Below are 72,089 nucleotides of genomic sequence, written 5' to 3'. Positions count from 1 at the left end.
GCCCCCACTGCATTTGGTGCAGCCCTGAACACAGCTGACTTTTTGGGCTGCTAGTGCACCTTGCTGGGTCTTGTTGAGCTTCTTATCAACCAACACAATCTACAACCTTCTCCTCAGGGCTTGTTCTTAATCCACTCTCTGCCCAGCCTCTGTCTGTGCTTGGGATTGCTGCCCACCCCGGGGCAGGACCTTGCACTGGGCCTTGCTGAACTTCATGGAGTTCTCATGGGCACACCTCTCAAGCCTGTCCAGGTCTTTCTCGTTGGCATCCCTTTCCTCCAGCATGCTGACCACACCACACAGCTTGGTGGTGTTGGGAAACTTGCTGAGGGTACACTCAACCCCGCTCTCCATGTTCCCAACAAGGGTGTTAAACAATATAAGCTAAAATTAAACAATTCCTATTTCCACCAAATGCTATTTTGATTTGCACTGGTTTGTTCCTTGGTTGGCTTGGTAAACAAGGTTGGTGGACAGTTTTAAATCTGTTCTCTGGCACATCCCACCGGGGTAGTAGCAATCGGAGGGAGCACAGGAAGTGGGGGACAGAGATGGAAGAAGGTGTGGGAAGCACACCACATCGTGGAGTGCAAAATCCCACAGGAAAAATTACCTGCAGCCTCAGTCAGGACTGCACAAGCCCATAAGACTTGGATTAAATTTGCCTCCTTTCTCAATGTATGTGTTGCAATCATAACTCATTCCACTCTCTCAGATACACTTTTAATTTTTGACTGGAGTCACTGACAAGTGCATTTGGGTTGTGCTGTGTAGAGATTGGTGAAAAGGCCTAGGGTTGATCTGGCTCTGCTTCAGCACTGAATCTGTGAACCAATACATCCAGAAGGTATCATTTAAAGTGTAAATCAAAATGTGTTCCCTCAAGTTTTCCAGTAATGCACTTTCTGCAGATATTTCAGATGGTCAAGTCTGATCATACAAACATTATGGAAAGCAAACACCAAACAGCTGTGAGCCAAATAAATCAATTTCAAATCCAGGGAGGACACTTGCAAATTCAATAGGAACCATTATCCTTAGTTCCCAAGGAAAAGGGATCTCAGTTTCTCTTGCTGAATGTGTATTATTTGGTGCAATTAACTAAGAAGTTAATGTATCAAGGATTTGAGGCCCAAATCTGGGGTATATTGTAAGGGGTGAATAGTGAGGAATGTTTCTCTCTACTTAAGCTTGGGCTTAGCCTGCAGTGCAGTGCAGTCACATGGAACATTTGCTGTATGGCCTCTGTGCTGGATCTAGAACTGTCAGACAATTATAAAATATTACACAATCATTTAAATGTGGGGGATTTAAACCAGACCTCCTGCGTTGGGTACTTCCAATATTTTTCCCTTTCTTTTTTGTTCATTTTAACTTTATCAATTTATTTATTTTCTCTTTGGCTTCTGGAATGTAATCAGCTGGAAAACCAGGCACAGAGAAAACAGTGTTGTGGGGCTTTCAGCCAGCCCCAGGAAACTCCAGGGCACCGTGACTTTGCCTGGTATCAGGAGGCACTCAGCACCTGCACGGCTGGCCAGTGTAAACGAATGCTGGCAGCAGACCTGGACTCTGGGAGCAAAGGTGACATATAATTAGTCCATATGACTTCTGCTGATAATAACTGCAGGTAACTGGCTGCATTCTGCTAGTCCAAATGACTGTCACCATGCTCTGAGGGCACACGTTATCTGCAGAGGTTTCACATTTCATTTCGAGCAAGGAGTTATCCATTAATAAAAACAGAAAGCCATTACACCAACGTGCTCTCTGCCAGACTGCCTGGCAGAGCCCACGCAGAGCTGTTTTGGCAGTGCCTGCCCGCTGAGCAGCACAGCCCCTGCACCTCCCTCTGCAGCACAGCCAGGCACGGGAGGGGCTCCCAGGGAGCGGTAGAAACGCCTGAGTAATTCACTGTGGGGAAATGCAACAAGTAAATACTTGAACTGTGTTGTCCAGTGAAAAGGAAACAAGACCATCTTGCGGCGGGAGAAGGGGCATGAAAAGATGTTAATCGCATGAGCAGTAATCTCTTTGGCTGCTCAGTGTGCCACACTTGGGCTTTGTTTGCCTTCACTTATCTGGCTTACTTACCCCAATCCGTGTGATCATGGAGGTGCTGGAGGGCCTCTCTAAGTGTGCACGAGATCAGCTACTGGGGTAGAGCAATGAAACATTAAAGAAGAACGTTGGTACCATTAAAAAGGCGACCTTCAAGGCCACCTATCTCGACAAAACGGCTCAGACAGGCAATAAATGCAGAAAATCATTGAGACAGCAATGAATTATGAAGGCTATGAAAACCCACAACTGAATTTACAGAATCAGCTTCCCCTGATGTTTTATAAAAATGCTTTTCCCCAGGAACTGGAGATATCCAAATTAATATTGCAGATTAATTACAGCTTTATTTAGCAGAACTGCAGAGGGGGAGTTCGGCTCAGTCAAAATAGCGTGGGTGTTAATAGTGTTAAACTTTCTGAATCTCATATACTGCCAGGAAATCATTAACATTACATTTAACAATTTCAGGTACTTCTGGTTTTGAACTCCAATTTTATTATTTATGGAATTTTGATTGCAGAAAAAACATACCCAGCACTTGTATTTAGATTCTGTTTACAAAGGAGCTCTGTCTTCTCCCTGGAACTTACATAAGAACAGAAAAGTAGATTATGTGGTTTCTTAATAGTTCTTCACAAAGAGTCTTCTGTTTCTAACAAATGGTTTATGCAAATGTATTCTCTGAACTGCTTTAAGCTGTGCTCATGGAAAAATGACATTTTGCAAGAGGGAACAATGAATATTCAATGCATCATTTCTTAGGTGAGCTAATGGACAGCTTGTATTCTGCAGCCACTGCCATTCTCTTATTTTGAAATTTTGACAGAGGGCAGAGAAATATCAACAGGCAGTGGGAACTGAAAAGCTGTGGCTCTCATCAGAATTCCAATAAAGGCAATTCAGGACTTTAAATTAAAGGCTGGAAGCAAATTTTTAGTTTCCCCAAGCTCAACTAAAGAGCTGTTTTACAAAGGGCAATACAGAGAAAAAAAAATCTATCTGCATCCTTGAAATCATAGCTACTGCTGGGCTGTGGAAGGGCAAGAGGGTGAGGGCTTCACAAAAGCCTCCCATAGATATTAATCCCTGGTGTGAATGGCACAAAAAAAGAGGCAATTTGGAATGTACAGGCTGTATCTTACAGGCCTTTTTCACAAGAGCAGGCACACTGAAGTCAAAAGCTTTGTTTGTATTGGGCTGGGACTCGCCTGAGAGCAAAGGCTGCATGAGGAGCCTGCATTTTGCAGTTCTGTTCAGAAAGGGTGGGCTGCAGGAGGAATTTGACCTTTCTATGACAAAACCAATTAAAGTCATCAATTCACATACAACTGCTGTATAAAAATGATAGTGTTAATTTGATAGAGAAAAAGAAACCAAAAGGAGGAAGAAAGGCAAGTTAAAAGAGCTGGAATGTAAATGTCTTAAGCCTCCTTTGCCTCTCATGCACCTCACATGACAGAGGTAAGATTTTTGAGTAGAGTTCCGCAAGGAAACACAACAATTTAGGGAAAGTAGGCAGGCTTTGCTCTCTCCTCCTCATCTCTTTTCTGCACCCCTGCAGTTTTTCACAGGTATTTTTCTGGTGTGGAGATAGGATGCAGGTTGTTCTCAAGGGTTGCTTTCAAGAGTCAGGCTATCTCATCCAATTCCTTTGTATTTAGCTCTTAGTAGTCTTCTACATTTACCAGAAAGCTGGATAACTATATCTGTGAAACTTAGACGTTTAGAGATAAAGAATTGTTTAGAAAATCTTCACCCAGATTGAAAAGAGGATCAGATCTCTCATGCTCAACATAAGAGCTAAGGTATTCAATATATGAAGCAGGGTAACTAATACCTTTGATTGCTGAGCTTCTCAAGTTCACCTCATTAAGCGCAACTAGAGATTAGAAAACAATTTCTTGCATATAAATGTGTTCTGGTAAGTCCATTTAAATAGCAAGTGACCTCAAAAGAGAAATTTTTGGACATGCTTTTAAACTTGGCCTTCCAAACAGGGAATTTAACAGCATTACTGTAAAAAACATAAACACAGTAGACATCTCATTTCCACACAGTCATCTGAAGTTAGTAGTCCAAATTCAGAGTTCAGTTACCTAACCATAATTCCTGAATTAGTTCAACCTATAAGGCTATGCATTCAACAAGGTAATTGTGGACAAAACCTCAAAAACTGAGATTGGAGATCCTGCACTACAGTGTTGGATCACATTCAATCTGCCTCAGTTGTTTTTACAGACTATGCCCAGAAAAATCACAAACTCACTGCTTAGTCCAGGTCTATATAATAGTAACGTATGCCAAAAGGATTGCAGTATTGCACCCTTTTCTAGTTCCATTGGCAGAGGTGCTTTCAGAAACTTTCTGAAATAACTGTTGGGGGGAGCAATGAGCGATTCCAATCTGCCTGTAGAAATGTTCACAGCTAGACATTAAAATCAGTCTTCCAGGATGGTGAAAAACCCTACCTTCTCTGGGGAAGGGGGATGAGGTTTTGCTAAACAAGTGTTTGGAACGGCCTTCTGTGGACTGTACCTGCTAGTTTCAAGATTCTAAGCTGAGTATGGTTTCCGACGTCCTTTGGACAGGATTTCTGGCTGACAGACAAATTCTGAAAGCAATTCACAGAGGAAAAAAATTGCTGAAAACACCGAAGATGTGCTCCATTTGTAGATTTAATTAAGATATCATGCCAATAGAAAGACACTAAGTCTTGGTACATACACAGCAGCAGAAAATTGTTGTTCTGTGACTAAGCTGAAAAGCTTATTTTCAAAGTGGGAGATGCTGGCCCTGCCACAGCTGCCAAGAGAAGTGATATAACACTCTTACAGGCAATGTCTGGAGATGGTTTAATAATTTAAGCTTGTGGAAATCATGATCGGCTGCTTGACAGAGAGGAGGAGACTGTGAGAGGAAAGGTCAGCTCTGTACTTACTCTTCCCCTCGAGGTCAATTGCTGGACACTGTCAGACACTGCAGCCAGGGTCACTGGCTGATTAGTCAGCCCCAGCAAGGCCAGTTTGGAGCAGATGAAAGTTGCCTGCATGACAGACTGCCAGTGTCACCACAGCTTTGCAGCTCAAACTCCACGTGACCTTTCAAAATGCAGTTACTGCTTAGTGCAGGATAAGGAGCTGGAGTTTGTGTCATCTGCCCAGTTTGCTTCCCTGGCACCACTCAGGACAAGTCCAATGCACACCTACACGCAATCCATGGGGCAAAGCTGGGCTCTTCTCACAGGGTGAAGCCATGGCCGAGAAGCTGCACTGCTCACTGTGGGTCACAGCTGGGAAGGGGACAGAAATTAGAAAGAACAGAGTAGGTGAAGCCCTGTGACAGCTCTCCAGGGGACCATGGTCCTCTGAGACCTGTACAAAGCCTAAACAAGTAAGAAAAGCCTTTGCAACACGTGTGTAGGGCCAGAGGAAAAGGGAGATTTGAGATGTCATATCCAGTGCTGATCACTCCCCTGCTGGTGCATTCAGTGCAGGCTTTACACAGCAGAAGCTTTAGGGCAGCTTGCATATTTTTAGCAAGTAAAAGGCCAGCTAGGATATTTTCAGCAAATAAAAATGAATCATTAATTTGATTGGCAATTTTCAGGGACTGTTCCTTCTGACAAATAAATAAACAGTTACAAATGCATCTAAAACAATAAATTAATGGCCTCAATTTGCCCAGATAATTGCATGTCAAATTGCAGCTAAAATATCTCTCATCTCTCCACCAGGCTGCTTTGTTTGTTATAAATAAAACCTTGATGCACATAAAGCCAGAAAACACCATGCCCCAGTAATTCTCCCCAGATAGGCACAGATAGGTCTCACTGTGCTTGCAAATCACATTTCTGACACAGAGCCTATTGTGAAGGAAAAATGGCTTAAAACTTGACCTGAATCAATACTGAGACTGCAAAGAAATTGGAGTGCAAACTCAGGCTCCTAATATTGTAATCTCAAAGTTTCTCTCGAATTCCTTCTTGGAAGTCATGCTTGCACTACTGAGAAAGATACTAAAATGCTTCTTATATAACTGCTCAGGAAAAGCTGTACGTGGGGAATAAACTACTGAGCTGGCATTAATTTAATTTTACTCTAGTGTTCTGCAATATGGTATATTTCACATCAGCTCCACTGCGTAAGGTTCTTCTATCTATCAACTTGAAGAGACAAGTTTGACATTAAATTTATTTCTTGGATAAATTACTGGATGCTTCTGAAGTCTACACTGAAGCATGAAGTGATAGTGTCTGCTGAAGCCATCAGTTCTTATTGACAAGTCTGGTTAAATTATCAGGTTGTATGTAATTTTATTTGAGTGTAGGAAAATGAAGGTTATAGCCAAGAACTTGGTGGGGTTTTCTTTCCTGAGATGATGATTTATTCATTTTGGCTTCAATAGCTACGGTGTCAGGCGTATTTTATATTTTTCCAACTTTGACACTTCAAACATTTGATTTCCCTTTGCAACTTCCAGCCTAAAACATGTTTCCCATTATATATATTCAAGTGACTGCCTTGCACACACTGACTCATGAGGCTGGTTTTTATTTTCACAAAATATATAACCCTATTTGAATAAAATACAGATGGTGTCCAATACATTAAACACAGCAAATTTGCCATTCCCTTCTCCATCCCCTCTGTGTTCCCCTCCCCAGATTTTCTGTAGCTGCATGAAATCTTATCAGCCTCAGCTTGGAAAGGACATGGCAACAGAAATATGATGCCATTCATATATGGTTTGCTGCAATAAACAATGTGCATTTTTAAAAATTATTAGCATTTTTCTGTAGGATTCTGCATTTGGAGCTCTGCTTTAAAGCAAGATTTGTGCCCCTTGGAAGGTACTGAACAGGCAGCTTCACATTGCCCTGTGGTAGAGTTTGAATAAAGGGCAATCAACATGGCATATGGCACCAAGGTCCCAGGTGACAGCTGGAGCAGATTCAGCTGCCTCTTACATCACCAAGCAACTTAGAAGGGGAAAAAAGGCCATATACAAGGGTATAGGAAATTACCTAAGTAAATTAGTAAAAACTGCTGAAATTAATTGAAGAAAAACCTCTTCTAGGTTTGCTCTGAAAACATAATTATACTTCATGGTATAGACACATGTAAGATTTACTTGGAATGCACGAAGTTTGGGGTTCTAAATAAGATTCTATCAGCATCACTAGATGGCATTGGAGGGTGCTTTATCTCATCATAAGAAAACAGCCTGCAGTAATTTTTATTAGGAACACTAAGTTTACATATTAATTTATCCCAGGCAAGATGAAGGCATGCTCTATGGTGAGGGAATTGCAACATGAGGCAAAAACCAAGGCTGGCTAAGCAGCAACAGCATTGCTGCAGTTTCCTTCTGTCACACACAAGGAGCCCACCACCTCTGAACAAGAATGGGATGGCTGAAACCTGGAGAGAAATAAATTGCAAAGGGTACTGAAGATACTGTGAACTGGTGTTACATGGGCTGGTGACTTTGGAGAGGTAAGAGTTAATCTCCCCCTGAGATGTAGGGTGGAATTTTTGGACTGCATATTTGTTTTTCCCCCACAGAAAATTATACAATTACTATAAAAATATAATTTCTGTTTTTCTTACACCTTTTTTACTATATAGTTCTCATGTCACTTTCCTATTACTTTTAGAATGAGACATGTTTGTCATCCAGTGATTTTTTTTTTTGTTAGCTTCAACATCCACTTTGGAATTAGTGCTGACTTTAGCCACCAATTCTTGCCCATTGATTGTTACTGCACAGAAGCCATGCAGAGTCTACTGCACCACAGCTACCCTGGTTTCTGAATTGCAAGAGTATTATTATACTCATAGAGCTCTCTTTTACTCCTACTCTTCAGGAGCTGCTAAAAAGAGGCAAAGAGGAGTTTGTTCACCTATGAATACACAATTCCAGGAGCTCAGTCGCTAACAAATTGACTGTATATCATAATAATTATAGGCCATGGAGCATGTGTTGCACTGTAAGGCAGCAAAATGGTGATTTCTTCTCACATCTGCCACTTTGACCCACAATCCAAGTCATTAAACTTTTCAGTTCTCCAGGTAGACAGTGCAGAATCTCTTCACAAATTCACTGCATGAATGTGCATTATTTTTTGCCTCTGTAATATTCTTTCTGCTTAAGAGCTGTCATTGACCGAAGTTCTATAATGAATCACAAATCAGAGCCACGTACAAATCAAAACCTGACATTTAACTGAAGTGTTTCCATTCTTTAAACAGGCTTTAGGTTTGTATCTCATGGGGTTTAAAAGACAGGATGGTAAAAAATGTAGGAATAGCAGCATGCATGATGATCAACAGCTTGTGCCCAAGAATGGGGCAGTACCTGCCAGTAAGTAATATGGGGTTTTTCATAGGTCATGAACTTGCACAAACCCAAGGTCTTGTATAAAACATTAAATACACCCACTTCTAAAAGTGCCACTGTGCCCCTGGTCATCTGTTTGTCTGACTGGCTGCTCTGCATTCCTTCTACTCTATTTATGGAAAGCTGTAATTCATAAATACCAATTTGTACCATTATCTTCATACATGCCTGGTACTTGTAGTATTGAAAATTGGAACTTGTTCTTAGGGCATACTTGAAGTTGGCAGAAGGATGATAAATAGGAATGGCATTATACCTATTAAACACTGAGTATAAATGTGTAGAATTCATATTGCCTTCCTGGCATTATTTATTAAATAATATGTCTTTAATTTTCTGTATCTTGTTAAAGCTTCCATCTAAAAGAAAGACAAGTTTTCATGTTGTCATTGCTTACATTTCACAGGAACCTACACATGCTTACATGGTCATGTACATATGGGAAAATCGGTGTATTTTTCCTCCCTTATATGGCTTAAATATTTAGGTCCAAAAGGTAGGTTTTCCTGAGTTTCTTCTTTGTAGATACTTGAAAATCTAACACTCTGATACTGTTTTATGTGAACATAAATCAAGGATTAACTGATCTACACTGGTAAAATCAAGCTAAGTAAGATCAGATTCTGACTTTATCATTTCAAGTAGCCACTGGCTAATTTAGTCTTCTTTCTCAGCCTCCCAATCATTTGCTGAAAAACTGTGGTTAGCAGGGATTTTTTGTTTAAAAGCCACAATTTCCAATAAATGTATTGTTTGCCCTCTGGCTTGACATCAAAGACAGTTTTATAATGAGGGTGGCTCCTGCTGAATTATATTTCCCATCAGTTTGGAGAGAAGTGGGGCATCTATTACACAAAGGCAATTGTTGACTGTACACAAGCACAAAGGGACGCAACACAACATCTTGTTTCCTTCACATTTTTTTTAAATGCACCTCTTAAAAGCATCCATTCCAATTAGAAAAAACATCACTTGTACTTACTTGTAAGAAACCTACTTGTCAGAGTTCTAATGCCAAGTCCCATGTCTGTGCTAAAGGAAGGACAGGGACTCTGCACCCTCTGATCTCTAGAGGAGGGCAGCCCAACATGTTTCACTCCTGCTTAAAACACAGAAAGAGGAAAAAAATCATATTTTCATGACCAAAAAAAAAAAAGATTCAATGATCACATCTCAAAAAACATTAAGCAGAGTATGACTGTGAAGTCTTTAGATACTGCATTCTATCCACCAATGTTCCTCTTCTTCTTTGAGTCCCTTTTTCTGTTTCTGCAGTCGATTGATGAAAGCTTCAGATGAGTCTTTTAAACCCAAATCTGTTTGACTTCTTTCAACGCCATTTCACATTTTGACCAAAAGGTTAGGGATAAGTTTTCCTCTAAAAAACTTGTGAACAGTCTTGCCACTCCATTTTTTTCTTCCCCCTCCACCAACAGTAGTTTTTAGTTAAGCCTTCACAGAATTTCATGCTAAAGAATACAATATAAGCTCTCCCTACTAAATCTGAACATCAGTGTTCACATCATCACTGTTCATATTATTATTTCCTGACAAGTAACATAATATGATCTCTGCATATTCACTGCCACCTTCCATATACTTTGAATTACAAATCCACTTGGTACAAGTCGATAAGGTGAATTTCAGAGGCAGAGACAAGGACTGTGCCCCTACCTTGGTCAGGTCCTGCCCCAGGTGAGTGTCCCCTGTGGCTGCCACACCACAGACAGTAGCTGCCTTCATGCTAGGTTGCTGTCCTCCCTGCACCCCACTCCACCATTCACACAAATCTCACAAACCTTTGGGAAACTTGATCATGGCTGGCAGAAGGACTAAGCAAAATGCCTCAGTAAAGCAGTGAGAGGAAGGGCAAATCACAAATAATTGTACCACACTGAACTCCTTGATCTCATGTTGAAAGTACCTCTCTGACATTCTTCACCAGCATCTCACTGCCCATCCAATGCCCTTCACTCCTTATACAAACTTACAAACCCCCTCCTTATACAAACTTACCTGAACCTCTCAGCAGGAAAAAGGGCCCACTTGTTTTCAGGCTTTGTCTCATGGCAATGAATACTCATGGCAGCATTACTAATTCTACCACAGATTTCTCCCAGATGTGATGTGAGTTGTGACCACCTGTTTGAAGCTGATTACAGGAGACCTCAGCTTTCTACTTAAAAAGACACACTGAAGTTGGGGAGAAAGCTCAGAAAAATGAGCTGAGATAGAGCAGTAGGCTCAGAGAAGACAGAGAAAAATAGAGAAACACATTTTTATTTTGCTCTAAGCAAAGATGAAAGCTCTTGGCATGTTTACCCTGCGACCCTCAGGATATCAGACTGAAGGTGATACTGGTCAGTGCTTGTTTTATTGCCTGGAGCCTGTTCCCAGTGGTGGGGCTAGAATCACCTCCTCTCCAAACCATCAGGAGACAGTGGGCAGCTCTTGGAGGTGCTCTGAGCCTCAGACCAGCCAGGACAACGTGATGTTGGACTGGGCCAAACAGCACAGCCACTTGCAGAGCTGCAGCACCCATAGCCTCACACAGGTCTCACTTCTCCAGATGAACTCAACATCCTGTTTAGCACTTCATTTTGTGCACAGGCAATTGGTTTTTCACGGAGGAAATAAGCTCTCCCCGTTCAGCATGACACGTACATAAATACGTATACACATACACACACGTGCATGTGCACACACAGACAGCAGTCGCTTAAAGCCCTGTGGGTGTCTTCTTTCATATTTCTACCTTGTGGCTTGAGGAAGCCAGGAAATGTAAAAAGCAGTCAAAAAGTTAGGGGGAAAAAACACATAGAAATGCTTTTTCTGCAGAAAACATGAAGCAGGTCCCAGGCTGATTGGCCCAGACCTGCCAACTTGCTTTGTGCCTTGCTTCCTCCTCTTCCTCCTCCTCTGTGGCTTCTCAAGGGTATCCACACCACATGTGCCAGTCAGGCACTGCTGAATCAGACCTACTGCTGCAAAAATCACTTTCTCCACATAAATTCAGAATTTTGCTAGTGCTTACTACAGCTGTTAAATTCTCTCATTGTAGTATCACACCTCTCTTACTAAGATTTTTATCAGCATTTCCACTGGAAAGCCTTACTTTCAGAGTTATAAAACCTGCCTGTATAAAGTTGATTTCCACCGAAATTTAAAATCCAGCTTCTTGGCTCACAGCTAAGAAGCTGGATTTTAAGCTGTTTCTTTCTTGCTTACATGATCTCTGTTTGCAAAAGCTGATATAAATTGGTTTGGTAACTTAGTTTAATTCTGGGGATAAACAATTCCTGACTAAAGAGGCATTTTTTTCCAGTGTGCAGAAAGTGATGGAATGAAATTATTGAAGTTACCTACTACAGATTTAAAGTGTTACCCTGAATGACGTGTTTTTTTTTTTTTTTCTTTTATATGTTGGCATTTTTTACATAGGAATGCAACTAAAGGATTTAAATTTAAAGAACGTTTTTAAATGCTGAGTATTTTTGGAACTGTGCAGGGCTTAATGGGAAGGAAATCACTGGAGGTTAAAGACTTTCAAAATACATACCAGCACCTCAGTGCCAACAAGCCATATCACTTCAATGAACTGTGCAGTATGTGTTGGCATGATTTATGCAGCAATTTTAAAGGAATCCATAGTGTTTGTTTATTACCACAGTATGATTGATGGGTTCCTAAGTGCAGGGCGACACAATCAGCTGAGCTATTAGGGCTGGGAGTTTGATAATTTGTGAGTTACAGCCATTACAGGACGCCAATTGCCAGAGCCATTAGGGCATCGGTGACCTCAGAGAAACCGCGGCGAGGCGAGATCTGCTGCCCGTGGTGCCACTGTCAGACCTTCCCTCCCTGTCAGACTCCACACTGCTGCCCAACTTCCCTGGCTCTCCTGCCCTCCTTCCCTGCCCTCTCTGGCAGGGGCTGCTGCCCAGCTTCCCTTTTGGCCCAAGGAGCAATTTCATCAAGTCCTGCTCTCACCTTTGTCCCTTCCAAGTGCTAAAAAGCTGAATGCAGCATAAGGCAAAGCACAGAGCAGCAAAGGCTGCTCAACCACTGTCTGCTAACTGTGACTCACTTTGTGACAGGCAACCACATAGGCAAAGCCACCAAGTACTCCAGGCACCAACAGACCCTTCCCTGGGACACATTGGAACAACCTCAGTCCTTTCCAGAAAAATATGTCAAGTTTAAGTTTACATACAATACACTGGATTGATGCATTTATTTGAAGCACAAACACACAAAAACCAAGAATAAAAGAAATTTTATTTATCTTTTATTTTTATTCTTTTTTTACAAAAATAAACAATTTGAGAAACAAAAGCACATTTTTTTCCTGACTGTACAAACTACAAAACAGTATGACATTGGTCACTTTAGCATTTACTTCATTGCTTTCACTGAAAGCAAATTCTCTAGACACACCCTGCCTTTAAGATGCATTTTATATAGAATTAAGGCTAGCATTCATTTGACATCATTAAGGTCATTTACTTCATTCACTCTAAGAATCAGCAAGCGATGCCTTAGAAAACCAAGGACCTGATGATAAAAGATACGAATAACTGCAAGATAGTCATTAAATTAGTACTGTTCAACCAGCTGGACTGCTTTGCCAGTCTGTCAAAGATGTGGCTTCCTGAACAATTCAAACTGATTCAACAAAAGTCTTAAGCACAGGCTTAATTGTAAGCATATGCTCAGGCCTATCCAGCAAAGCACTCGGCACTTGGGTAAGTCCCTGCCCTTTCAGTGGGACTATTCATATGCTTATGTGATTTGCTAGATCCACAAAATGGCTCTTTCAAATTAAAAATGAAACTTTATGATAACATTGGAAGCAAAAATGAAAATTAGTTGCAGTCTTGCAATTCTAAACATAAGCAATTCCTTCCGTTTGACAAATATGCCGGCATTGCATATCCCATAGCTTGAACACAAATGCTGATTGTCCTCAGTAACGTTTGCTATTCAGCAGACAAACTGATACGCTTCAGTTCCTCTGTTGTGATTGTACGTGCCCAAATAAATACCAGTGTGGAGGATACAGGCTTCCCAGAGAAATGATCAGCTTTCATCCCTGGACACACATGTATAGGTCAGAAATGTTATGCTAACCTTGCTTAGAAAAGCCAGAGCTGCCAGCTGATTTATAACCAAAATTATACTCTAACAGTGTATCATCTTTTGTACTTTGCTTTGGGTTGTTTTACTTTGTTTTTAAATCACATTTTCAAAATCTTGTTTTATTGCACATTCATCCTGGTCATGCAGGTTATTTCTTTAAAGTTTCCTTTAGCACTCTATAGATTAGAATGAGTAATAGTGCAATTATTCTCCGGCCACAGCCACCTTGTACCTAACAGCTGCCTATATTTATACACAAACAGCTCTTATCACTCACGTGTCAGACTGAGCCACTTTAGGTGTCAGTCTGTCACCTTCACATATGTTATCTTGTCAGGATCAGGCACAATATGATTTGAGGCCATCTTGAAGAAGACAAGCTGCCGACCTGCATTGAATAGGAAAAGAGGGGGAAGGGGAAAATACTTAGAAGCGATGAGCAAAATGTTGCCTACCTTAAAATGCTGATATTTCAAATTTTACTTCAACCTACTTCAACCTTCAGGCCATGCAAGACTGAACTCTCTCTTAACTTCAGCTGGTATAAACCTGAACTGTTTTTTGTCTAAAATGACACCAAAGTTCTCCTGGTTTTAGTATCTTTACTCTTACCTAATTACGGTCAGGATACAGCTGTGCAGAGCTAGCACAGCAAATGAAAGAAAGGTCTGAAGACTTTAATAAAAATTCCATGTGGTCTTTAAAAAAGTGTTTTGAGACTCCCACTAATAAAAACAGGCTTGGGTTGGGGGCTTAAATGAAGGACATTCATTTGATTGTACAGAAGCAGAATCATATTTGCACACTTGATCTTTACAAAACTGATCAGTGCAATGTGTACCAAACATGACTTTCTCTGAAACAGTTCTTGCTGACGGCTTTGTAGGTCTGGGCTTTAAACAAGCTGGAACAAGGTTTCTAGTCCTCAGACAAAAAGCAGCAGCAAGTGACAACAGCCTGGGTAGCATAAGGCACCTGCTGCATGTATATTCGGGCCAGTATATATAATAGCCATTTAAATCCTTGAATTTGGGAAGGTTTCTTTGTTTGGTGTCTGTGGGAGCCACAGCACAGCTCTTCTATCTCCCCACACTCACTGACCTGGCACCTTATTCACATTCCTGCCTCCCAACGAGCTCCTGCTGCCCCACAGACCTGCAAAATCACTGCCTTTCTTTGCAGCACAGAGGTACACTCCATGTCTGCTGTACTTCTGCCTTCCCTCTCTAAACCTGAGAAAACCAAATGCTATTTGCTCCCAGCCTGCCTCTCTAGGGGGCTCCCATAACACTATTTTATTTTAAAAGCATGGCATGGCAAACAGGATGCCTCAACTACTGAGCAAATTTCCGAGCTGCAGGTTCCAGGAACTCAGGTGCTCATGCCTCAGGAATGATATGGCAAAGGGAATGAAAAATAAGATTACAAATAGTGCTGTCCCATTTGCTTTTAATATTGTAACCTGAGATAGGAGCTGCTCTAAACTTCCTATGAAATTCCCTGTGCCAGAATAAATACATTTTTAGTATATCAATTAACTTCAAAATTCCAACTACAGATTGCCTGACATGATGACCTAGTAGTCACTGGTTAGCTATAGATAAGGTTAGTAGGAATTAGATTTTTCTTGGTTCCATGGAAGTGCCCATTCACACCTCCCAGAAGCACAAAAATGCAAAAAATAACACTTCAGATCCTGTGGTTTGGTAACCTGAGGTCCACGTGCTTAGCCCTCTACTGCCAGCTCCTGTGAGCCTGTCTGTAATTTCTGCTTCCCTGACAGCCTCACTAAAGAGAAGCCTCACCAAAGAGAAGCTGACTCAGCTGAACCTTCAGAGACTACCTCATTTCCAGATGCTGCTGGTGGCTCCTGCAGCCCAGCACAACACACTGCCCAAGCTGTATTAAAACACTTAGGGCAGCCAGAATAGGTGACTCAGTTCTGCTCCACAGCATCCAGGACCTACCTGTCCAAGTTGTCTGGTTGGTCAGGACAAAAGCTTTGCACTGGGAGTAGCTGTCACAGATCTCAATGGCTTCGTTGACATCAAACACGGAGAGGAGGCAGCCCTTGTGATGGTAGGATGGCCAGCATCTGTAGTTCTCATCAGGAATGAAGGCTTCAGGCACCCGTCTGTACTCTGCAAATCAGAGCAAAGCAGTGGTTGGAAAGCTCCAGTAAACTGGTTGTTTTTAACAGGCAAGGTTTATTAGAACAGCTTAGGAGCAGGATATATGATGGAAAAGCTGACGGTTTAGGCTGTACCAGCTCTGGTTTACTCCCAAACATGTTTATAGCCCTGCACTTTCCTTTCCTTTTCCTTCCCTCCTTTCTTCTTCTCACTTTTTTCTCCAGAAAGCGTCTGTAAATAAACAGTCTGTGCACAAAACCCCTTTCCCTTCCCCACTGCGGAGGCGAGGCTTTGGTTTTATTAGGAGTTTTACAGGAAGAATGTCCCATTGAATAAACAGCATCCACTTGAATGAACTGACTCACTGTCCTACTTCCCAACAGTGAGCAGGATTGTCGGGGGGAGACCTGACCAGGCGTTCCCAGCCCTCCCTCTCCCTCAGAAGAGCATGCTATTTTTCTCTGGCTCCTTTAGAGAAGGAAGAAAAGACAGGCTTTTAATTAAGCAAACTTTTTTTGCTTGCTCAGATTAGGACAAAAGAGGAGTCGCTTGATGGGCCTCTGAAGAGAAGGGAGGGGGGGAAGTAGCGGGAGCATGTCAGCGTGGTCCTGCCCAGCCGCGCCTCCGCGCTGCACCACTGCCTGCTCCTCTCCTTGGCTGCCGTTCAGTCTCACTTGCCTTTATGAGCTGCCTCTTGTTCTCTGTTCACAGCTCCTCTCACTTTCCCAGCCACTAACGGGGCTTTCTCTAATGAATGCATCAGCAAACTCAACTGATCATTTATAAACATTTCTGTTTAGCCTCCAGACGCACAAATTAATGGTTCCCTCCTGTCTCTCCTCCCCACGTCCTATTCAAAAAACTAAATACATTCTATATTTCTTCTAATTGTATCTATTATGGAAACCAGAGCTGCCTGCCCTGACTCACAGTCTATTCTTAAGTCACTTTGGTTCAGGCATTTTCTGCCTGCTCTGCTGATTCAGCCAGCTAATATTTCATACAGCACATTGTATGAACAGCACTGAGTCAAAGGCAAGCGTGTCTGCTACTCCAAACTGTCAATATTTCAACTGGGAAAAGAAGTGCACATTCATGAGTGCTCATTCTCACCACACAGTCTGAAATAGTGGGAAACAAATGTAGCAAATACATTCTATTTTAAGCCCTAGTTAATTTAAAGTATCATAAGAAACGTTCCCAAACAAGAAGTAAAATCAGAGTTGATCATGTCCCAGTTAAATCAAAAGCAAAAAAGTTTTCTTAATTCAGGAAACGCAGATTCATGCACAAGAAAAAAAATTTCAAAATGTAGTTCCACATTATGACTGGTCATTTCTCCATCAAAGATATTTATGCATTTCTTTTGAAGAGAAGTCAGAGTGTAAATCAAACTGTTGGCTAGGTAAAAGTGCCTTTTTTCCCAGTTTCTGTATCAACTGTAGTGTAACAATAATTGAATGTAACAGAAGATTCTCTTCACATGGAACTGCTGCGTATTGATTTGTACCTCACAGCCCAGTAAAATGATGTGTACAAATTAAAAGCAAAAAAAAAAAAATCAATTCCCTGTAGTTAGCACCGTGTGTAACCATTTGTATCAGCATACATGCTATGCTGACTGGATATAAGATGTGATCATCCACAGCTCCTCTTTGCACACCACAGAACAGCCAGCTCACACTGCACTGTGCCAAGCCCCATGCCACAGGGGGCATTCACAGAAGGATGGTCCTTGCTGTGGCAGCAGGAGATTAGGCATCTGCCTGATTCTCCATGACAGCAGGGAGTGTGTCCCATCCCCTCTCCAGGGCACTTTGGGAGGATGACAGGCTCCACGCGGGGGCTGGGAGGAAGCTGCAGCATCCCTCGGCACACCATCACCACACTAAGTTTTTCTTCATGCAAGGGAGAAGCCCACCTTGAGGACCTTTATTTAATATTTAAAATATTTAAACTTCTCTGAGCACAAATATGCTTCTTAACAGGCCTAAAGCACTTCCCTTTTCCTCAGCATTGCTCCCAACAGAGGTCTCAGGGGTTAGGCTCTCAGCTGACATACACAGACTTCAAAATAGCAGCAGTGATTCAGAGGTAGGAGATAAAGTTCTCTCTTTCCATTGCCTTTTTCAAGGTGGCCAAGCCTGGTAAATCATCTGGGCAGCTCAGACACATTAATCAACGGAGCTGGGCCAGCAGTAACTGCGATGGCAAGGTCCTGGTTTGAGTCTGCAAGCGAGGATGGAAACTGCCATGCAAAGCTAGTGTCACCATACAGCAGAGCCCTGTGGCCGTCCCTTCTTGCTGCTCCCTACCAGTTCTGACATGAGGGAAAGCCATAACCATGTCCAGTGACTCATGGGAACAGGTAACAGGCACATGGCAGTGTGACACAGATGCAAAAAGCATTTTCCTTTGGCCGGGAGATCACCAAGCATCACGCGGGTGGAAACACCGCCACTGGAATCTGAGGGAAGGCACACAGTCACAAGGGCTCCACAAGGGCAGCTTCTGCCAGGGCTTCCAACTGGCAGGAGCCACTGGATACCTGCAAATCTGGGGACTGAGCTTGTGCTGCCCACAGGAAAGGGAGGATGCAGTGAGGGGAAAGGCAGGAAGGCAGCCCCTGTCACCCTTTGCATGGCAAACAGCAGCGATGGCTGCCTGGAGTGCCTTCCCTTAGGAGCATCCCAATGGAAGGCAGCCACAAGGAGTGGAGAGCAGGACACGTGATGGCCCTGCACCCTGGTTCCCGCTCCCACTCCAGCCAGGCACTCCTGCACGCCCTGAGAAGCCAAGATGGGACCTCCTCTTAAACTATTACAGTCAGAACTGATCAGAAACTCATTGCAGCATCAACCAAGTGGTGGTCTAAGCAGACTGCACTTCTCTTCAAAACTCACTCCATCTCCAGCAGAGCAAGGCAGCTGCCTTGTCCATTTGCATGGTAAAGGCAGGTATCCCTGGAATCTCTTACTTGCATAGTGTTGATTTAGGGGGCTTACCCTTTAGCCCTTATTTGTATGACTTGTGAAGAAATGCACTCCTCTCACATGAACTGGAAGGACCCTCCTGAAGGATGCTCCTCCACTGAGATTTGTCCCAGCAATGACATTAGGTCCAGCCCTCAGGAGAGCTGGGCTTCCCCTACACCTTTAAATTGGACACCACAGTGCAGCTCCTCAATTAAGCAGTACTCCAATAGTTTAAAGACAGCTCCAGCCCAAGTTTTTGTCCTGCCAAGACCTGGAACTTGCTTAAATGGAGTCCTTGGAATTTGAAGGCTCACAGCAGTAAATCACATCATAAAAAGGTCAAAGTTCTGGTCAATTTCCAGACTAATGGTGTTTAAAACCAATAAATGCTTGCCTAATACTATAAATGCAGCCATAAATTTACACTTTTGTGTACATACACATAGCTTGACAGAGAGTACATAAAGTCTATCAAGGTAATGGCAAGGAACAGATCAGAGAAATGCAAGGCATCCCTACTGTAATCAGAGGAAAAAGAATCCTTTCCTCCATCTACTCATTTTGTGAGGATTGAAGCAACTAAATGCAGTGCAGTAAGCCTGATCTTGATGTCACTTACAATGGGTTTACTCCAGAGTTTAACACGGGGGAGGTAATACAAGAGGTCACAGTACACGGATAGATTACACTCCAAAGCATTTTTTTTTTGTAAACATTTTGGAGCTTCAAGATACCTTGCTATGCTGAAGCCGGGCAATCCTCAAAAGTTTTGTTTTGTGATAGCTTTTATAGTTTTAAATATTTTTACATGGCTTTTCTGATCAATCAAAACATGCTGCTTTGATCAGGCCAAAATCTTAGAAGTTTCTTAGCATGATAGCTACATCCCCATGATGGCCACACTGATCCTCAAACCAAGATCACCCACTTCTTGTGACAAGTAAGAGAGGCATCTTTAAGAGCAATCTGCAGCATCACTGACCAGTGCAAGAGCTATAAAAAAAACACCAATGCTTCTGATGCTTTAAATTCTTCTTCTGTCTTTTTTCCCCATCAAAAACCACCTGCATTGTCCCAAAGCCGACTACAATCTATAAACATACTCATTTTCACTGTACTAGACTGAATCATATAAAGAGCTCTACAAGTATATAATAAACTATGTGAAACCGCCTGTGGTTTCCCCCTTTTAGCCTGTCTGAATCACCCTAAATCTGACTTTAATCAGTCCTAATGACCGTTTATTTCAGCCACAGCAGCCAGACTGCATTTTTACTACCAACTACAGCTACTTGTTGGAGATTTGCCCAGTTCTCTTATCACTTGCCAATACACTGTGGGTCAATGACAGAGACACAACCACGTTCATCCTTGAGAGAAAAATCGTGTTGCTCCTTTTTCTCCCTCCTTTTTTCCTCCAGTCTCACGAGGAACACTGGCAGTCAACTCTGGAATTGCTTTTAATTGCTTTGCTCACAAGTAAGCAGAAAGAGCCTGATCTTGCCAATATCAGCAAAAAGTGGTATTGAGCAGCATTTTGCTCTACAAACAGTCCCTTCTGATTCCCAGGGAGCTCTTGGAGAGCAGCACTGGATCCAAAATAGACAATAACACAGAGATGTTTTTAGTATGCTTCATTTTACTCTGAACTTTTCCTCATGTTCCAATACCTCACACTTAAACACACTTCTGACAGCAGGCCCCACGAAGCGCTGTGCGCGGGCTGCTAAGAGAGCGGCTTTGGGGCACCTGAGGAGGCGAGGGGCAGGCCTGTCCCACGGGCTCTGCTTCCAGCCAGGGCTGACACATCCCAACTGCTGGGAAAGCCGGGCTGGCCTGGCGGGCACAGCTCTGCCTCAGGGGACAGCCCTGCTCCTGTGGGGAGCGTTCCTATTTCCCGTGTGCGGGCCGGGCCAGGCCTGGCGGGCACAGCTCTGCCTCAGAGCAGGGGACGGCCCGGCTCCTATGGGGAGCATTCCCGTTTCCCGTGTGCAGGCCGAGCCAGGCGGGCACAGCTCTGCCTCAGACCAGAGGACAGCCCTGCTCCTGTGGGGAGCGTTCCCATTTCCCGTGTGCAGGCCGGGCAAGCCTGGCGGGCACGGCTCTGCCTCAGACCAGAGAACAGCCCTGCTCCTGTGGGAAGCGTTCCCATTTCCCGTGTGCGGGCCAGGCCAGGCCTGGCAGGCACGGCTCTGCCTCAGAGCAGGGGACAGCCCTGCTCCTGTGGGGAGCGTTCCCATTTCCCGTGTGCAGGCCGGGCAAGCCTGGCGGGCACGGCTCTGCCTCAGACCAGAGAACAGCCCTGCTCCTGTGGGAAGCGTTCCTATCTCCCGTGTGCGGGCCCGGCCAGGCCTGGCAGGCACGGCTCTGCCTCAGAGCAGGGGACAGCCCTGCTCCTGTGGAGAGCGTTCCCATTTCCCGTGTGCGGGCCGGGCAGGCCTGGCGGGCACGGCTCCGCCTCAGAGCAGGGGACAGCCCTGCTCCTGTGGGAAGCGTTCCCATTTCCCGTGCGCCGGCCGGGCCAGGCCTGGCGGCTCCTCGTGCACTCCCGTTGTGCCGGCAGCAGAGCCCTATTTAAATCCGTATGCAGGCCGTCGCCCAAACACAAATAAATAACCAGAGGAACGACATGTTCCCTTACATTTTATTCCTGTTAACATGACACAGCTGGAGCATTTTTCCTGCCTCGTGCCCCACATCCCAGGGTGCTGTTCTGTGCCCACAGCCACCTCTGTGGCACACACCAATTTATCAAAGACAACAAGCCCAAAATGTTCTACAGATGCTTAAACACTGCATATGGTCCACCCGATCGCAAAAACAAGGATGGTGATGATGGACAAGCCAGAAGTTGCCTAGGGTCATGTGTTGGGGCATTTAAGCCTGAAGACAGAGGCCCACAGGATTTATAAAAGACACTCGGGGACTTCTTTAGTGTTCTGGAAGGGAACTGAGGACCTCAGCAGAAAGTATTTCGCTGTGCAGTGCCAAGTTGGACAGGGAGAAGGTTAGCAACAGCAGAACACATTGCTCAGGGAACAGGGTGAATGGCTTGCACAGTGGTGGAGATACAAGTGAGGAACAAGCAATTGGTGTGGTCCCTGCAGAGCTGCACAGACCCACACGGCTGCAAAGGAGCCTGCTCCTGTGCTCCTGCGTGCTGGCATTGCCTGCCTCCTGATGTAAGAGCCCCCCCAGCCAGGCAGGGTGCAAAGGAGACTTCCAGCCCTGTGCACCTTTCTCCCTCAGCCCTGAGGGCTCTGGGAAAGGGACACCAAACGCACATGTATAAAAAATAATTTTAAAAAATATAAAGCTGATGAGATTTATCATAATATATTTCGATAGAGCAGGAATCTGGGCTGCAGTTTGTTCCTGATTTCAATAATTCTTGGGTAGATTTACAGATTCCTAAGCAGGTTGCTATAGTGACCCTGCAGAATATTATTTTCAAAACACTGATGTACTGTAAATATTTACATACAGCATAATCCTGCCAAATTGTCTTGAGACAAAGGAAAACACAACGTGTCTTTGCTTTATGTCCAGCCTTCCAGCTTTTTTAGCTTTGAGAATGTGCTTTCAGCTAACAACAGCAACTAATTACAGCTTTCTGTGGGCTTGCACACCCCCAGACCTAATAATGGGTCATTTATTAGCTTTAATGAATAACAAAGCTATCTGATTTATGAGTGTTAGCTGATTTCACACATTTCTGAGTAAATTCTGAGTTAACTGAAGGGCTGGGGCTTAGCTCAAGGGCCAGATACTCGGTACAAATCACTGTCACTTGATTGAAGTAATAAAAACCTTGATACTGGGGCATGACTTTACTGATGAACATCAGTAGTTTTTTTATAGTCTCCTTAATCTGGATAATTAATGGAATGATTTAATCATTTTTAGATAACATATGTCAGAAGAAATACATGGTTCCTGTTTTAATTCACATTCTTCTGGATTCCAGCAGGAGAGGCCAACAGCCAATGGAATATAAAAGCATTTGTTCCTGGTGTTGTTTTAAATGCTGCAATGTTCCCATATCAACATGAACAGCAGTGTGATTTATGACTGCAGAACACATACACAGCTATCAAATATCTCCCACGCCTCTACTCTAGGATACTAAACCAAAGTCCAGAGCATAATATAATTTACAGCACTATAAAATCTTTACAACTGAAGCACAGTGAAAGCTTAATATCCAAGACCTTCTGTAATATGACTATGTCATCTTGTTAAACTTTATTTATGGGAACACTAGGGCTGACAAGAACTTTTCTTCGTGCCACTTCCCTACTGCTTATCAATATCACCTTTCTCACTTTGTGGCGTTCATAGGAGGAGGTCTCCCTTTCAAAAACGTAAGTTCACATAGATAACACACTGTTTCCTCAACGTTAATGTTTTAGTTATGGCCTTACATGACATCCCCAAGATCATGATCTTGTCTTTCCTACTATGAATTTACAATGGTCTATCCAAGATAATGTCTAATTCCAAGAATTTAAGACCTAAGACAAATTCTGAAGCTCCATTACCTGAACCTTCTGTAGTTTTTTCTCAAAACAAAACAAAACAAAACCTTGTAATTCTTGGATCTGAATTCTCCTCCTCTTCTTTTAGGATTTCAAAATAGGTCGTGCACCACAAAGGCCTTATTTTGTCACTAAACCTTTAGGTGCCAGAAGATTGGCATCACAATTCCTGTCATTTCTAATGTTTGTGAGAGCAAAAATCCTGGGAGTAAGTCACCTTGTGAGAGTTCTATCTGGAGCAAAATGGATGTAAACTTGTGCCTCCCCTATCTTGGGACCCATTGGAGTATGAATGCAAAGCTGATTAACTCCAATCTGACCTGAGAACCAAATGATCACTTTTAATTTTATCTTAACTTGGCACTGGGCTGAAAAACACCCTTCTTGAACTTTGTCTATGCTGCACAGCAACACAGAAAACATTTTAAAAAATCATGTAATCTTAAAAAAATTTTTTGGTCCAAACAGGGCCAAAGCAGGACCTCAACCTACAGCTTGGGAAAACATCCTGGGTGTTCCTTTTCATCCCTGTCTACCCCTCTACCAAGATCTATACACAATATTCCATCTGCTCAGCTGTTCAGCCTTGGTTTCAGTGGTGAGGATGCAATCTCAGTTGGGAACATCCTGCCAGTAGAAGAGGCTGATTCCCTGGACACCACTCCCTTCCAAGACACCTGTCATCCTCTCCTGCAACTCCACTGTACCACAGGAGAGTTCCTCATTCCATTATCTCCGACTAAATTCTAACTAATAATTTCTAATTCCATAATCTCTGGATTGAAAATTTTAAAAATTCATTCCAACACAGTATTAGAATCAGATATCAGTCAAATATGAGTTGAGGAAAGGTTATGGTTTGAATTAAAATAATAAAAGTGGGTGTATAGGCACATTTTAGCCTCATGATATGACTTCTTCATATTTGCCTGGCAAGGAAAGAGAGTCTTAAAATAGAAATAGATTACAACACCTTCTCTTTGGTTAAAGTGGCCTTAAAACAAACTAGAAATAGGCCTGCACATCTTAAAGGCATGGCAGCTAAGTCTGAGAACACATTTAATCTAAGTGTAATTTCTAGTAAGATACCCAATTCCTCAGGCTTGTCCCTGGTTGAGAACATTTTCCTATCAAGGAATTCAATATTACACTCAGGGTATTTAATGTACATTATCCAATACTTTACACAAAGGAGCTACAGATTTTCAACATCTTTGGTCACACTGTGAAGTGCCTAAGTCCATTAGCAGTGTCCTGCAAATAAAAGAGGCTCCTTGCAGAGCAGGGCATTACCACCATGAAGAACATGGGGGTAGTGGATTCTATGTTACATTATCAAGGACTCTGCAGAATTAAATGAACACAAAAATGTGTAATTATTGCAGTAGCTAAATATACATGGAGCTCTGCTTTGCATCCGTGGAAACCTGCACTGATACACTGACTACTGCTGTCCAAAGCTTCTCTCCTTGTGACTCTTTATAAACATGACAGATCTCTAAAATTCAAAAACTTCACCTCATCCTGATACAGCAGTGAGACCTGGAATCAACCAGCATCACAGAACAACTTCAGCTCCTGGCACTTCTTCAACAAAGGACATGTTTGTACTATTGATTGTACTGCTGAAAATAATTTTGCTGTGTTGACAGGTATCACTCAGCACAGATGTGATGAAAAGCTGAAAATTAGAAAGTTAAATGAACACCTGCAACAATTTTCCTGCCAATTTTACAACAAAATAAATATTGAATTATTCTGATAAGTGGGTCAAATTCATCCCTGGTATCATAGCCCTTTGAGGTTAACAGAGCCACAACCAGAATGAATTTGGCTCCTGAGTCTCTTTCACTGAGCAAATGCTTCACTGAACTTTTCAAACCCCCTGTGCCAACATTCATCTTCATTTAGGACCCATCTTTCCCTCTTTACTGAGCTTTTGCAGCAAAGCCATAATTTTCCTATCAACTTGCAGTCAGTTATGTTGACAGTTTGACATGAACATTGTATGTACACAAAAATAATTTGCAAAACAGCTTTTACAATTGTTGGGCTTAACAGTCATTTCCAGCACACATAATATTCTTTGACATGTACAATTCCACAGCTATCCTTCTAGGAAGAACATGCACCACTTCGTAACACAGCTTGAATAGCACACAGACATATTATGAAAAAGATACTGTTATTCAGCCTTGTTTTCATCCTGTTCTTTTTTTCTATTTTTTCATTCTATTGCTAGCACAAGATGAGGGACACACTATTTTTCCCTTGCAAAGGAAGTAAAAACTTTAGTCTTCCAATCAATAAACATTTATGTTACAAGAAATTCATTTTAAGTCCCAGGAAGTCCATGGGGGGTTACAGCCTCATGAATGGGTGCTCCCCAACAGATGTTCAGGCAGGTTTTGATACTACAACACCAGTGTGTGGATGTGGTGAAACACATTTTCCATTAATCTGTCATGGAGAACTCTCTTTGGATTTCCTTATTCCCATTACAGCCTGCTCACACTTATGGATGTCCAGCTACATAACAGAGTGAGAAGAGTTACAGGAGGCTCCCAGGAAGCAAAAAGCAGATAAAATATTATCACAAGCATGATTTCAAGGACCACTGAGCTTTGCTTTCTGCAAATTAGCCCTTGCAAATCCCACAACAATGACAAAATCTGAGATTTTAGGTTTCAAGGAAAATGACTTTACCAGCTTTCGGCACCCGGGTTGTGTTCTGCAGGTACTCCCCACTCTTATACAGATTCAAAACTCTCTCCAGCTGAGCAGCTGTCTCATCTATTCCCCAGTGAAGTTCTCCTTTAAAAGCAGAGGAAAATAATGACTTAGATGAGGAGCATCCTGCACAGGACAAAACAAGGTTTTATTTGAATGAAGCCCTAAACATGGGAGCCCCATGGTGCCCTGCTCCATGGCAGGGTGGTGACGTGGGCAGGAGATCCCTGAGTTCCTACAAGTTCCTACAAGTCTCACACCTGACATGGCCCAGGCATTCCAGAGCCTGGCTCATCCAGCTGGTAGCCCCAGGCCTGCAGGCACAAAACACTGAGGAGAACTCCCCACAAGAGATCAACATCAACCAAAACAGGGAACTCCAAAGCTTTGCTTGCTCATTAGCTATAGCCCAGCATAATTTATTTTCCCTTCAGATGCCCACTGGAGCAAGGCACTGAAAAACCCTCAAATCAGTGTCACAGGCAACTACTCTTGTCTCAAAGCCACTACCTTGGTAATCAGTGAAGATCTATGGAAATGCCATTTGTGCCTCTGGCTTCTGAGGTATAAAACACCACTGATATCATTGACAATGAGAAAGTATCCTGGGTTTTAGCATTAAAATTTCCCTTTCCAGGGACAGAAGTTTTTTCCGGACCCACAAGGAATTGCCTTCTGATGCAATTCACCCTGAGGTGTCAGGAAGAAACAAATATCTCTGTGAAGCCTAGATAAAATCTAAAAATGGGATTTCTCTGATGTATGGGCCCATTCTTGCCTTCTTGGTATGGGAGCAATTTCATCCTGGATAGAAAAACAACCTAGTTCTATTGCAGTGAGCACAAAAGCAGCATCCTCCCCTCCCAACCATAATAGTTACACTAAAAAAGCAACTACTTGGCATTACCATGTTTATTATGATTACCTGTTGCATTGACTATCTTATCCAGCAATGGTCTCAGTGAGGATGGAGCACTGTGTGGAAGAAGATAGGTAAAAAAAAACCTGCAATAGAAAAGTAACCAATATTGACTTTCTTTTTTTTTATTTTACAAGAGTTTACAAACATCTGGTAACTCCTGAACATCATTATTGCTTATATGCCACTGACCTATTCAGGAAATATAACGGTATTCTATACTCACATAAATACATAGCTGAGACTATTCACACACAGCTGTCTGGCATACCTAGACCACGCTGCTACATACAAGGCTGCCTTGTACCTACGTGTAAATGTTCCATTAATACAGCAATTTGATGTGAAGCCCCATGGATTGTGACTATTTCCAAAGCTGTCTGTACTTCAACAAACTAAAAGGATGCTATCAACCCCGTAAATCTTGGGCTTGCTTTTTTTTTCAAACCTTGAAAGTGCACAAATTAGATTTCTGTTCATTTCTAATAAATGAAATTACTATTTTCTTTACTACAGTTTTCTTAGACTTTCAAATTAAGTGCCAGGAGAAAGCCATCTTCTGTTGTTTTAATGCTGCTAGAATACAGAATGTCCTCTCTGTTCCTATCATTTATCTATAATCAAGGTACATTCATGTAGGTATTCACTGATGGAGGTAGAATCCCAGAATGGGAAAGGTTGGAAAGCACCACTGGAGATCAGCTAGTCCAGCCTCCCTGCTCAATCAGGGCTCCCTAGAACAAGTGACTTAGGATTGTGTCCTCATGGCTTTTAAACATCTATAGAGAAGGAGATTCCACAACTCCATTTTAATGTTTTTTACTATAAATGAAAAAACAATGTGCCATTACCATCCCTTGAAGTACATTTAATTTTCATATTCCTTCTTCAGAGTTCTACTACTCTGCCAATACCACAGCCTATTGCAACTAACTCAGTGTCACAGAAACCTAAGATGGAGATGGACAGGTCAGGATCTGGCAATACAAACAGAACTACTGGACATAGATATTAGCTAATGAAAAGAACAGGAACACAATTGGGAAATTGCCCGGCTTCACATCTAACTTGCAAAGCAAAGTAAACAGTTTTTCATATACAGAAACCAGATTGTCAAATGGAAATCTCCAGGGACTCATGCTCAGGAGAGAGACCAGCAGATGCTTTACATAAACACAAATTAGAAAATTCAGTTACTGATACCAAAAATGGATCACAGAGGCAGGTATTGTTGAGCTGACACTATTTATACAATGAATATTGCTCTGAGACTGTAACTCCCTTTTCCATCCCAAACAAAAATAATGTTTATGGTTTTGCCAAGTGGGATAATCCACTGGTAGGTTTTCCTGATCAGGAGTATAAAACAGCCAATGTAAATACGTACAGAAATCTGAAGAGCAGCACAACATTTGTAACAAATAATTTGTCTGGTAAACTTCAGCTCATTGTTTTTGCTTAGAGATTATCCCTAAAGCAGAGTCCAACTGATTGTGAATAGTTCTTTGCTAAAACCCAGTAGCTGTCACTAAGTTTGCTCAATGCTGGCTGGAAGCAAGTCACGGAGGTTATTGTTTTTCCGTAGCTACAGGGCCACAGAAACATGCGACTGTTCTACTGCAAACACCCACATGTGAGATCCTGACATGTACAGACACTGCAGTCTGCACAACTTAATTGCAAGAACATTTGCTATTCATTGATTCCAGGGCCAGTGGTATCCCCTGTGATCTGCATAACACAGACTGTCAGATCCTTTTACATTCGTTCCTACAAATTGTTTCTTTTTGAGAACTATCTGATACTAATTTAAGAATTCTCAGTGAAGGAGAATTCATCTCAACCATTGGTTAATTGCTCAAAATATTAATTTTGTTTACTTTCAAAACTGTCCAGTGCTTTGAAAACTGTTCCCCCAAACACTTGGAGGAAAACACAGTGAGACACATTTGTGACAGGAAGTAACCATCTGAAAGTCAAAACAGGCCAGTTCTTGTAGAGGTTTCTCCTAAATGTTTTCTCTCCTTTAATTATTTACCTCATAAAGAAACCAGTAAGAAAGGCTTAAATATGCTCTCAAGGTTAGGGTGTGCTCTGTTTTAAAATTACAAGGGGTTTATGCATTGTTTGATATATTGCTGCTTTTGACTTCTATCTAACAGCTTCAGAGGGAACCTCTAAGCCTACAGCAACAGAGTGCACCTATGAAAATAACAAATTTAGCAGCCTATCCCTAATGAAGGGAGGATTTCACCTTCTGAGACAAGTGCATAGGGCTTGATGTAACTCCTTAGCATGGGTGGTCACAGCCTCCCACACCGTGAATCCACCGTTCAACAAAACCCCATGTCTCTACGGAATTAAGGCAAAGCAGGGCTGAGAACACTGGGGCACTGTGCATGAAATACACACTTGAGAGCAGTTCAAAGGCAATATTAAAAACTGTATTAGAAAAAGACCACTTCCTTCAGAGTGTGACCAGCAACCTGCCACAAGCCCACCACACCACAGACATGTCCCCACTTACACCGAGATGGATGGGCGCCTATTAAAGGCTTTTTATCCAGAAACAGTAAAACAGTCTTAACCAAAAGCTAGCAAACTAAGCAAGATCTTTAAGCCAAGCAAATGGAAATGGAAAATCTTGCAGGACACACTAAATACTGTGCTGCACTACTGCAGATGGCTGTCATGTGGTGCAGCCCATTTCAGTGTGGTCAGCTAATGCGACACACATGCTGGTGAGCGCCCTGCGACCAAAGCAGAAGGCTCTCTTTGGAGCAGCCTCTCCTCGCTGTGGTCTGGAAGGCAGTGAATGGCATGGCACTTGAAAGGGAAGCCTAAGAAATGAGCACACCATTATGGCACTGCTCTGAGATCTCCATCCTCCCATCTGGATCAGCCAGGGCGGCCGCCCGTCCCAGCAGCACCCGTCAGATGGAGCAGCAATGGCAGGATGAACACAGCACTGAGCATCCACTGCTGGCTCCCTGGAAAGCAGTGACATGGTTCCCCCAGCAGCCCACACAACCCTCTGGGGGTGTGATGGTTGATGGGGGAGAGCAAAGACCACAAACACAAAGCCATCGCCCAGAAGGACCCATCTGTAAATCTGGACACAGCTTTAGAATCAAATTTGGAAGATCTGCAATAGCTGAACACTTCCTTCAAACTGGTCCAGCATGGCCCATTGCCCACGTGTCCCCCACTGTAGGCACAGCACTGGGAGTCAGTCCCACAGCACCTGCTCACACAGACCCAGGGCTGGAGGGAAGGGTGAAAAGATCACCCTTGCTTTAAGAGGTTTGGGCTTAGACCCCAGAATGTCAGCAGCTGAGGGTGGTCCCAGCAGCTCCAGGGATGCACTGGGGCTGTAATCACCCTACCACAGCAGGCTCCAGCAAGGCAAGGAGCATTGAGCCAGAGGGCAGGATGTGAACTGAGCTCTCTGTCTCCCTCTGAAGCCAGCCCTTTGCTCAGCGGGTGCTACAAAACATGTGATGACCCCTCTTAACTCACATCAAAGAGCTGCTGGAATTGTCACACCACAGAACTTGTGGGCCCCAAGCTCCAGAAGTGCTTATGCTTCACTCCTATGAAAATCTCCGCTTGAGTGAAGAATTCAGTGGGCCTCAACCAACACAGAATTAGACTGAGTGGTGACTCACACTCAGAGTATGTAAAATATTTCAAACGTTATAAATGCCATGTATTTTCACAAATGAAACAATTATTCATGGCTTCACTTACTCCTGGGCATTGGTTCTGAGACAGGATGTGCTCATTGATGTGAATAACTATAAAGGATGCTGGAGCTCTAGGCCCACCCTTAACTCTACATGGCTTTATCTGACCACAGACCTGTAGGCATTATAGAGATTCCTCTTTTCATTCATGCTCTGACACCGTCCGTCAACTGAGCAGGGCAGGGTGAAGTTTCTCGCAGGGAATTCCATGAAGCAGTCACTGTTACTGGTACAAGAGCTCTCCTCAACACTGGCATCATCCAGATCTGTCACCTTCAGCTCCCCATCCACAATCACAAACTGCCGAGGGCGAAAATCCAGTAATGTCACCGAGCCAAGAGGAGAGTGAGCCAAGTAATGCAGAAGCCGAACTAAGCTGAGGCAGATCTGAAACACAAAAACATGGGTACCTCGTATTGTTTTCTCAGTGCTAAGTATACAGCAAAACCACTTTAGCTGAAGATATGCTCATAAATTTATGACTTAATATAAGCATTATAACTTACCCTCAAAACTAAATGTTGCAACCAAGGTATTTTTCACAGGATTAGCATAGCTGATTGTAAAAGCCTGAGAGACTTGAAACAAAAATAAGCTTCTTTACAAGTGCTTTCCCACACTATTCTTGAAGCAGGGTTCATTGTTGCTATTCTTACTTTTAACAGAAATAAAGGCATTAACTTTTAATAACACTTTATGCACAGGCGTTGACCACACAATCTGATCCTGCTCTTTTACATTCTCCAGGTCTGGAAATTTTGGCTGGATAGCCCTGCACCCATGCCTAGAGCTCCAACTGCAGACAGTGTCTGTATTGCCTCTGTACTGATCCTGCCTCTTGACTGTTTTTATAACTTTTTTCCACTGTTTCCTCTGATTTTTTCCTTTTACCAGGGGAGAAGGAAGCAAATTCCCAGGAAGAGGAGCTCCACAGGTCCAGTGTAACCCTGCACCATGCCTCAGGTTAAGTGTATATTTCTCTCTGCCTTGATGGGTCTGCCATGGTGGACCTTCAAGCACCACTTTGAGGCTGAGGTGGGAGCTCTGTGCTGATGTTTCACTTTTCCATTACAGATTAGAAACTTGAGTAACTCTTACTAGGCAGCAGCCCTGATGAACATCGAATTCAGCCCCCTTCCCAAAGTCCTGTTTTCAATTCATGCATTCCTTTACAGTCCACTATGTAACCTATTAATCCAAAGGTAGCAGTAACATGAACACAGTTAAATACTGGAATTTTTATTTTATGTATTAAATAAATAACAGGTCATATTCAGTTTAGCAGGCCTTTTACTTTTTATATATAATCTTTGTTTTCTATTAAAATACAATGTTAAGGGCATGTGCATTGAAGTACCCAAACCCAAATTCAGTCTAGGGGCTTAAACAATACACTCAAGGGTGCACCTCAACACATCCTTGACAAGAAAGCTGAGCATAGCTGAAGTTATCCCTCAGATCCTTCACTTGTGGGACATTAGAACATCTCATTCTTCTACCTAATCCTTCTCCTGACCAGACAAGAACATTTTTCTCCTACTTGCAGGATACCATAGTTCATATGGAGGTGCTTGTAGGTGCATACAAGTGTGGTTATGGGATGCTAAACTTGACCACCCGTACCTCCCCTTGGAAGAACACAGAACTCATGTCTGTGTTATCCTGCAATACACTGTAGAGAAAAAGTCCATCCAGCCCAAGCTAACCTATAATATAGGTATCTTCAAATGCCAACAAACCCAGAATTTAGGTTGAGCAAACCCAAATTTTTGTCACCCAAAATTACTGCCTTTTCTCAAATGTCAAAAAGCCCCTTGCTCCTACACCAGCAACCTCTGTGCCCAACCCCAACAGGCTCTGCCGTGCAGACCTGCTGCAGGCTGGGACTGCAAATGCCCCCTTACACCAAGCTTTAAGCACACAGGTGAAGGCTTTGCTCTGTGTCACACACCTATGGATTACTCATCTTACTGCTTAGTCCATCCACACAAGGAAATTATCAATTGTAGGAATGACCTCATGGATTTATGCAGTCATTTTCAGGACTGGACCACAAACAAGTCTCACATATCAAGAAGACAATTTTATTTCCTTCCTTTCTGTATCAGTTGCATCCTAGACAAAGGAATGAGCATGACTTTATTTAGGATTTCATTACAGTGGTCACAGGAATGTTTCACCTGTAATTCTACCTCTGTGAAGGTTTTCATCTAATTCTCCTTTATCTTCCTTTGCAACTGCTCACTCAGAAATATCCACACTGGAAAGAAACTTCTCTTTTTATTACCTATAATCTCTTGGTCATTTATTTTGTACATAATTGCTATCACAGTCCATTGTTTGCATTCCCTGGATGAGATGAGCTAAAGGCAGGTGTTTTGGGAACCCTGCTGAGTACCTCTGCTGCTTATCAAGACCACGATTCTTTCAGGAAAAGGGAGCTGCAGCTTAGTGCAGGCAACACAACTTGTTCCAGCTGTATGAGTAAAATAAACTCTGCCAGGGAACATTCCTGGGCACAGAAACTTAATCCCACATGCACACTGGCTAGCATGGTCTCTGGCCAGGTGTGACCAGCACTGAGGCTGTTCTCCTGCACTGTCCCCAGGCAGGACCCAGAAGGCAGCGTGGCCTGGGGACCATTTCCAGCAGGTTCCAATCCTGCTCACAGCCTTCAGAGAGGGCAGGAATGCAACAGCTCAGCCGTGGGCTGCACCTTGCTCTTCCCACCCGGAGCTCACTCAGGCGCACGTTTCATTTTCTGGCACAGATGTAGCCAAGCAATCCAAAGTGTGTCAGATGGAGACTCTGCTGCCTTTCAATGTCCTAGGGAGTGAACCTCAGACAACAACACATCCCCACACACACCAAGCCAGACAGCTGTCTTGATCAAAGCATTGCTGCAGTCTGGCTTCATTTTGGACAAATTAAGTGTGACCTTCGTGCTCCTGGTAAATTGCCAGTGTGGTGGACAAACTGGGTTTGAGATTTGTGTATGCTTATTTCACTCTTTCCTCAGGAAAAAAAATGAACAGAGCAGGAAGCAGTAGAAAACAATTACAAAACAAACCTATGATAAGGATCAGGAGAGAAATGTAACATCCTTCTATTGTTTAAATCCCAGTCACAGAGCACAGTGCCAAAAACTCCTGGGCCTCAAGCTTTAACAAGTAAGAAATGTTTTGAGATATCATGTAAAAACCATATAACTGGTTAAAATTAGATAGCACTGACAGACAAAATAACACAGTGTCTTAAACACTGCAGAAGGGGAGTGCTGAATACTGCTTCTAAACCAAGATGCAAAACAAACATTTAATAAATGTGAATTGTGCTGAAGAGTACACAACCCCTGCTTCACAATATTATTTATTTCTCACTGTCCTAGAGATCCTTATGAAACAGCTGTTACTCACCCGAAACCTGTCTTCCCAGGAAGTCTGTAAAAGCTGAATCATCTCCAAAGGCGAGCCCAGTTCAGTGATGGTGGTCAGTGTGTCTGGGATGTCATTGCTGTCTTGGTAGCAATAGCCATAGAGCTGAAAACAACACAACCAATATCAGTGCAGTGCACCTTGGCAGCTGGATTCCCAGGGGAGGCTGTGAGCAGTGCTCCTGGCAGGATTTGTCACCCTGCAGGGAACACAGGCTGAAGGACTACATCCAGTGGGCTACATCCAACCCACTCTGGACCAGCTTTTGAAGACCTGCAACCTGTGGGAAGGTCTCAACACCAGAGGTGTTCACTGAGGATTGCCCCCTGAGGGAGGGACCCCATGCTGGAGCAGGGGAAGACTCTCAGGAGTCCTCTCCTGAGGAACAAAGAGCCACAGAAACAGCCTAAGGTTAACTGCCCCCATTCCCACTCCCCTGCACTGCTCAGGAAAGGAGGCAGGGAAATCAGGAGGGAAGCAGAGCCCAGGAAGAAGGGAGGAGTAGGTAGAACCTGTTTTTAAGATTTAGTTTTATCTTTTATTACCCTACTACGATTTGATAAGCTAAATTAATTTTTCCCCAAGTCAAGTATTTCACCCATGACATTAATTGCTGAATGATTTCTCCCTCTCCTTAACTCAACCCACAAGCCTTTTAAAATATATTCTCTCCCCTCTCCAGCTGAGGAGGGGAGTGAGAGAATGGCTTGCATCCAGATAGGGTCAACCCATGACAAATATATGACAAAAAATAACAATAATAATAATTTAACATATCTCCGAATGCAGAAACACAAAACTATCTGAGGACAGGTAATTTAACCTACACAATACCTGACTAAATAATACTGACTTTATGTTTAAAAAATACTGTAAAATAGTTGAATTTACATTTTACTGTTTATGCCTTGAGTGGCAATGTGTATTTCAGTGACACAGCACCTTGAAAAGAATTTGAAAAGCCAACATTTATCTTTCCCCAGCCAGAAATTGCCTCTCACTATACCTGATGAATTCTGTGTACAGCATCATTAAAGCAGTACAAATACTCCAAAATACTATCTGCCAGTAGCTTTTACAATTTAAGAGCATTTAAATGGCAATTTCAGCCATATTCTAGCTTCTTCTTTTATTTGCTTTCCAAGGATTTTTGAATGACTTCCACTTGCACAAATAATTGCACTAGAAGAATATTTAAAGACTGTGGAGGAGAGACTGTCTTGCTTTATATGGAGTGGGACAATGTCTGACAGGCTGGGGGACAGGCTTTTATGAACTCCCTGCTAAGCCCTGGCAGAGAAGATATTAAATGAGCCAGATAAGGATCTGATCACAACTTTCCAGCCAGAACAGCATGCACATGAAATAAAATTAAATGTAATCTCTGCCCCCAGTCAAATAAAACTTACAGTAAAAGGGTTGATGTGAAAATGCAGCATTAAAAAAATGCCCTGCTGCTACTCCTCTCCTGCCTCGCCTTGAGAAATTTGATTTTTCAAACCTCTTTTAGTTTTAAAAAGCTCAGGGAAGATCACAGGGGGCTCCTCAGTGCTGAGGGCACTGCAGAGGAAGAAGCCAGGCTCAGGGAGCCAGGACAGGGACTGATCCCAAATCATGAGGAAAGCAGAGTGCCATGGCCAGAGGGAGCTGAGGCTGCACACAGCCCCTGCAAGCAGATTCCAGCATCCAGCACATTCTTAGAGCTTGTGACCTCCCCAGGCAGAAAAGCAAAGACTAGGCTAAAGTCAGCAAATATGGGATTTGTTATGAGCCATGCTGCTAGTTTTGACTGTAGCTGTCTACGTTTAAAGGAAAAAAGGGTGCCAAAAAATGTAAAAGAAGTAAACAATTTTTCTTTTTGGTGTAAAAAGGGCACTGTGTTTCAAAACAGCTGCTTAAACACGGACATTAACCTAAACAAAAAAAAAAAAAAAAAAAAAAGCTAAAAGATTTTATTTTAAAACAAGCCAAAAAGAGGATTTGTGATAGATGCCAACATGAACATTTGAAGTAGGAAAACGGACGTTTGTCTTTCCTGCCACAACCATGACAAAGATACTAACAGCAATAATTTCTCCATCTAGAGCCATTCAGACCACACTTAGGCTTGTTCCTTATCATCTGTGACACCACTTTTGTGCAGCTTATTGCCAGGAGTTAAATCTTAGGGGATCACATCACCACAACTGTTTAAGCAAACCAAAAGTTGATTTAAATGAAAATATTTACTACAATATATATTATTTTCTCAGGGAAGGTTGGATTCTGCAGTCCTTACCAGCTTCTTTCCACCCCTCCTGTGTGTGGGCACACTAAGGAGATGGGCTAAAGCTTGACAGATTTGAAAACCCTCACTTCTGAGTGTCAAAATCTAGCATCTGTTTCTGCATCATCTGCAGAATTCAGTTCTTGTCTTTAGCATGGTAATACTATCCACTGGGAAAAAAGCCATAAGGGAAATTAGTAAGCAATCCAGATTGGGAAATGACAGTATTGCAGTAACTGTTGGTTCACAGTAACACTGAATACAAAAAAGGCATCAGTCTCCATCAGACATTGTCAGTATTTGTGAAAACAACTCTGGGAATAGAAACACAGAAGATAAACAACTATTATCCATTCCTTTTGATTATGCAAGCATAATACATATATATATTTACACAAAAAATATTGAAAAATGAGTCTCACTATCTATTTATATGCATATGATCACAGGAGTAGAAATTCATTACAGTGCCTATTGTTGTCTATTCTATCTCAATCCATGAATATCAATAGTAATAAAAACAAGTTACGTTTGCTCTCAGCTGGAATTTTGCCTATAATTCTTTCATTTTAGTGTCCAGTTTGTACCTTGGCAAAAGTCTTCACTGCCCAAGTATCTGACTATATCTATAAACTAACCTGAGCTCTTTATTGATTTTACTTAAATGAAACCTCTCCACATACAGTGTTACTACCTAATTATATAGAGTTATAAAAGCACAGAATTCCGAGATATAAAGGATTTATTGGGCCGCATTTATACTTCTCTAAATGAACTCCTGAAACTAAATGTAAAAAATGCACATGTAATTACATGGCCATATTTGTATGTGCAATTACCATGATTACAAACTGGGCAAGTCCCAACAGCCAGTTAAGCATCTGAAATGGTTACATTCATCCCCTCCTGATGAACCACCACCCAGCACACAGATGGTACAAAGTACAGAATATATATAGATGCAAAATATTCCCAGGCAGAAATACTGAGGCCTTCCATTTAAAAAGCTGATTTACACAACACAAGAAATAAGTACAAGGGTACTACCCAAAACATTTTTTTTTTAACTTCCTTTTGTTTTTGTCCAATCCATTTTAAGGTCAGAAATGAGACAGAATGGTTTGTATTCCCAGACAGTGAAGTAAGAAGCAGATAGCTGGTGCATACAATAACAAGAAAAATAACCACACGGGGAAACTGAATATAGCTGGAAGCAGAAGATGAGCCAAAATATCTCCTCTATCTGAAATTCTATTAAGTTGGACATCATTCTCAGCGTCACAAAGCTACACTTCAGACATATTGAAGAGTGATGGTTTTCATACGCTTTTTCAGTATGGTTCCAATTAAATGAATGGAAAGAAATACAATCCCACATCTTTTTGCTATCTCGAGTCACTGCATTTAAATGCCACCCCAATATATTTTTGTGTAGAATCTAATAGCAAACAGTCACGACATGGGGATGCCTTTCTGTCTGTTTAGAAAAATGTATGCCAGATATGAAATGTTGACCTGTTCTCACATCATGTGCTGTAATTCATTTCTTTCGAGTAGCCCCGTTCACCAAATTATTCCCTTGCCATTTGGATTTTCTTGTTGGTAAAGGCTCAGTCCTGCATTAGTCTTTCTGCACCCAAAATCCCCGCTGACTCCCCTGCAGTTTTTAGGTATACTGGGCATACAGGGTCGGCCCTGTGAAAGTTATACTGCTTTGCAGGAGCCCATGTCCCTACAGCTGGCCAGTTCACCTCCCTTTACAATTCCCTTTTACTACAAATTATGGGGACAGAGGTGCCCCTTTCAGAGGAGCTGGGGCAGAAGGGGAGGGCAAAAGCTGAGGTCAGCCTCTACACAAAAGCCAACAAGCTTACTGAATAAAAAGACAAAAAGAAGAAGCTTATTAAGCTGTCATCAGCAGGGTAAGTCTGTGCGAACGATGAGCCCTCCTGCATTGGTGTAGACACCCCAGCTGGACTTTCCAAAAAATAAACGTCAAACTAGAACCATTGCCAAAGTGTTACATCTCCTTTGCGGAGGTTACTCAGTCACAAACAGCAGGATCCACCTTTTCCAAACAGGTCTTCAGCCACTTTCCCCAGCTGGGGCTCTGCTGGCTCAGCTCAGCTCTGCTGCCCGGGTTGGGGCAGCATTGCTGGAGGGCAAAATGCCCCTGCACACATCATACCGTTTCTCTAAAAATTACAACACATTGTGAATATTCTTCTTTCTCTACAACCACAAAAACTGGCAATTCCCCCCTTTTTTCTTGAATGAACATGAGATTTCTATGAGTCCCAGAATGTGAACCTCAAGCACACTGCTACCAGCTGTAATATAAGTGACAGGCTCAACTGCATTGCACCAGAAGAAAATTTCAGAAACCTAACTCTCTTCTCTTTCAATCTGGACTGCTATTCTCTTTTAATTTTGACTACAGTAGGACCCAACTGCTGCCCACAATAGAAAAGTGCCATGAAATACAATCTCACATGTACGAAGAGTGACAGTAGTCAACACTTGACACAGCCTTTCTTTTCAGAAATACATGGGGACAGAGTTGCTTAATCAAAACTGATTGTGTCGAGATTGTATTTTGTAGTGTTTTGGTGCCCAGGGGAAATAAAAAGCTCCTACTGGCCTTTCTATGAGCTATTTGCTTAAGCTGCTATGGTTCAAAATCAGAACACTGTATTTTAGAAGATCTTGCTACTTTATTGCTAAGTTAATGTAATATTTTTAGGCAACCAGTCCTTGGATTCGCCTTTCATCCTTGAAGCACTCAGACAGTACGTGCCTGAAGGAGCAGAAATCCCCAGCACAGCCTGATACAGCTACGATTTACCAATACATGATTTGAGACATTTCTGTCACTTCAAGGTTTATTAATCACTTGTGTTTTTAAAATTTCCCCTCCTTGCTGATGGTACATACATCTATAAATATACACACACATACACACAAGCACATATATACACATATCTTTTGTATATATGACATATATGTATATGCCTGTTCTGGTATCTTATGTATATACACAGTATTTATTTGCATGTGTATTTTAAAATGTTTTATAAAAATGTTTTTTTATGTTTTTTAAAAATACATACTAAATATTTTTATATATTGCCAATCAGCCCAAAAGCACATGCAAACCTGTAACATGCAGGGAACCTGGAAAATGCAAGGAACTCAATGCCTAAATTTACTAAAGATCAATCCAATGCCCATTTTCCTGCTATAGAATATATCAAGTTGGTGCATGAGAAGTAAATTAGTTTCTCCCACAGAAATTCAGCAATCAAGCCCAGCAAAGTGCTGAGTTTCACTGGAAAAAGACCCACACAGAACATTCCCAGCACCATGCAGACTCATTTGAGAGTGGGACCCAAACTGTGTGCTGACGGCTGTGAGGCGGGATTTTGTCTGCTGGATTTTGGAACTGAGAGAAAGCAGTGGGTAATTCAAATATTAAACTCTAAATTCACAGTTCTGTCTAGGTTTATTTATAAATGTATTATTATGATTAGCACTAAACTCCGGGAGAAATAAAAGGTACAAGAATCTAATTCCTGGCACTATTACTAAACATGTTACTAAACATTTTCATTAATAGAAAAATTGGAATGATGTAGTCAGAAACAGAACACTATGTGTATTTACCCATATCTGTTGCTATATCCATAAAGGTCCACAGAGATCTCCATATATTTTAGAGGTATATGTGTGTATACATATCCATACATACCTGCTGCTCTGACACATATTATGTTAGTTATAATCTTATGATTTAGTAACTTTATCTCCCTTTTACTCTCCCTGCTTTCCTTATACTCTGAAGTGGAAAATTCTTCTACTAAAAACATTTACAGCACTTTGAATTTGCATTGCACTGCACAAGCTCAAGGCCCAGCCCTGCAAATATTTAGTCACCCAAGCAGCCTACTCTTGTAAAGCCTTCCAGGGAAGACAAATGGATCACTCATACAACCATGATTTCAATGGAAACAGGCTGATATCACTGGAGGCATAGTTCATTATCTTGTAAATAGCCAGATCAGAAGCTCCCCTGACCTCCATTCACAGCCATGGCACTCAGTTCCACTGCACCACAACTTTAACCCTTTGTCATGACATGATTTTGCATTACAAAACTGTCAAATAACCTCTGTGTTCAGAAATGCTTGTCGTGGATTCATGTATAATTCTTCTTTCTTAGGTATGAGTCACATAATTTTGAACTTCATCATGGCAAGCTTTTAAAATAAGCTTGGAATCTATATGCAGCTTCATAGCCCAAGAAAAAGGAAAGCCTATCCAAACTAACTAGTTCCAAATTTGGCCTAAAACAATATAAAACACCCATGTCCGGCCTCTGTTACCCAAACTGAGCAGTTCAGCTGAGTGTGGTGAAAAATAACAAGTCCTTTAAAATTATTCAAGAGTCAATATTAATATTAGCAGAGTGCCTGTGAGAACTAGTTCTTGTCAAGTTTTTCACAGCCATCACTCAAATGAAAATTGGCAACAGAAGTTTGATGGCATGGGGCATCTACCTGAACCATCAGATGACTGTGTTGACACAAAAATTCATAAAAACCAGCTTTTTAAAAGCCCAGCTTGCATATTTGACACAGACAGTTCATAAACCAGGCCTGCAACACTTCCAAGCACAGCCTGAGCTGATGCCTGAATCCACCAACACTGTGTCCATGCAGAGAGCAGAAGGACAGAGGAGCAGAGCTATGCCAGCCCTGGTGTCTCCTTCCAGGCGTCCTCTCCTCCTCCCTGGCCAACCATCACATCCTCACCTACCCTTCCCAAACACAGCTGCAACTAGAAGACAGAGCATGTGCAAAAGGGCCACAATGATCTAATTAAGGGATAGGATTGGATGGGATATTTCAGCTGGTCAGCTGGAAGGGACAGGAAATCATGTAGTCCAACTTCCTGAGCATTTCAGGACTGACTAAAAGGATGTTATTGAGTGCATTGCTCAAATGCTTCCTTAACACCCATAGGCTTGGGGCATTGACCACCTCTCGAGGAAGCCTGTTCCAGTGTTTGACCACCCTCCTTGGAGTCAGGTCTCAACCCTCCCCAGCGCAACTTTGAACAATTCCCTCGTGCCTTATCACTGGATACCAGGGAGAAGAGATTTACCTAGCTATCCCACACTGGGGAACAGGGGGAATGAAAGGATAAGTTATAAAAACCATGTGCTTCCCTCTGCAATTCTGTCCTGGTCATAACTAATTCCAGGCCAGGATATTGACGGCCCAGAATGACCTCGTTTATTCATTGTTGCTCCCATGAAAAATGGCAAGCAGCAAGGGAGAACTTGATCATACCCACAGCATCCTGTGGTGACCACTGATGTCTCCAAGCCACTGAGCAGAAGAAGCAGTGCTGGGCTCTCCTCAAAGAAACTGGATGAGGTTGCAAGTCATCAACTCCCATAAAGGAGGCAGAAATTCAAACCAGTCTTCTGGAGTGATTTACGTGGCACATAAAACTGAGAAACAACCATAGAAATCATTCTGCAAATGATTGGGATTAGTTTTATGAATGCTACTTTTAAAAGGAGGGACAATGTAGCCCTTCTAACTTATGTGATGACATGTGCCTTATGGAAAGTCATTCCTGCCAGCAGCTTTGCAAGTTCAACACCCTCTGCCATCCCAAGGAATTCAATGGGAAAAAAAATACTATTTGGTGACTTCAGCATCAAGATGCGCAGCTTGCCTTTCAGGGACAGGAACAGTTAAGAGTGGGTTTGCAATTGTATCAGCCCTATGCTTCCAGCAGCTCTGGAGTTCTTGTTAACAGATCCTTTCTTCACTCTTAAAAGTGCAGGATAACATCTGGGCCTTTTGGGAAGCAGTCTCACAATAAAGAAGCACTTTGTGTAATTCTTCTTTCCTCGCCAAACCGCATCTGTCTGCTCTCCCTGCCCTTCTCCACTCCAGCCCGAGCTCCTTGGGGCTGTGGGGACATCTGTTAGCAGCAGCAGATGTCTCTGCCGAGCCATCAGTAGGTGGCACTGCCTGCTTTTTTGTCTCACCACAGGAATGCCCATCCCCAACACCTTCTGTCAACCACCACTAACCATCTCGAAGATGGTTAGTGCCCAAGAAAGCTAAGTACCTAATCTCCTTCGAGGTGCACCTACAATAATGTCAAGCAATGGATTGACAGGGGTAAAGGAGCCACTCCATCACGGCTCCCCAGGCAGTGGTGGTGGCAGCAATTTCCAGAGGAAGGAGGTGGCCAGCAAGAGGTGCCAACCTCCCCTGCCACTGACAAGGTACGACAGGCTCATCTGTCTGGGAGCTGAGGTTCCTGTGATCCCAACACCAGTTAAACAGCCACAATCAGCCTGGTCTTGCACCACGTGGTGGCCTCACTCATCTCTAATAAACCTGTCCCAAGAGCAGCTCAACTGAGGTAATTTAGAAAAACACTCCCATTCTAACATGACTTTCCTGCATGCAGCAGTCCTGTATCTGGGGTGCATAGTCAGAGCCCATCCAGCTCCAGTCTCAAAGGTTAAATCTCATGAGGCACTTGGTTTTGAAAGATCTGATCCCCAAGAACTGGGAACCTCTGCTGCCCCATCCAAAAATTAAGAATGACAAATTCTCCATGTAGACTCCCACCAGCTGCAATCAGAAAGCGCAGCACTTTCCTCAGGTCAGGACTCCCAAACTCCAGCCAGACTCGGGTAAGACTTGCTGCTGGGAATCCTGCACCACTGCCACCACAAAAGCCATTCAATGCCCACCTGCTGGCAACAGGGAAGAGGTCCCTGAGTAGCTGCTTCCACAATAGCACAATCTCCCCTTCCCCCCTGCCTTCTGTGAAAACAACTGTAGATTCCTGCAAGAGGGAAGGTGAAGGATCAGACCTTCAAGACTCCATACAATCCCTGTGCAAATAAGTTTGCACTGGAAATTAATTGTATATTGACTCTCTTCACACTTGGAAAGATTGTCTACTTCCACATGGAATAAGTAAACCATATACAAAGCTTTATTATTTTAATTCTCTCATTGAAATTAAAACTGCCCTATCCCCGTTGGCTATGCATATGTATAGGGAAACCATCAGGGTAAAAAAATCTCTTAATTATCACATGTAAAGAAAAGAAAATCCTGTTTAAAAATGGGTATTTAAAAATATTGTGATCGGCTAGCACATCTTAAGTCTACTTGTCAGCAGTAAGTAGATGTATTATTTGCAATCTATTTTAATCAACTAATTTTGCAAGAGACAAATATTCTCCCTGTAAATCACAACCATCTTTAAAAAATCGGTTACAAATACAATAGAGCTAACTGACCCAATTGATATAGAAACTGCTTTGATATTTGGATGGTGACTTTTCTAGGGCAGATGCCATCTCAGTATTTCAACTACACACTTTAACTTCACACTAAAGCTAAATAAGCCAAATGAACTGGCCTCGTCTGGGCAGCCAGCAACCACTGGTGCTGTTAGTAGCTAAGTGTCTTCCACCAGCATCAGACAAAGCCAACCCTTATCCCTGAGCTTTCGTGTGTGGTTTTAAAGAGAGTGGTAGCTTCTTCTTAAATGAATCACTGTGAACTCACACTGAAAGTGCTGATAAATAGTCGTCACAGAAATAAACTTGCACTTTTCCAAACGTCTGCAGTTTCAGATCTTCCCTCCCTTCTCTTCAGCAATGCAAAGATGAAGAAAGAATAGCACCACACTTAATTCTGATACTCCAGGGCTATAATTACATTATTACAGTAAATCAAACATTGCCTTTGTGTCACTACAATTGTGCTCGTTGTTTGAAATTAACTGCAAATGGTTTGATTTTCTTTTCCTCCTCAAATATGGGCAGGGAGGAATTAAAGCACTCTAAATCATTACCCCCACCAAAATGCTCAGAAAGCCAGGATTCAGACAGCAGCATTTGAACTCTGCAAGAAAAGAAAGCGCAGCACGGAGTGAAAGGAAGAGATCGGGCACTGCCTTCGACAGAGCGACTGCAAAGCAATTAGCGAGCCGCTAAATCCTCTGCTACAACAAATCAGTGACCCAGTTCCCCCTCTTCCCCACTGCCCTTCATTATAAAATCAACTCTAATGAACCACCCCTCTCTCCGCCGCTCCAAAGCAAATATATTTCCACTGCAGCCTGCACCTGCCCTTCCCAGCGGCTGCCGCCCTGGGGAGCCTCGGGCAGCCCCAGACGGCGGGGACAAGGGGGAGTGACGGCCCTCCGTGCAAGTGACGGAGCAGAGCATGGAAATAAAAACAGGAAGGCAAACTGCCTTTGCCTCAGAGTTGCCTAACGTGAAACCACTCTTCCTCTTGCTAATTTTCCGTGTTTCTTTTGCTAGACTTGATTCACCACATCTGCCAGAGCTGACACATCTGGCTCCTTCCCCGGGCGGAGGGCACGGTGGATATGTCAGCATGTTGTCTAAAGGCACTGGTACTTTCTGGAAAGAGCTCTTTTCCCCTCGATCATATATCGTACAACAATCAAGCCTTTTTTAAAAGGATGGCTAAAAAAAAAAAAAAAAAAAAAAAGTTGATTTTGACAAGAGACAGGCCAGAATGAGAACTGCTGAGACAGTAAAGAACAAGCCTGTTATCTTACAAACTACACTTCAGGCTGTCAGCTGCCAGAGATTTACAGGAAAACCCCCTTTCCTAGGACTGAACCGACACGAAACTTTATTTTCAGCAAAAGAAACTCATGAAGGCACTCACAGCCACCAGGCCCGGACCGGGGCCGGGGATACCCGGGAGGGTTCCAGCTGAGGCAGGGCGGCTGCCGGCCGCCTGCGTGGCCGCGTCCCCGGGGTCGCTCCCGCCCACGCCCGCAGCGTGGGGAGGCGGAGGAAGAGCTCCCGCTCTCCTCCAGCGGCCCCGCTTCGCCTCCAGCCCCGGGCGGCGGCCGAGGAGCGCCCGATGAGTGCCGCCGCCCTGCCCCATCGCTGCCGGCTCCCCCAGCCGGGGCTGCCCGCCAGCCCTGCCCTCCCGCGGCCCGGCACGGTGACAGGAGGGTGGCACGTCCTTCCTGCTATTTATAGCAGCCGGCTCGTGTTTGGGTATGCCGGGAACCGCCGGGGTGGGGGGAAAAGGAGCAAAACAGAGGTAAGAAGCAAAGGCAGGGAAGCTCCCGGGCCTCGCTGGCCCAGAAGATGGGGCACAGTGCCTTTGGCGTCCGTAGCCAGTGCGGTCCTCCTGCTCCAATGGGAGCTGAAGCGCCTGTCAAAAGCCAGGGGAAGGAGGAGACGCTGGCTTTTGAACTGATTCCTCTGCCTCAGCAGCAAACCCTGGACAGTGAATTCTAAGCCAAGGGCCGGCTTTTGCTGAAAACAAGCTAAAAATCATGAAGTTGGCCGATCCTGTCCTATGTGAAATTTTAACAGAGGCATAACCAATATATTTCATGTTATTCCCTGGTGCCCCATTTTCCACATCGGTTCCACGACTCCTGCATGACACCGGAGACTTGCTCCTGGCCCTCAGCGCTGTCCCGACAGTGCCCAGATAGCGCCTGTCAGGTCGATATTTACCGCCTCCTTTCAAGGTAATGCCTTATCACCCTGACTCAGGCCGCAGCACCCTGGCCCCGTGCGCCCCCACAACGCGGCGCATTAAACAACAAAGGGGGCACGTCCGGGCCCGCGGGGCTCTCCTCCGGGCCTGGCAGCGCCGCAGGGGATGATGCAGCAGGAGGGCAGGAGAAAGGAAACACTATGACAAAATCGGAACGAATCTGAAAACATGTTTCTGCTTAAGTGTAATCTATTTTTATGGGGGTGGCATGTAAATATGAAGCCTTAACTAACAGGCGGGATTTTTGCCCATGAGAGCATTTTCCCAGCACGGAGACTGGGCGTGTTTCTCCTGGCGCTGGATGGAAGCGCCTGCTCGTCCTCCAGCTCCTCCTGCCCCGGCCCCCCGCCATGGGACACCGTGCTTCTCGCCTGCGCTTCCCCCCTTCGGAGTCCACCTGACATTCCGGACCGGAGAAGTGAATTACTGTGGCTCCTCCACATCATCCCGAACCGGAGAAGAGAATTCCTGCTGCTCCTCCAAGGTTTGCTGTGGGGGGAAGCGGGGCGCCAGGCAACTTCGGCAGCGCCGCCAGAGGACCCCCCCCACCCGCACCTGCGGGGACAGACAGCACACCCCACTTCCTTTTCATGGGAAGGATGGCTCCAAATTAATCCTTCCAGAGAAGAACACTACACACGAGTAAAACGGGAAAGAAATGCTAGTGCCTACCAAAATGACTCAGCTTTAAAAAACCCATGCTGGCCAACTCTCCTACACTATGAGAAAAAAAAAAAAAAAAATCAAAACCAATCTGGGGGGCGGGGGGAACAAAATCCTCTCAGAGCAACCAGTAACGATGGCTGCACTAAAGCATGGCTTTTCCAAACAGAATTCATCACAGCTTAAGAGGAACAAGTAATATCCTTCCTAGGAGTGCAAGGTTTGGAAGTTTGCAAGACATTGTTCTCCCTATGCACTATAGCTAAGACGGACGGACGGACGGACGGACGGAAGGAAGGAAGGAATCTATTTTCTTGTTGTGGATAAATCATGACTAGCCTTTCTTTGAACAGTTTATGAAACTCGAGAGCTTTGATCGCTGGGATCTGAAGTTCTCGTGGGGGAGCTGGTACTCCTCCTGCAGCTGCTGAAGAAGAAACACAAAACTCCTTTACCCGATTCAGTTCAAAAAGCACCTACTGTGAGACCGTCTGGTCTAACGTTCATTTTTTATTCTACTGCAACGCTCATGCTATGCGAAACGCAATAGGAATTTCCATACCAGCATTTACATCCAAATGGACCCGCTGAGATTCATGCTGATGTGTAACAGCCCTACAATGCAGCCCCTTCTGGCAAGTGCCGCGGTGCCGGCGCACCGGCCAGCAGGGCTCCCACCCGGCCTGTCCTGGTGAGCCCCCTGGGCTGACCCGTGTGCGGGGCTGCGCGGATCCAGCTGAGCTCGCCGGGAGTCACAGCAGAGGCTGCCAGGGGTGATCCCACCGCTGCCTTCTCTCCGGCGTACTGGAGCCAGCGGCGCTTGCATTCAAGCCGGCCTTTATTTCCCGCATTCGAGGGTGTTTGTGGATTTCCGAGTCCTTCCTCAACCTCCCCCTAGCCCCTTTCCTCACCTCAGTATTCATTTTGTTTACGAGGAAACGGGATCAGAACGCAAGCCGCAGGGCCGGCTGCCGCGGGGGGATGCCGGGCAGGAGGGGGAACGCGCTGCATCCCGCACCGCTCCCGGCCTTGCCTCGGGTCCGGCGCGCCCCACCGGGGCGATTCACTTGTCGCCGGGGGGTGAGACCGCCGCTGCCAGCGGAAAGCGCCCATCGACGCGCCTTCCCGCGGACACGCGATGGGGACGGGAGGTACGGAACCGCCGCGCCGGGGACAGAGACATCTGCCCCGGCGACCGCGACCCCACCACGCCTGCCGAAGGGGGAGCGGCTGCCCACGGAACCGGGGACGGGGGTGTGTGTGCGAACTCTCGGGAGCTCCCCGGCACGGTCCCGGCCCGCTCCCCGCGCACGCCGGGAGTGGCGGCGGTAGCTCCGACAGGTTGCCCGCGGCGGGACTAAGAGCGCCCGGGAAAAGCAGCGCGACCCACCCGCCCCGGCGTGGCTCCGTGGCCGGACCCGCGTACCTGCAGGACGTTGGCGTGGCGCAGCCGCTGCAGCAGGATCATCTCCTTGACGATCTTGTAGGCAGCGAGGCGGTAGCAGTCCCCTAGGGCGGAGAACTGCCGCACGCAGTGGGCGATGTCGTGCCCGCCGAAGTCCACCGCCTTCAGGGCCACGGCCAGCGTGCGGTTGAGGACCGCCTTGTAGACCGCCTTGGTGTAGCCCGAGCCCAGGTACTGCACGCCGCTGACATCGCGGATGTCGCGGCAGCCCAGCAGCGGTGGCTCCAGCGAGAGTTCGGCCGAGGCGCCGGCCCACGGCCCCGCCGCCGCTCGGCCCCGCGGCCCCGGCGGCCGCGGCTGCTCCGCCGAGGTGCGCGGCGGCGCCAGGTCCATCAGGCGCCGCTCCCGCGGCCGCAGCGGCCGCCGCCCCGCCGCCGCCGCCGCCCGGTGCTGCCGGTAACGCAGCACCTCCTCGTAGCGCTCGCGGATCTGCCGCGCCAGAGCGGCCTGGCCGCCGCCGATCTCCTCCTCCGGCGGGTAGAGGGGGGCGCCGGGCGGGGAGGGGGGCGGCAGCTCCTCGCGGGGCGGCGGCGGGTGCTCGGAGCCGGGGATGAAGAGGAGGTTGAGCAGGGTGCCCAGGAGGAAGGCGAGGCAGCAGCCGGCCGCCACCGCAGTCTTCCTGCGCCTCATCTCCACTTCGCTGACGGCTTGTCCAGCCTTTCGGGCTTCTCTCCTCTCGCCCCTTCCCCGGGAACCAGCTCCGAGGCTTTTTTTTTTTTTTCCTCCTTTTTTTCTCCCCCTTTTTTTTTTCCTCTCCCGGCTATGCCGGCGGCGAAACGGCCCCGGGCGCTCAGCCGGAGCTCAGCCCCTTACGACGCGCCCGCATGACACTTGCCTCCCTGCTTTTAAGGCTCTGAAGCACTTATTATTAGCGGGACACGGGGCGGGCGGGGGGATCCCCGTCCCGCTGCCCCCGCCGACGCGCGCTGATTGACAGCCCGGCCCTTCCCGCGGCCCGGCCGAGCAGCAGGGGGGCCTGGGAAACGTAGTCCCCCGCAGCAGCCCCGCCGGCCGCCGGCGAGCCCGGGAGCCGGGACTACATCTCCCAGGCTCGGTTGAGCCCCCCGGAGGGGAAGGCGCGGAGAGGGGCGGGACGGGCGGACGGACCCCCCCGGCGGGCGCTACCGGGCAGGGCGGGCCCCAGGCGCTGCCGCCGGGCGGGGAGGGAGCTCTGTGGCTCTTCCCACGCGTGGCCGCGCAGCCCGGGGAAAGTCGCGCAGACAGCGGTTTGGGCGGGATGCCCATATCCCCCTCTCCGGCAGCCGAGGGGTTTGGGGGGATGTGTTGTACGAGCATCCACGTATCACCACAGAGCCACACAATGGAGAGGGGTTCGCTGTCTTTTCTACACCAAAATAAAGCGAAAGGAGGCGGCTGCAGCCCGGAGCTGTGGGTTCGTCATTCGGAGTGAAAATTGCAGCGGTCGCGCCCCCTCCAGCCGCGGCACAGCGCGGAGGAGAGAGGAGCGGAGATGGGGCTGCGTGTCACCCACGGGAAAGAACAGCCACAAATCACGGGCTCGGCAGGGGGTAGCCCCTGCCCCGTTGGAAATGTGAATTGCAGGGGTAAGCGCTAATGACATGGTTATCCATCAAGCCCACATTACGATGCTGTTAGCAACTAATTAACAAATACAATCAGCCCGCGAAACTTCCACAAAGGAGAGACCATCAACAAGAGAAAAGTCGTAAAGAGTCAGGCGAGGCAAAGTTCACCACAAAAGAAGTGGGAAATCATTTCCAATAAGGGAAAGGGACGAGACATTTCGGTAATACACATCGGAGAGACCGTAGGAGGAAAAAAACAACACCAAAAAAAAAAAAAAAAAAAAAAGGAAAAACACCCCAAAACAGCAGCCGCAGTTCCCGGGAACTAGCGATCAGTGATCGTCAGCCTTTCCTCCAGCCCTGACAAAAAACGGAGCTCGGGGTAACTCCGCCCGTCGGCTGCCGGCGCGCAGACCCGCGGAAAAGCACCCGGGGACCGGAGGCAGCGGCAAGACCGGGAGGAGGCAGCCTCGGCAGGGGATGTGGACACCAACCGTCCCTCCAGCAGCCTCGGAGCCTTTCTGTCGCCGCTTCCCGAGAGCCCTCCGCAGGCACCGGGAGCGCGGCCCCGCACACGGGGAGGGCAGAGGCTTGGACTGCTGCCGGACCCGGCGCCCCATCCCCGCGGGACTCCCGAGCCTGGCACCAACCACCGCGGAAAAGTGACGGGAGGGAGCGTAATCATCAATTAAAATAAAAATAACAGCTGTAGGAAGGGGGGGCTGTCTGCCCCCGAAGGGACAGCAGGCTCCCGGGCGCCCAGCCCAGCCTCCGCGGGCACGCCGCTGCCGCATCCCGCTGCGCGCTGCCCTGCGGTACTCGCTCCGCCCGCCGGGGCAGTGCCACCTGCCCTCGCCACGGGTGAGGACTACGGCTCGGGGGGAAGCTTTTATAGATGGGTGGGTTTTTTGGTTGGTTGGGGGTTCGAGTCTTTTGTTTCTTTTTGGGGGGTCGAGTTTTTTTCCTTTCCTTTATCGTTTCTGTTGTTACCTATTGGTTGCAGCGTTTACCCCCCAGAGGCAGCCCATCTCGCTGCGATAGGTGGGATTTTCACGGTGTAGAGGACGGGTATCATGCCATTTTTATGGATTTCTTTCCGAACTAAAGGCGTGCATAACGGCAGGAAATGCATTTCCAAAGATGTTGTGACACCTGCAGCCCTCCCTGTTTTGAGCGGGATCCCCCCAGCCCCCACAGGTGACGGGACGCTCGGGATGCCTTCCCGCGGTAGGTGCGGGAGATCTGAACGCACCGGACCTCCCCCGCTGCCGAACCCTTCCTGCGTCGGCCTCTGGCAGGGCAGATGGCTCCTGGAGAGACTTGGTGCATTGTTACCCCTCCGGCCAGCCCTTTCCCAGGTCTGCAGGCCGAGCCAGCGCGGAGGGGCCAGCGGTGTGTTCCTCCCGCTGCCCGCCGTCCTGCGCGTCCTCCGGGGAAATCACGGTGATTTGTCCGTGCTTTTGAAACGTGCACGCTCGGCTGGATTTACGGCTTGGCTGATACGAGCCAACACTTTTTATTATTGTACAGATAAGAGTCAGAATATAGCCGCGCTCAGGCGGAGCGCTTGTGCAAGTCCATCGAGGGGGCGGCCCTGGGATCGTTTCGAGCGAGCGGTGTGAGCTCAGCGGAATTTGGTTACAGGCCAGACCGGGGGTGAACCGAGGCCCGCGGGCTCATGGAACGAGGAGCCGGCTTCTCCGAGGGGCCGTGCCCGCCGCCAGAGCGGAGTGTGGCCCTGGGATGCTGCAGCCCCGTGGGGGCGGCTGAAGGCGCCGGCAGGGCCAGCGCGGAGAGAAAAGAGATCTTGCTTTGCCGTGCACCTCGCATGGTACCCGCAGCAGCCGTGTTTGGAGGAGGTGCACATCCCCCGAGGCGAGGGCAGTGCCCGCGCTCCTTGCAGGCCGGGAGGAAGAGGGTTCGCAGCGACACGGGGGCTCTCCCGTGAGCATCCCCGGGCTTCCGCACCCTCCGTGTTTGCGCAGTTTACAGGAACACAACCGGACTGCAAAACAGATGCTCCGCAACAGCGGGTCACCTGTTTTTCACATCATGCTCGGTCTCAAAGCCGGTTTTCTTCATTATATCCTTTCCGACAGATACCATGAAATACATCACTCATTTAGATATGGAAGCCGGCCACTGGAGGACGACTTGCGCGGAGGACTTTGATGTTGAGAGACAGATTTCAAAAGATAGAAAGCCCCTTCGATGTTTCTAATTACCCCGCGCCCGGGGCCTGCCACTGATTAGGGCGGCGGTGCCGGGGTGATGCCGGGGCGGGCGGCCCGCGGGGGCTCGGCCCGGCTGCGCGGGGAGGGGCGATCCGCCTCCTCCGTCCGCCGGCCAGGGAGAACCACACGGGTGCATCAGCAGAGCTCCCCTGAAGCCAGCAGCGAGCCGTGGCCATCAGCCCGTGCTGGCCTGAGAAGAGGGCAGCAGCCTTTGCTGCGTGCCCAGCGCCTCCCCGCCGCGGGAGGAGGTTTGGGAGCAGGCGGGATCTGCTCCCGCAGCCAAGGCCCTTTTTCAAGAGGCTGCTCTGAAAGCATTACAGCCCTTCCTAACACTTCTGCTCACATGCGAGCCTTTTATCTCGGCAGCGCTGTTGGAAAAGCTGAATCACCGCGGAGAAAGGGAGGACTGAGGGGTATTTTTTCATGTGCAACAAGCTGCTCTTTATTTAATCCTCACAGCCTCTATTTCTATCAATATTCCTAGAGCTGAGAGATCAAACACAGAAAAATTAAAACCATGCTACCACACTAAATAAGATTAAGATCGTGGCAATACATTGGCTGCTCCTTGGGGTAATAATTTTGTTGCTGCAGGAGGCATGGCCATCCTGCAGGCAAAGCTTGTGTTTCAGGAATGGGTGATGGGAAAGACAGTTGGGAGTTGAGTCCAAACCCACCCACCTCAAATCCCAATCTCCTGTGCTCTTCTGCTCCCAACCCAACTGCTTGGGCTTTACTTCTCTATGGAGTCAAAGAATTTTGCTATGCTGAGCTCCATGATCCCTGTTTTACTCTCACCAGCAGGCATCTTCAAGTGAGTCCCACTGTTGGTCTCAAGGGATTTTGACTCCAGGCCCCCAAAAAAGAAGTCCCACATTTTCAAGCATAGGTAGCTTCAGGATCTCGCTTAAAAAAGCACAAGTGGAAACTTGCAGCTGGAATAATTCAGTTTCTGCTGGGGAAGCTTGTTCTTTCAGAACTGTCCCATGCTCACATGATTCCTCTTTGACACTTAAGGAATTAATTTTGTTTTAAATTTTAGATTACATCATAACTGTTTAAATTCCTGGCCATCTATTATTCTGGCTTCTTATGTGGAAGAAGAGTGTCTTGTAAAGTCCATCCTCAGACATAAGGCCAGAACTCTCTTGAAAACAGTCTACAGACTGCATGCCTTTTTGCTGAGGGGTCTTCCATGGCCAACCTCACCTTCATTTCCTGCTTTGCCAAGGACTTGTCAGCTTTCAGAGCAGGGTGGAAAGCCTCTCTTTCCTCAAGGATGCAGGGCCAGCAGTGGACCCTTGCACATGTACATTTTTTAGCCTTCTTTAATTTTTCTTACAATCTCTATAGCGTTTTTTACTTTAAACAGGATCTCTTTTTCTGATGTTCTTTCTTTTCTCTGAGGAAACCCATTCCCTTGTATATTTGAAGCAAGCTGAGATGCAGCCAATTGTATTAGTTCTGGCTGGAGCAAAAATGCATAATGAAATGCTGGATGTGTGGTATGAGTCCAAAATAAATGGTCACTAGCAGAGCCAGCAAAAACCTACGAGCTCAGATAGCCTGTGAAAAAAGAAAAGCTTGGATTTTACCTGCAGTGCTCTGGATTTTTCCAAAGGGAAAAAAATGTACTTTGGAGTTTAGAGAGCTTGGGAAGAGACGCTGGGGTACTGAGCCTTTTTCATTACATTTGTGAATTGTGGTGGTTCTTGCATTTTTCGGGAATACAGCATCTGTAAGTGGGAGAAAGTGTTTTATCTCCTAACCTGTTATTCTCAAAGCACAGCAGTTCGGGTTTTATGTGCCAGATGTCAGTGTGCCCTGATTCTTCAGGCAGTTGGGATTAAAGCTTCCCTGTATCAGAGAGGTGTTATAAGGATAACTCTGTTAATGTATGTGGAAATCTGGTACTGCAGCGATAAAGACCTTGTAAATATTTACACAGACAGGCAAGCTCATGGAAATTTTACATTATTAGCTTAACTTCATTACAAGGAAGTAGTTGAGAAAGTCAGCAGTATATAACATTCGCTTTTTTTTTTTAATTAAACATTGACAACACATCTGGTGCTGCTTCAAGCCACTAGATTTAGAGGGTCACTCTTTTAAATATTTTACAATCTGCAGGGAAATATCAAGTCTCAGGCAAAAGAAAAAAAGAAACATAACTGCTATAAGAATAAATCTTGCCAGTCAGACCTTTTACACTTTTAAGAGTTAATAAAATAGTGAGTAAAGAACAACCAGAGAAAATAATTTATTTGGACATTCAAAAGCCTTTTGATAAACACCCATACAAGAAACTGTTAAGGAAACTTGGTAACCACAAAGTGAGAGGTAAAGTCCTGTCATGGATTAAAATCTGGTTATAAATGGGTGTGGAATAAATGGCCAATTCTAGTAGGGAAAGAGATTAATAATGAGGTGCCCTAGAGAGTGAGACTCAGACCAATATTGTTAAATGCTTTATTAATAACCTGGGGGTGAATACTGAGGTGGCAAAAGTTGATGTCAATAGAAAAGTACTTAGCTTAGGTCAGGAGCAACTCCAGAAGAATTTAATAAAATGGCAGGACCAAATGCAGAAGTATGAGGGCAGCTTGGGAAGTGCCTTCAGAACCTGCAGCAGCTCTCTTGCTCCTTCTGGCACATGGGCATGTTCTCAAAGCTGGGGATAGGTAGTCAGAGGACAGGCAGATATTTCCAAGCATCTCAAGTACTTTTTGACTCTTTTCAGTTGCTGTTCAACTCCTCTAGTTATGTCAGGAGGAAAGAGTGAGCTCCCACGTGGCCCCTCTCCCAGTCTCTGAGTAGTATCTCCACAAGCTCCTCCAGTAATTGTTTAAAAAAAAACATTGTGAGTTTCCATGGCTGATCATTCCCTAAGGACATGCCAAAAACTCTGGAGGTCACCTCTCACAGACATTTTAAAGATTATGTGTTCGGTCTGACTAGCATGGCATGGTAACAAACCTCAAGTCCACTTAGTCTGAGGGTGTAAGTTCCTAAGTGGTGCCTGGCACCTGGAAAAACAAAACTGCCAGCACAGCTGGGGTGCAAATATCTATGTGAACAGAGTGGTGTCCTTATCTGGTGCATAAAATGAGGGGTAAAGGCACAAGCAGCTACCTGGACAACTGGGAGAATTGTTTAGAGTTGTTTACTCTGCGTAGTCTTCTTCCCACTGATTTCTGTGTGTCTGTGTCTTAACTGAGCTGTGCTGATGTGAGGTGTAGCACCCTGAGCTGGCACAGGCTGGGCTCACACTGCAAGCTCTGCGTTTAGCCTGCTGGGCAGACAAATGGGATCCATGGCTCCTTCTGTCACCTCAGTGCTGCCAGTGCTCTGTCCCACCTGCTCTGTCTCCACAGTGCCACCCAAACACAGCCCAGGCTTTTGAAGGTAATGACACTTGTGGAAATTCAAACGGCTGGTTTTCACAGGGATTTAGTACTGTTTTGTTTTTACCCAGTGGGTCATTTCCAAGGATACTATTCTGGAAAAGAAAGCAACTCATAAAGAAAGATTTTTAAAAATCCTCTTGATATGGCTTGTAAAGTATTTTGAAGTACCAGCAACAAAAGAAATTATTTTTAAATCCCCTCTTTCATTTGATGGTTTATATTACATTAGAACTGCCCTGTGTCCCCAGCATTGGAACCCCAGAGGAGTAGGTGGGGATTTGTACCCAAGGGAAACTGGAAGGTGTCACATCCCAGGTGGGAAGTGGGAAGTTCACATGCATATGGGAAGTGACCTCTGATCCTGCAGCACCCAGGAGACACCCCAAGGCTCTCCCCTCTCAGTGATTCACACTGCCTTGCCTTATCCCCACATTTGTAGTTCAATCCAAGCTCTCCGTGGCTTGTAGGCACTCTTGGGATTCTTACCTTTACTTCTTTTTTTTCATAGTCTGAAATGGAAAACCACACACACATGCACATAGCATCTGGTCAGCCTAATAAACAATAACCTAATACTTTAATGCAGGGGTGGGCTCCCAGTGTGAATGGGCTTCCTTTGTGGAGCTCTATGAATTGACATCAAATGAGGACCTGCTCAGAAGTGAAGAAACACCTTCACTAGGTGTTTCTTCACTTCCACTAACACTCTGGTCTAACCACTCAGCATTTGGAACCAGGGTTCTGCTGAGGATCACACTGGACAGGAGCAATTTTACAGGCCAGGGATGGGTGCTGTGTGTGCTCCTTAGCCTCTGACTCCTAAGCCACAATTCTCTGTGGCCATGGCTCACACAGTGTTAGGGGAGGCAAAACGTTCAGGCAACATCATGGTAATATTTGCAGGAATTACGATACTACACAAGCATAGTGTGCAAACATGAAGGTCACTAAAAGTCTTGGGATTTATGGCTTAAAATTTATACATTTAATGATTAGCATCATCACTTTTCTCCATACAAAGATAAGCTTTGGGATCTTGTTCTGGGAATCAGGATAGGCCGGAGTCTAGGGCAACCTGTGGCCCCAGGCAGCTGCAGAATTGAAGCAAGAAGGACTTCAACTCAAGTGTGTGACTTCAAACCACTGAGGCAGAGCCCTAGCATTCCTTGGAAGTGCCTGCCCCCTGCCTGCCTCACTGCCCTGATGTGGGGGGAGGTACGGCTTCCTCCACGATGTCTTTGCCACTCATCTCTTCAGGCTCTGCTTAAGGTCTTCTTGTCTTTCCCATCTTCACCTCCAAGCCTGCTTCTCCCAGCACACCCCCTTTTTCCTTCATGAAGCCTTTCCAGTCGTCCCTTCTGATCATTCCTCCTGTCAGGGAGAAAATGGCAGTTTCTCAGCCTCCTCCTCTGCTCTTTTGCAGACTGCAGTGACTGTATGCAGTGACCGAGCCTCTTCCAGCAGAGCAGCGCTGGTTCCTCTCCTCCTTACTCCCAGAACAATAAGCAAAGGCTGGCATTTTGTTAATCCAGGCATAATTAATCACCAGCACTGTTTTTATTTTAATTCATCTGTTTACATAGCATTGAAGAGGTTTAGGAGCTGTGAGCTTTTATGCATGATTGTAGAAGATACAGATGCAGATATTTTGCCAGGCCATAAAATCCTTTGCAGCAGTAGTAGTTTTTTAGGGGGCTGAAACAATTTTGGATAGAAATCAGCACAGAAATTGAAGGGTCAGGCTGGAGAGGTACAGAAGGAGGTTGTCTGAATCTTAGTTGTTCCAGCATCACAGAACAATGGAAAGGAGCAGAAGCAGAGTATTTTGTACACAGAAGATGATTTCTTCCTGTCTACCAGTTCCCAAAGACACAGCAAAGAGGGAGGCCTAGATCTGTTGTTTATTCCTGTGCCTTTGGTATCTGCCTCCAAGGATGCTGGCAGGCAGGATAGTTGCAGTAGTGGTTTCTAGAGATGGGAAAACAGCGCTTTCTGTGAGAGAAAAGGAAAGATGTCAGGTCCCTTTACAGCCTTTCCTTTGAATAGACAAGATGTTTGAATTGTTTCTCAGAGTCACTTAAAAAAAAGGCATGTGAAAATGTCAGAGAATTTCCTCTTTCCTTTTCCCACCCAAATACAAAATCAAATAAAACCAAACACATGGGACACAAATACAAGAGCAGCCCCCCCTGCACGTATTCGCTGTGATACACAGGCTGTTTCCAGATGTATGGATTAGATTTCATCCAACTACTGCTGAAAGCTCAGCCTGACAGTATATATTGACCAAGTTGGAAACTTCTGGGGAAACTAAAGCACTCAGTGGTCAGGCTCCTGCCTTTGGATATGATATTGGTCACTGAATCTACTTCATGACCCTTTTGCCATCTCTTCACTCCAATTAGACCATTTTCAAGCCTGCTAAAGTATAAATTTAAAGTCCCTGGTGTGTAATTAAAAATGATAAATAAATTATGTGGGGTTTGTCTGTCTTTTGCTTGAATATTTTTAAATCAACTGTTGGCATAGTTAAGGGAACCTATAGCCCTGTTAGCATGAGCAGTGAAGTACTCTCACATGGACACTTCATCATTGATAAAAACCAATTGCATCATGTTAAACAACCTCACAAACAGTTTGGGATTTTCATGCATCTTGTGGATGAATATCCCACAAAACTGCTTTTACTAATTGAATATTTGTGTGTGTGGTTGGACCCCAGATGGGAATTTCTCAGACACAAGCCTGCCTTCAGTAACAGTGAGTATATGGGTAAAAGGGATCACATGTACAGACCTGATGCCTGAGGCTGTACTTATTACTGCCTAACTTGGTGCTTGGTATTTTTGGTCCTGGTTCCTATCCTGATGGTTAGGATTGTCCTGCAATCCAGGAGACCTACATATCTGAATCCCAGAGGGACCAGAGTTATCCCTTGTCCCTCATTTCTTACTGGAGTACTCTGGCAGGAGACTACACGATGAGTTTCCCTCCACCATGAATACTCATAATGGGCTGAGTATTAAAAATCATTACAGAAATTATTCTGCACTGCAGCACTTTTTATCAGTTGCTGCATAAAAGCATTTAGTCAGTCCCTGATTCAATATGTATGAAAGAAACAGACATACAGCATTTCTAGCAGCTGGGGCAGGTTTAACAACACCGAAGGTGCCTTTAAAGCCCATTTTGCTGGTATCCACTTTAGGACAGTTAATGCAGGGACTCACAGATGGTGGGAGATGCCCAGTGGGTTCCTGCCTGGCCAGCCTAGCCCTGAATGGGCTGCAGAGTGAGGATGCTCACAGCTGCATGGCTCAGCACATGGCCATGGGAACAGGAGCACCCTGCTGCCTTGGCTGGTGGGGACTGACCTGCCAATAGGGGTTGGGCACCCCTGGGCCAAGGGTTAAAGAGATCTCTGAGGATTCTTCACATTATAGGCTGTTATTCAGGGGAAAAACAACACACCCCCACATCAAACCCCCCCCCCCCCAAAATTTAAAAGTTGTTTTCATCCTCAAATCTAGGTTAATTCTGGAGCCACCTCTGAATCTAGCAAAACCACACTGACCTCAACTGCCTTGACAGAAATGCTGAGAATTTTATGTTCTTTGAGCACCCCAATGGGTTGAAAATATTCCTGAGAGATTATGAGGCTCTCAGCTACTGCTCCAATTCACAGAAATTAAACCTTCCATCATCTGGTTTTTATATTTGGAAAATGTCAGCTATACTTCCTATCACATATATTGTTGCTTCAATGCACTGAGCCTTCTGTGAATTTCAAAACACATAACTCAGCTCTCAAGCATTTCTTTTGTAAATATTGATAATGGTTTCAAGTTCTTTATTAAATAACTTTTTAATGAGTTTGAGGACAAAGAACTATTTTTTCACAGTCTCACAAAGATAAGAATCATAACATATCTTTCTGTACCATGGAACACATGGTTCTCAATACCCCATTGTAAAGCATAGGCTTTTCCTCACTTTAAAAAAGTTTACTTAAACAAAAAAAGCCCCACAATTATGAGAAACAAAACCTAAGCAGGCCATACTAAAAGGTCCAAAATGGCATGCAAATGCTATGTGATAGCTTTGCAGGAAAGTGTGTGCTGACTTTGGAGCAGCCTTAGAAAACTCCATTTAGTCCAACAGCAAGAAGAGGCACAAAATGCCACCATCACTGCTTAATAAGTTCAATGTATAGACCTCTACTTGCTCAGCATTATTTATTGCCTGTGCTTTTGCCAGAAAGGATCCCTGTGCATATGCTTAAGATCGAAGACAATAAAATATTATGACCAGGTTCACCAGGGGAATTTTCCAGGGGGAGGTTTTTTATCAGTTTACAGGCATGGTCAAAGTCCTGCAGGAGAGCTCCTCTTTGGAGCTGGCTGTAAACAATTTACATGGGAAGGTAATAGGAAACCTTTAGGGTGCCTTGGAAAATATTAAGTTATAGAAGTTGTGACCTCTGTCTTCTAGAACTGGCCCAGAGGACCGATGTTTACTAGCAACTATGCAGCTCTCTAGGAAACTGCACACTGTCAGTGAAAGAAGGGTTATTTTTTTAATATATTTAAATTAAAAGTTGGACTGGGTAGCAGTATACTCAATCAAGTATGTTGTACAACTAATTTTCTCTATAAAAAGCCAAATGTTTACCTTTGAACTTAAAAATGTTGCCTTCAGGCAAATCGTGTTCCAGCCAGCTGTAGTTTAAATGCCTGGTGCAGGTTCTGTAGCCTGCTTCTTCATTCAGCACTCAAAATCATTCATGTTTGCTAAGTGGAATTAAAAGCCAGCTAGGAACAGATTACTGGTCCCCTGATATTAGCCTTTCTTCTCACACATTCCCTTAAAGACATTCGGGTCTAATAATAACATTTTCCTTTGCTGGTCCTATTGACAGCTTGAAACCTTAATGACGATCCACTTCAAATGTAAATACCTGGTTTGACTTGCACGCTTATTCCAGGGAATTTGTATTGAATCACTTGGCTGTGACTGAAAAAAGAGGTCAAGAGACAAACAAGAAAGTTTAGGTGATTTTAGATGCTGTTTTAGCCCAGCTCGGGGCTGGACATGTCAAAGTCCCACTTTCCCAGCAGGCTAAGAGAAATGTCTAAGGCTCTCCAGTCTCCCCCTGATCAATTGTTCTCATTAAAAATAGATACAAAGACACACATTGGCACTGGTGGTTGGGGGTTTCGGGTTTATTTCTTTTTTTCCTGCAGTCAGGATGACAACAAAGCCACAGGATATCTGTATTGAACATGAAACTGAACAGTAAGAACTGGGAGAGGAGCTGTTGCTGATTACCAGCTAGCAGGTTCTTATTTGCATCTATTATTTTAATGATGTTGAGATGTGCCTTAAGTGTTTAGGATGTGTTAGGGCACCAAGAGCATTCCAAGGGTATCTTTCCAGCCGTTTCCAGTTAAGAAGTCTGTATTACTGAGTTGAGAATCAGAAGAACCATTCAATCTTCCATCTTTGTCATTGTGCCAACGCACAGGAAATGACCTCTTCCTAAAAGCTGAGCACCTGCAACTCTCATTAAGATCGGTCCAATGTCACCCACTGCTTTTCAGACTCCAAAAAGGGCCTCTTACAATCTACCTGTTTCAAATTCCCCGAGGATTTATTGGCTCAGAACATAGATTACTTGTCTTGGTATCAGGGATTTCCTTTCTTTTGAACAGGAACATAAAAACACAAAGAAAGCCTAAACTCAAGTAACGTGAAAATATTGTGTTTGATTCCAACCCATATATTCAAAGTTACAGATGAATGCCTGACTTTAACTTGAAATGTGATGCCTTGAGTCTGCACATGATCTTGCTACATATAAAACGTTTGGAAGCCTTTGAAAAAACGGAAATATTCTTGGCTTTAGTTGCACTCTTATTATTGTGCTTTCTTTAATGTCTTTATAGTTGGCTCAATAGATCTTTAGGTATTTCAAGCTTGGGTAGCAAGTTTCAGGACTCATGCAGTCTGTGTTGTTCCTGGTTGTAATGGCAGCACACAGTCGTGTCTGTTGTGCACTTTACACCCCTTGTGTCTTTAGGTGAGAGCACGTAAAGTGTATAGTCCAAAAGCTTGATCCAAATCTTCCTGAAATGTACAGCATCAAAGATTATTTTACTGATATGCCGGACTAAAATTTGAAACATTGAGCTCTCTTTTCTTAAGAAGTGAGCAGTAAATTACAGGCACCTGCAACTTTACACTGACCTGAAATTGCCCTGCTTTTGCCCTTTTAAATTCAGACAAAGCAATAAAATTTAATGTATACATGCACTTACTGCATTAAAATTAATGGTTTCATTTCCAGACTGATTACTGACCATGAGCTTAAATGAAATTAGTTCTACTAAAAGATGGCTAAGTACCCTTAGCAGTGAATACTGGTTTTTAGACATTGTTAAAATGTACCATAGAGGGCAATGAAAATTTCATGTTTAATATGCTCAAATGCCTTAGTGATCTCAGGGTTTTTTGATAGGTTCTGACAAGAAATAATCTCTGAGCTCCATTCAACAGCTCACTCAAATCAGAGTTAAAAGGGAAAATACATCAGTCATCTTGAAAGGTTTAAATGTAATCCCTTCTAATGAATATTTTTTTTTCCATTGCTGTATGCTCACTTATAATCCTGTCAGAAGTCTTCTGTAAGAACACCTGAGCAACTTCATACATGGCTTCTTTTAAAGAAGACATTGTACATTCATCAGGCAGGCTCAGCAATGTTCTCCCAGGAGTGACTTTTGTATTATGAGAGCAAAACTTTAAGCACATAATGAATCAGCAGTCAGAGCTAGCTGAATGTGAAAGGACATGAGGAGCTTGCAATCAGAACTAATTAACAGGCAGGTAGTTTGCAGTTCCTGCACATTTACAGTTCCATTCAGGCAGATGCTGTGTGACTCCAGGAAGGATACAGTCCCTATCCCACAAGTATTGGAAGGAAGCCCTTCCCCATTCTCTGAAGTGATCTTCAAGGATTTTAAGCAATCCAAAAGCTGATGTTTTTACCTGTACATACAGTGTTTTACCTGTACAGAGACTGATCAATGGTTCACTCTTCAATTCAGCTGGCTTGAAAGGCACTGAATTGCTCCAAGGCTGGAGTATTAATCAAGAGGAATTACTGTGTTCTCAGATAATAGATGGGAAATGGTGTCTGAACTAGGAGATGACTGGAAAACATGGTGTTAAATAACCTTGAACTGTGATTTCACTGGGACCTCAAAAGCTCTGAAGCCAAGGCTGGTTCCACTGAAGGTTGTGTGCCCTCACAAGTCCTATTCAAAATCTGGCAAAATATTATCTCCACAGCTGGTCACAGTGGGCAGCTAAAGGCTGATGGCAATGTTTTTTGGGAGGGGACTGTTGCACTTGCAGCACTTTCTAGTACAGTAATCTTTGCTCAGTGCTGCAGTCATTACATGTGCTTTTAACAGAGGAGCACAGTTGCAAAGTGTGAGTTGTGTATCCGACTTTGGAGATATATCAGAATACAGGGGCTCTAGGTGAGTATCTTCTGCCTGCCTTGATGACAGGCATACATGCAGCCTACATACTAAGTAATCAACATCCAGCAGCTTTTGCAAGTTTAGCTATCAACATCTGGAAAGTTGGCAGAACCAAGCTTGGGATTTGGATTACAGTTTTTTTCACAAGGTGTGCAATTGTCCTTGGAAATAAAGCTCTTAAGCCCCATAAGGAGCTTTAGAGTATGCAATTACTTTAAAGGAAGACCATTTAAAGGACACTGAAAGCCTCACAAAGTTTTATAGCTTTTGTGGCAAGACCTTCTGACTCTTAACTGCCAAACTCAATCCAATGATAACCATTTGTCTTCTGAGGGGAAAAATGCCCTGATTTCTAATCCTCCACATAGTTCAGCAGCTGGGGAACTATGGGTGGAATAGTACAGGTATTTCTTTAGTTCTTTCTATTAGGTACCTGTCAGTGGAAAAAAAAAGAGTTGTGTAGGTAACCCAACATTCCCCTTCTTTTATCCCTGAATATGAGCTCTGTAGGGCTGCCAGGGAACAGAAACATCTTTCTGTTAAATTGCAACAATGGACCAAAGAACATATACCTGAATCTAATCACCGTAGGTGAGAGAGGCAACCTGGTGACTAGGAACCAGAAGGAAGAAGCTCTTTTGTAAGATGTTTTCTCATGGAAAATTTTTTTAACAATGCTGTTGAGCAGCTTATGTCATATTTACTTTCCTGGTTTTGTTCTAACACAGACTCTCTTATGTAAAAGGAGACTCCAGCACACTCACCTGGCACTTCTTGCCTGGGGCAGTGAACGTAGCAATTTCATCTCTCACTTGCACCAAACCACAGCATGCTTTTCTAAGCTTAGGTTGCTATTGTCTCTCAGGCTGCAGAATAACTCAGGGCAATGGAACAGTTACTGGCACTGTAAAATGTTTTCAGACACTGAAGCTAGTAATATGCAACCTTATTTGAATTAAATTACCTCTTTAAGAGAGTCTGAAACCGGATGACTTCATAGAATTCATTATGTTTAAGAAGGCAGTTTAGTGTGGCAAGTTAAAACCTATTAAATTGCTCTGTAGTTTTCTTGGCTGTGGTTGTTTTGCTTAAGTGAAAGTAATTAAACATAAATATTTACTAATATCCCAGGCTATGAAACTCTATAGCAAGAAGAGCAAGGAGAACCAACCCAGTGCTGGTTTCCTGCATTAATACCCCACACTGGCTGAAGCATTCTTGCTGGCTTTTGCACAAGCAGGGCTGGCGGATGTGAAGCTCTGATGGGGAAATGGAAGCTGAGCAGTTGAATCCATTTAAACAAGAGAAGGAAAGCACTACTCAGATATGATCTCTTTTTTATATTCAGGATTCATGCAATGGGCAGGAAGACAGCTCAAGTAAATTGGCATTTTCCCTGCTGATCCTGGACAAAGATCTGCTCCAAAAGTCTTCTGTCAATGGAAAGAACTCCTCCGAGTTGCATCAAGGCAGCATGTTTGTAAGCTCTGTGAATGAGCACAGGGGAGCCCTCAGAGGCAGAGATTCCTCCCCCTGTCCCAGCCACCCCACCTCACTGCTGCTCTCCCCGCCAGCACGAGCATTGCTGGGGCCCTACAGAGAACCAACACTGGCAAACACCAACCAGGGCTGGTGGCCCCAGCTTAGCCTAAAGTTTCTGCAAGTCAAAAGCTCCTTTTTGCTGTAAAGCTGGTGAGACGACAGACTAGTAGAGGCAGCAAACTCTTGTTAGTCTGGATAATACAAACTCCCAATGTGTATGCTCCTTGGGGGCCTGTCAGGACACCAGCAAATGGGTCCAGACTGGCCCAGTGTGCCCCATGAACATCTCAGGGTTAATACTCCATCTGAGAGTTTTTCAGAGACAGGCGTAGAGGATTTAGCCTTGAAACAGCACCCTGTACTGTCTCTTCCTACCCCATGTGAACCTAAAGGCCTCTTGCAACTTTTTAGAACTTCAAGGTAACACAATTAAGCAGGCTTAAATTACGTCTGTTGCTTATTGAAAGTTGAGCTATGGACAGATTTTTGCCCTTTCTACACAGACGGGGTCCACTTTGTGCTTATGTAACAACCTCTCTTCACCAGCATCTGATAAAAGAATTCTCATAAAAGACCCAAGACCTCCTACACTGCCAGGAAAGTATGGACCTGCTTAGCTTGAGGAAGATATCAGTTGCTGACCCAGGGGCACTACTACCAAAGTGAGGTACCATGCACTGGTAAAAAGAGCAGCAAACCCCTGAAGTGGCTGGTGATTAGGGTCAGCCTTACAGCCCATCCTCCACCCTCTCTGTCCGTGCTGCTTTCTCTCACATGTGCGCTGCGGCACGCGAGAGCAGTCGGTGCCTCGCCGCATCAGGCTGAGCCAGCACAGCCTCGGCAGGACAGGGGGGACAGGAGGCCTTCCCAGCCCTGAGGGTGGGTACTGAGCCCTCTGGCCCCAACACACCACTTCCATCACACAATTTGTGCTGAGACACCCCAGGACCACAGTGGCACCCATTAACTAAGGGCCAGTCCGGCAAGACTATTAAAAATACCATGGAGCCTTAAACCCAAGCAGCTCAGCAGCAAAGGTGTCAGGCAGAAGAAAGCTTGAATTACATGACTGGGGAGGTTTATTAGCACACTCTTAGACTGAGCATTTACCCAGAGATCTTGTTGCTTCTTGTTTAACAGTGAGGATACGGCTGTGCCTTTTAGGGTGAGTGAGGAAGATGGAGTTGTTGCATTCGTGTTTGCCATCCACATCCACCCAGAAGGGACTGTGGAAGGTTTGCTTGGCAGGGTGTTCAGGGTGTTCCTCTTCTCAGGCAGAGAAGAGGATTAGACCAAGGATTATTAATTTGTGGAGTGATGTTTTTTGTGTCCTGTGAGTAACAGCCCTGTAAACTATCTCCCCTGCCCAGCAAGCAGATGTCCCATGAAGAGTGATGCAGCACTCTTGTACTCCTCCCTGCTGACCTCTCAGAAGACACACTCCGAGGGTTCAGGTCACCCCAGACCCAGCATTTCTTTACATCCCCTGCCAAGCAGGGTGGCAGTTCACACAAAGCATGCTCTCAAGGCACATGATGTATTTCAGTCATGCTTAAGTCCAAAACCTTCTGCCAAGAACAAGCTTGTTAAAAGCTGCTTTAGTCAAAAAGATGGAATACTAAGCTGACTGCCTTTGCAAGACAATTGCTCATAGGAGCTGAAATTCAGACATTTTCCTTTGGAATAAGCTGGCTGGATCATTTCAGTCTTTTGGGGGTATAAAACGCAAAGAAACTGCCAAAACAATTTTAAAAAATGAGTTCTATACGTGGCTGGGAAGCAATCTGTATGTTCTGCTGGAAGAGGCTGCCCCACACGTGCCGGGTGCCTGCAGATCCAAGCCATCCTCCTCCCTGTGCTGGAGTGCTGTGGCCTTGGCTGCTGATGGGCAGAGCACCATTTAACCAGGGGCTCCTGTGCTCCTTGGCTGCACTGTAGCAGTGGGCTGGATTTTCTGCCAATAAGGACCAATGGTAAAAGGGAATAACTCACATTTGCTAAGGATGTTGGGTATATAGGCAGAAAATCAGTTTTAACTGTATTTAGCAAAAAAACCCCAAGCCCTTACCTAATTTATAAATCAGTCAGCCAGAGCATCCTCCAGCCATATTACCCCAGGCTGAATTATTGTCAGATTTTTGTCACCAAATCAGTAGCATTTGATCAAATGGACACATGCAAGTTTGACATGCAAGTGAAAGTGCAAAAATAATTCAGCTCCAGAAGGGACAGTTCAGTAGATAGCATGTTTCTATACAAGTAAATACAACTAAATAAATATCAAGAGTAGGCTTAGTGCTTTTATTTGAAATCTGGAAGGCAGCTTTCAACAGTCTGAGAACCCAGTCTTCTCCTTTTAGCCTTTGGTACAAAAAGGACTCCTGGAGTCCCAGCTGCTTCATGGAACCATGGAATTTTTGAGGCTGGAAAAGACCTCTAAGAGTGAGTCCAACCATTAATCCAGCACTTCTAAGTCCACCACTAAACCATGGCCCAAAGTGCAGCATCTACGTGACTTTTACATCCCTCCAGAGATGGTGACTCCACCATTTCCCTGGGCAGCCTGTTCCCATCATTTAAAACCCATTTGGTGAAGAAAATTTCCCTAATATCCAGCTTAAACCTCCCTGGCACGACTTGAGGCCTTTTCCTCTTGCTCTGTCACTTGTTACCTGAGAGAGAACTCTGACCCTACCTCACTCCAGCAAGGTGTGATGTTGCTGAGCCAGTCCTGGCTGGCTGCATGCTGGTGGCCCTCAGAGCATTGCCATGGCAGTGCTGGACAGAACAGAGATAAAATCTCTGCTAGGTCTGGGAAAGCATTCATGATTTTATGTCCCAGGCAAATCTTGTTCCCAGTGCAGCCTAACAGAGAGTGAACTGCTTTTTTTTTTTTTTTCTTTTTTTTTTTTTTTTTGCTTATTTTCTTATCCAAAGGGTCTAACAAACCCTCAGTGGATGTTGTAGCAAATCTGATGCCAGCAAATGTGATAATTTCTGTACCTTCTGGGATTCTTCTACAAATTTATCCTTTCACTCTTATTGCTGTGCATATTTCAGTCCTCTGTGTAAGTCAACCGAGCAAATCAAGGAAAAAGCTGAAAAATATAAAAGTTTCTTTCCATTGCATTGAATTGGGAGTTTCCCCACAACCTGTGTGGCAGTAATAGGCTTAGAGTCTTATTTGTACAGTAATGCTTGATTTACTTATTTCTCCTCTTCTTCCTCTCTCTTCCCATGGTGGCACATTATTGTTTCAAACCACTGATCTTTGCTGTGGTCTCTTGTTTCCCACAACTTGCATTGCTGGGATGTTTACTTCCTGGATTTAATTCTAATTTAGCTACTACACTAATCCTTAAATAAATCTCTTTCAGTTCAACTCTTCCCCTTAGCCCTATACACCAATGTTTACACTAATTTAAATAGGCAGGATATTAGATTAAAGTTAATTGAGGGAGTCAACACACTAATCCAGTTTCTACAGGTTTGCACCCCCGAAGAAAATATTAAGAGCAGCCATATAAATTTCCATTTCTCATAGAGTGAGGGAGAATACATTGGGAGGGTAACCCACTATTAGGTGGGTTACCCTCCAAAGGATTAGGTTTTAGAAACCCAAGCCTTTTGTATCATAAGTTTTGTCAAATAGTCAAACATAATGTAAGACAACCCAGGCAGTTGCATAAGCTGAATTCTCTTGCTTTCCCATTCCAAGACTCAGGAAAGCTGTCTGAACATAGTTGGAGAAACTACAGGTTTCCATGAGAGCAAAACACAACATATTATCCTAGTTTAACAATACATACAGTACTTCCAAAGAGTACAATTAAAAAAAAAATCATTCTCAACAACTTGAGTTAAATGCTTTGAATGTCATGTTTTTTGAAGAGACAAGATGGATTTTTTAAAATGTGTAATCTAGTAGTTCTTTCTCTAGCTCCCAAGTTATTAGTCTGTTGGTGCAAATTTTCACCTATGATCATGCACACAATTTAAAGTATATAAGCATTTTTCTAAAAGCTCATACAGTGATATCTAAGCAGTAAAAACATAATCAGATGAATATAGGGAAAAAAACCCAAAATATCAACACTACCACCCGAACGTTTTAAAAAATTATGTTCCACAGATGTTTTTTGTATGAAGATTATCTGTGCTCTGTGTGGGCTGCATGTTCTAGCTATTTTCTTGCATTGTGAGGGCACAAAAAGCTATGATAGGAACATGGATACTGGGTGTTTTTTTATGAGGTAACACTGGCATCGAAATGACAGCTTCCAGTAATAATTTCATTATGTTCCATATTGCACGGGTGCATAAGAATAACTGCAGCTGTGTATTTAATTTCTGTTTTCAAGAGATACAAAGGAACTTAGCAATGGAGAGGGAGCAGAACTACACATAAAATACAAAACAATACCTGTGAAATGTCTCCTTTTGAAAAAACGAAAATCCAGTTTTGACAGCCTGGAGTTCCCAGAGCTGAAAGCCACATGGAGTCACACCCCTCTCCTTTCGAACTGCTACCACTTACCTTTCTTTCATGTCTCCCTGCAACGAGTTAGATGCTGACTTAATTAATAATGTGACCCAGGGTGAAAGCCAGCAGTCAATGTCAGGAAATCAAATTCTGAACTCCTACCAATCGCTTGCCCATAGGCCAGGCACATATTTATGTAATAAATCCACTCACTGTACTACGTCGGATGCTGTTAAAGCCCGAATGCTCTGGGGCAGGAGTTGTAGCCTTTCCCTGCCAGGTAGGTGTTTACGAGCCTGGTAGCACCAGAAGCGTTTCTGGAGCCCACAAACATAATTTAGCTGCAGTAATGTGAAATTACCGAGCCTGTCTCGTGCCGACATGTGTTACACGCAATTGTAAAAAGGAAAAAAAGTTTAACAGCTTAGCCACAAAGGAATGTTTATATCTGATTACACTAACTGCTAATTTAATGGTAGTTAATCAGTGGCATGTAATACAAGCCAAGCAGCCCAATGGATTTATTGATGAATGGCATTTAAAGTTGTTGCTGGAAAAGCAGTGCAGCAGTTGGATTACACAGGCAGGCACAGAGCCCTGTCAAGCTAAAGGCAAAGCTCTGCTTCAGCCTAAGCTGCTTCAAACCCTGAGCTACCCCAAACTTCCCTGGACAGCAGGGCAGCAAGAAAGCTCAGGCCCATTCCTGCCCAGCACGGAGGAGATCCCTGGGGTCATTACCAGTACATGCCACACTGCTGAGATGAGCTCTGAATTTTAGGGGAAACGCAGGGACCCTCCACAAGCCTGTGTGCTCCTCCTGCCTACCTTCCACCAGTGGAACAAATGTTACCAGGGCTACAATTTGAAGCTTAAATACTGGGGTGGGATTTTTATTCCGTGCTCCCCATGGCCCTAGGGTCTATAAGCTACAAGGGGCACACCTCTTCCCCACGGATGGCAGCAGGGGCTGAGAGATGGATGCAGCCCCGGTGCAAATGCAGCATTGGCAGCTAAACAACAGCATCACCTCCCTGCCTGTTCCTGGGCTGATGGGGTTCAGTTAGGGGCATGGTAAAGAATGGTACAGAATTGCTTTAGCCCCTCTGGCAAGTATTGATTAGCCTGGATGCACACTCTTCAGCCTTCCAAACAGCTGGCATGTACCATGGAGCTCATTTTCCCTAGTATGAAATATGAGCAAAGGGAGTCGGTGAAGCAATGCTGGAAGCAGATTCTTGTGGAGTGTATCTATGCCCAAGATGAAAATGCAGAGAAAAACTTTTAAAGAACCAGACTGAACCACCCTTTATTCACAGAGGCTTCTTGGAGAGGCTGCTGCTCCCTGCTCTCCCCAGAGTGCTGCAGCATCCAGATATCCATCCTCAGCCTCCTGACCCTTTGGCCAGCTGAAATCATCATGAATTTTTACTCCTGACTTGGTTGGGATGAGGCCAGCTGCCAAGAAACAAAGCATCTGTAAAGGAGTAAAAAGTTGGAAATTATGTCAGTTATTTATTAATGGGAGGCAGTTTACTGAATGCTGCCAAGATTTAAGAGCTTCTGTTTCTTTGCAAGCTTCAGTTCCTTCTTGTGCAACTGTCAGGAATATGTCCAACAATGGCTATTTCATGAGCAACCTCTTTTTATCATTTAACTGGAAGATTTCAAAGACACAAGATGGTGAATTTTCAGACTATTAGCAATGGCCACAAGAAGAGTAGACAAAGAAAAACTATTTTACTTGGAGAGATCTGCCAAATAAGGTGCCTTTTAACCCAGCACTGTAGTGACAGGACATTGAAGAAGGGCACACTTGAAAGAAAAAACCTCATCACAACCTTGATATTGAATAAAATTCATCCTGATGATATTACTGCAGGAAAAGCAGAAAAAAACAGCATGGCAATAATTTCTTGTTCAGAATTAAGTGCAAGCCAGCCCTGAGAGGAGACAGTCCATTAAATCATCTCCCAGCTCCAGGGGAGGCATGGGGAGCCCCAACAGGCCTCCAGTTCCTGATGGAAATAGAAGGCAATGCTAAACCAGTTGCACCCTCCTGGAGCTATTCATTTATTTGTTAATAAAATCTGGCATTAACATTGTAACTCATGGAAATTGTGCATGCATCCTCACAAAACCCAGTTGCTGCTACCCTCCTTGGCAGCCCTGGCGAGGCTGGTGCACTTGGAAAGGACTGGGAGAGGTGGAATGAAAGTCCTCTTCCTTCTTAGGCACTGAGAAGCTGCATACCTAATTCATGTACACATCTAGGCTTCCTCTGTAATCAATAGCCCCAAGATGAGATGGGATGAGACCCTTGTCACATGCTTTTTGCTCATTTCTGGATCTAGTAGAAGAATCACCAGCAGGAAATTCTCTTCACCAGCTGTTAAGGGCCCAGAGCTGACTAGCAGGAGGTGAAACCATTCCCCTCTGGGTGGGTATCACTCAACCTTATGCCCTTTCTCATTGTGTTCTTCCTGAGGGCCACAGCTGGGAATGCACACAGGCAGCCACAGGCCCCAAATCAAAAGGAAGTCGAGTTGCATTTGGAGTTAGGTGTCAAATGAGAACAAAACTGCTGAAGTGTGCAAAAAAATCAAGCTTGCATCTCCCAGAAACAAAGAGGTATTTCTGATCTTCCAGGATCACTCAGCACACATTCAGCACAGAATTAAGGACCCCAGCAGCATCTGGACAGTCAGCACCTCTCTTAACAGGTTTACTGGGACCAGCAAGATAAGCAAGTTAAGGATGGGCTTCCCCCCTTTTCCTCTCTCCAGCAGCACCCTTCCTGGGAAAGTGCAGAAAGAGAGGAGGAATGCCATGGTGGTCTGTGGGGAGCTGGGGCTCCAGAAAGAGAAACACTGAATAATTTAGGCTGGAAAAGACCTTTAAGATCACCAAGTTCAACATCCTTCACTTTGTGTGAATCCCATAGGGATGGACTCTGGCAGCTCGAATCACTGGAGCACTGCTGGAAGCAGCAGGGCAGAAACCTCCCCTGTCCCTCAGCCTGACAGGATCCCACTTATCTGTAGCCAAGAGGCTTCTTAGCAGCCCTGCAAATGTTTATCAGTTCCATGAAGGGTACAAACAGCATTGCTCACCCAGGGCAGGAGAGCCCAGCCCTGCACACGGCTCTGGCAGAGCAGCCCATGAAGTCATCCAGAAGAGAAACATTCCAATTAAACACAGGAGGCTTTGCATGTGTGGAGCTGGAACCAGCTGCACTGTGAGCGAAGTGCAACCCT

At 44.7% G+C, this 72,089-nt stretch overlaps 1 protein-coding gene across 1 annotated transcript; it reads right to left on the bottom strand.

The window, feature by feature from the left end:
* Positions 1-12,720: 12,720 nt before the first annotated feature.
* PKDCC (protein kinase domain containing, cytoplasmic) lies at positions 12,721-49,108 on the bottom strand. The gene is made up of 7 exons (XM_059841144.1): positions 48,037-49,108; positions 34,059-34,181; positions 30,758-31,029; positions 26,903-26,982; positions 25,954-26,061; positions 15,570-15,743; positions 12,721-13,990 (listed from the first exon to the last, which is right to left on the bottom strand). Exons 1-7 carry the CDS (start codon positions 48,703-48,705, stop codon positions 13,905-13,907), a joined length of 1,512 nt encoding a protein of 503 aa, XP_059697127.1. The 5' UTR covers positions 48,706-49,108; the 3' UTR covers positions 12,721-13,904.
* Positions 49,109-72,089: the final 22,981 nt, after the last annotated feature.

This window comes from Haemorhous mexicanus, chromosome 3 (assembly GCF_027477595.1).
Source record: "Haemorhous mexicanus isolate bHaeMex1 chromosome 3, bHaeMex1.pri, whole genome shotgun sequence".
NCBI classification, from domain to species: Eukaryota; Metazoa; Chordata; class Aves; order Passeriformes; family Fringillidae; genus Haemorhous; species Haemorhous mexicanus.
The sequence above is the reverse complement of the archived record's forward strand: the minus strand, read 5'-3'. Positions and strand labels throughout refer to the sequence as shown.

What these genes read in the sequence shown, in the direction of transcription:
- PKDCC (XM_059841144.1), bottom strand. Translation starts at nt 48,705, where the DNA reads ATGAGGCGCAGGAAGACTGCGGTGGCGGCCGGCTGCTGCCTCGCCTTC. An exon ending in CCTGGGAAGACAGGTTTCGG is followed by an intron (nt 31,030 to 34,058) that starts GTGAGTAACAGC and finishes TTTGTGTTTCAG; the next exon opens with ATCTGCCTCAGCTTAGTTCG. An exon ending in TAAGATAGTCAATGCAACAG is followed by an intron (nt 26,062 to 26,902) that starts GTAATCATAATA and finishes CTGCTTTTAAAG; the next exon opens with GAGAACTTCACTGGGGAATA.